General features: G+C 44.8%; 1 protein-coding gene across 1 annotated transcript; it reads left to right on the top strand.

Moving 5' to 3' along the window:
- Window positions 1–1675: 1675 nt before the first annotated feature.
- LOC115330529 (medium-chain acyl-CoA ligase ACSF2, mitochondrial) lies at window positions 1676–52409 on the top strand. Its single transcript, XM_040214661.3, has 7 exons — window positions 1676–1764; window positions 17205–17281; window positions 17379–17486; window positions 30715–30860; window positions 41830–41971; window positions 45215–45325; window positions 52274–52409. The coding sequence occupies exons 1-7, from the start codon at window positions 1680–1682 to the stop codon at window positions 52391–52393; spliced, it is 789 nt and encodes a 262-aa protein (XP_040070595.3). The 5' UTR covers window positions 1676–1679; the 3' UTR covers window positions 52394–52409.
- The last annotated feature ends 8306 nt before the right edge of the window (window positions 52410–60715 follow it).

Consider the following 60715-nt stretch of genomic DNA (forward strand, 5'->3'; position numbering starts at 1 on the left):
TATCATGCATCAACACACAAGGAGCATCATAGCATGCTTGCTCGTACTCAGAGTCATTAATAGGGGGAGAATTTTTGCCTTCGGGCGCGGCACGTTTCACTGCTCGTCAACTGCGTCACTGTCATGTCACGCGAATGCCATAATCATGCCTTAGGTAGCTATCTTCGGGACCAAACCACGCCGGAAACCTGCCTATACTGGATAACTTGGCACTCTGTTTTTTCAACGTTCGCTTCTGTTATTTTGTTTTTAATCAGTCGCAGACAATATTTATGCTGTATTGTGTTTAGTCAGAACCAACATTAAGTTCCCGGTTACCTTTTTTATTTTCTCAACCTCACGCGCGACTTTGCGTGGCTAAGTCCTCAGGGGCAGCGAATCGCTTGACCTCAGGTACGGCGTGGCGATTCGGCAAAGACGGCATTCCTCGTGAAAAGGGCCGTATCGCTCAGTTTCGCTTATGACGCAATAACTGTTCAACTGTTATTAGGTGGATTGAAAGCTATTTGTTCCAGCGGCGTCAATGTGTGGTTTTGAACGGCAAGCAGTCTGATTACGTTGATGTTACATCTGGAGTCCCCCAGGGCTCCGTCTTGGGACCCCTTTTGTTTTTAATTTATATTAACGACATTTCTAGCCAAATAACATCCCGTATTCGACTGTTTGCTGACGATTGTGTTTTATATAGAAGCATTACGAGTGAGCATGACGCAGAACAATTACAGAGTGACCTGGTACGTGTTGAAAACTGGTGTTGTAAATGGAAGATGAATTTGAATCCAAAAAAGTGTGTCCATTTAAGTTTTACTAGGAGTAGGAAAAAAATCGATACTCAGTACAATATAAATAATGACTTCATCAAAACAGAATGTACGTACAAATATCTGGGTGTTATATTATCGAATGACTGTTCATGGAACGCCCAAGTCGATGATGTAGTCTTAAGGGCCGGCAGGGCATTAAACTTCATTCAGCGAAATTTAAAATGTTCCGAAACAAACTTGAAGAAAACGGCATATCTGACATGTGTTAGACCAATTCTAGAATATGCATGTGTTGTTTGGGACCCTGCGCAGAAGTATCTAATTGAAAAACTAGAAAAAATTCAAAATAGGGCAGCGAGGTTTGTTCTGGGACGATATGGGCAAAAGGATAGTTGTACTGACATGAAAAGAGAATTAAATTGGGAATTACTCTCAGCCCGACGGAACAAATTAAAACTGAAATTTTTGTTTTCAATATTTAATGGTCGACTGGGCATTAACAAAGACGATTACCTAAAGCAACCGCACTATATTTCAAGCCGGACCGATCACTGTTTTAAAATACGAGAATACCGTGCCAGAACAAACATGTACGCTAATTCTTTTTTTTGTCAAGACCATCCAACAATGGAACAAGCTGTCGGAGGAACAAGTGTGCTCTGCAACCGAAGAATTGTTTTTTTCACGTTTGTAACACCCCTGCAGTAACGCCTTCGGGCAATGCGGGGTAACTTATGAATAAAGAATAAAGAATGCGACGTACCAGTTATAGCTTGAGAAGATTGGATACCAAAACATGAATTTAACTGAAGCCGTACGCATGATCGGCTATGATTCGCTCATTATCCCACCTTAATATTTTTTATCATTCGCTAGTCTATCATAAATAAAAACATGCAATATTCCAGATGCACTATGGCCTACGCTTCACCGTCTATCTTCTTCGAGATGATGCGTGAACTTGACGAAGGGTCATACGACGTTACATCTCTTAGAAAAGGTATGAACATTTTATTGAATAAATTAATTGCGTCGCATGCTCTGACAACGCCTAGGTTTTGGCTGACTTTAACACCGCCCATAATGAAGACTATGAGTGCTACATTATTGCTTTCTATAACGCCTCGCCCGCAGTCACTTTCGTTCAGCATTACAACGGGAAAAAGAGTAAGAGTAACGCGGCCGCGCTTGTAACCTTTGCGGTGATAATTGCGGACGTGGAAGCTCAGGCAAATCTGCCAAAAAACCCTTCAAACCCCATCAGCCCTTCGAATCCTATCAACCTTTCGACCATTTCGACACCCAAATTAATTAGTGTGAGCCACAGACCAACAATGCGATTTAAAACAATATTGAAGTAAAAAAAAACGATATGAACGAACGTGTGCTAAAACCCCGTGCAAACTGCTGTAGACAAAATAAATCAGACCAAATAGGAACAACCGAGTTCTTTGTCGCAAAAAGATGTATATTTTGATTTACTTGTAAACGGAATACAAAACAAGTGCAAAACAACAGCACACCGCATCAGTTTTGATCACGCTTCGCCCGAATGATCGTGACGGGCCTATAAAACGTAACGGAGAACTTACTATACAAACAGCGCTCTTCAAATTCAGGCGTCACACAGCAGAATCACGAGTCAAATAACTGGAACGACCCAACAGGAATGGACAGCGCATGAAAGGAAGAGCGGTAGGGAATAGAAATTACACTGCCGCTAATCTTGAGCCAAGAAGTGGACGCCCGCCCGAATCTTCCGCACATGAAAGGTACGACGCCCGGAAATGAAGGCACTCTGTGAAGTTCGCCGGCGGGATGGAACGGAGCTGGCGGTGACCGAGATCGATATCCGTCAGGTTGCGGTGACACCTTTGGAATCGATGGCCATTCCTTCTAGAATCAGACTCCCGAACGCTCCATCGCCACCTCCGAAGCATACGTGGTGACACCATCTCCCACCATTGCGAAAACGGCGACCATACGGAGGGTACGTTCACTCCTCGACTACGACTTTGACAAGCTCGCGTCCTTGGCGCTTCTCAAACGGGCTCTTTGCAGCTAGGCCTAAAGAGGCCCACCTCACCGTCGCCGGGTGAGACCTTATCTTCTCGACCAATTCAAGCTCGCCGAATTCCTCCAACACACGCAACTTCTATCCAAGCTGTAATCATTTAAACAAGGACTCAAGAATACTCCCGGCGCGTCTATCCACCAACTGGGCATGAACAAGAAAAATAAGTGCAGGCACCCTCTTGCAGAGTGGCTCAGCTGTGCGAACGGGACGATGCAGGGTACGTAAGCACTGTATTCCACATACTGGGCGGTGCCTTTGGCCACCTCCCAGTGTAAGCGTGAGGCGGCGCTGCGTGTTTTGCTAACGTCCTACGTGCCGTCTGCTGGGTGGTTCTCTTCAATCTGAGGCGAAGTTTAGCTTATAATACGGCATACTCGCATAACAGTCGCAATGCCAAATACAAAGGTAGCCGACATATGCCGCTGACGGAAATTTACAGAACAAGAGTTGTCAGTTATCGCTGAGTAACTGTTCATTCTAGTTGTGCATTTATGCTTTTACAGTGATCATATTTCGAGTGCGCTTTTAAGTTTAACATCATGACGACGATTTGTTCAGACGCCAAACGCAGAGAGACGCGTGGTTTGTACAGAGCCAAATAAAGCCACCATGAAATATATCAACATTCCTCTGCGCCTACCTTTGTTATAATGAAATCAAACGTGTGACGTCCCTCCAGCGTTAATTTCGAATATAACAAAAGCCAAGAACCTTCACAAAATGCTGGCAACCAAAATAATGAACAAGAACAGTACGCTACACCCCGAAAAATATATGCAAATCTCTCCCACAAACCCGTTAAAACGATTTTGATCGGTCCCGTGCTTTCACGAAAAAGATTGGTGCAGGCCACACAGGCCTCTATAGATTGATGACGAATCTCTTACACCCTTGGAAATTCTGAAGGGTACGTACGGCCCTTTAAAAAAACTTCGACAGATATCTCAGACCCCTCAAAATCTTTAAAGAATGCGTCAAAACATTTCAAAAATCCTGATAGACACAACAGACGAATTTGAAAAATGGCACACTCACAGCTGATTATAAGGTCATCACAATCCCAGGTTATCACCGTCATCACACTCACAGCTCCATCACGATCAAAACACTCACGCGCATGAGTTTTCAAAACTCCCGCTCACACTCACACTCACACTCACACCCACGAGTTCTGAAAAGTCACACTCACAGTCACGCTCACACGTACTCTCACAACTTTTTGTGGCGCTTTGTCTCACTCACGCTCAACTCACATTTGGCAATAAGATTGAGTGAGCTTGAGGGATCTCATTCATGAGTGAGAAAGGTTCATTTATGCTAGCGACAAGCGACTTCTAACTTTCACACTACAAGCTTGCGGGCGATCGGGGAGGCACGATCGGCGAGTCACCTCTCAGCAGCAATCGGGAGCCGCCAGGTAGATGCAGTCTTCCACCCCACACCTCGAGTTCACTGTTTTCCTATATTTGTTGTCCAACAGCTACTTATGTGTCGTTGTTTCCATCTCAATAAGGACTCGTCATGTTGACCTGGGTCCTCCGGAACCCTAGTACATTGACGTACAGCCTCTACATCGGCGTGCACTCCCTCGAGCTACCGTGGCACAGCGCTTCACTGTCACGTCAAATTTGCAAAAATTTCTTCCGACCAATTTTTTTTTTTTTTAGGGGGTGGGGGGGGGGGGCTTTTGCTGTAATTGCGGTGCCACTTAAAGGAATGGGTATTCTTTAAACGTGCTGGGGGGGGGGGGGGATCAGAGCCCACTAGCCAAAGCGCTGGAAGGACATCACAGTGACATGTTGTTTTTTCCCCTTAACAGTTCGTGCCGGATAGAAACAAACGTGAGTTTCGAGGCTCCGCTGATTAGTTCAGCAGCCATACGACCAGGCGACTGGTCGAAAGAATCGGTTTGTGAGCAGCTGCCGTTAAGTACTTTCTCTTGCCTTTTGCGACCGCAGCTTTATGTTCGGGATCGTATGCCCTTTCCTCTTCTAGTACTGATGCGGCCCTCCGTGACTCTGCTCAGCGCTCCGCGTTTGCTGCTCCCGATCCTCGGACTGGAGGCTAATCGCTCGTGTTGTGCCCAGAGAGAGTGAAAACTGACGAAGCGCCGTATAAAAGCGAGAACCTTTCAAAAATTCGAAGCGGCGCCTGTGGAGGGAGGGGGGGGGGGGGGGAGTGAAACAAAGAGGGAGCAGTGGTGTCTTGTAATTGATTACGTGGATTTGCGGAGTGTAATGGCGATGAAGAGAGGGCTAAATCGCGGAGGCTTTATCATTCTCTCGCGCCGCCAAGTCGGGGTTTGCGTGCGAACGCAGCCGGTTATGGCGGAATGGTGCCCTAACATCTGTAATTGTAAACCATAGTGTAGTCCCATCAGGCGCCAGTCAATATCACAGTGAAATGAACGCGCATCATTTTGCGAATGCCCGGTGTTCTGTGGGATCGGATCTTTCCAACGCGTCGTGTGATCCGTAAGCCGTTTTGTCAAACACGTGCCTGACCTTGCATTTTAAGCGACCTGCAAACCGAAGCGTCTTACGAGTCGCAAGCAGCATCTCTTAGCTATGTTTCTTTGTTGTATTGAGAACACGTGGGGCCATGCGGAATCTTATAAAACAGTTATGAAGCGGCTCGCGTGCAATATAAAAAGAGAGTTGCGTCGTTCACGCAACCATCAGCTGTAACGTTTAAGTTACTCTACACGGCTACTCTGCTGCCTCAGAGACATCTACCAAGAAATACAAAAAATTGCGGAATTAAAATACATTTTTAACGGCCATACTTTCGTCTGAAACAAAGAGGAAGGCGAATCTGCCGATCTGTTACGGCGGTGAAGGGGCGAGTGTCCCCCGTTCCTAGCAGGCCGCCGCCTTATCTTCTCTCTCCCATGTCTGGAGACTTCTGTGGCAAAACAGCTTGTAGAAGGCTAAGCCCTCCGTCACTTTGTGGTGCACTGAGCAACCTGGGACAGCTTCCGTTTATATACGGGAGTAAACGAATGAACCTTGTCTTTCTGTTTCCAGAACGCAGATTCAGCTTCTCAACTATCGAAATGGTGTCAGTGGTCCGATCGGCACGTTGTCAATTCCGTTTACATGTCTGAGGCCACACCGCGAGTTAGGTCTTCCATGCACCGACAGACAAGAGATACACCCCTCCCCCTCCCCGTCATGGTACTCAACCCCGCCCCCCGCACACCTCGCCTGCTTACGACGCCGCTCGGTGAGCACGCGTTTTCCCGCTAGCCGATAATCAGCACATCGTCTATCTCGCCGTCATGGCAGAAAAAGATCAGTCTCCGTTATAGGCAGGCCTTTCTGCGCAAGCCAGACCGCTTCGACTGGAAAACTCCAGCTCCTAGCCAGCATGGCTAAGCCTGTTAGAAGGCTACGCTTTTGCCTCTGGCCTCTGTCATTATGCTATAGGAAGCCCCGGATCGCAAGTTACTTTAATCCATGGGCCCAGGAGCTCGTCCGCTTCTTTTGACATTTGTCTTCGGCGACAGTTCGAGCCACTAGGCCGCCGTGGTTGCCAAGTAAATGGCCCACTTCATTCACCCGCTAAACGAGGACTAAAACTCGGCAGAATCCTTCAGAAGGGTGCATCAGCCGACTGGGACTGTTAATATCTTTTCTGCCGAACCCTGCAATCTGTTCAAACTCTGCAACTACCCATCGTCGGAAATTAAAGAACGACTTCTGTAGGGATTCTTCATAGTTGGCCTTCGCTATGGTCGATTGGTTGAACAGCTAGGCCGGACTCCTAAGTTGAGATTCAAAGAAGCGTACATTGATCGAAAACAAGCAGGCCGAAGACGCGAAAAAAAAGAAGAAAAAAAACGCCACAGGATACAAAACGGAGCCAGGCTGAACACTTCTCGACGCAGCATATCGCGCAAGCCACAGCCGAGCGAGAAAGGGGCATTCTATTTTTTTTTGTTTTTTACAAGAGGAATTGCAATGCGTCACGATTCTGCAGATTGATGCAATTTTGCAAAAAAACCTTTTTATTATCAATCACTCATGCAACAGAATGACTTCCGATGTTAAGTACCTTCACGACGTTAGGCGTCAGGTAGGTTCATGTTTCAAGCAGTAATTTTATAACTTCGAACAAGCGTTATTAAAAAAAGGAATCAACGACAGGTCGTATTTTAATACTTGTGCTGAACTCAGGCTGAACTGCAAGATAAGGCACATAGTATAGCTTCTCTCCAGCGTGTTCACGCAATGCTCTCTCTGCTGTATCTGCTTTGGTCTACGTCCGACTGTCGCATCGTACGTCTTCAGCAGTTCAGAGTTGCGGATAATCGTCTACGTTAAGAGTATAAGAGGTTTCTCAGCAATCTGTCGTCTGTCACGTAAATTTGAGCTGCCCTTCCACAGTAGTAAACCTTTCTATCAGTGACCAATTATCTGACAATTTCCTAGAACATATTTCTTGTTAAATAAACTTCCATTTGAAAATTTAATTGCGCCCATCGTTTCCGGGTCCCAAACCTCCTGGTGCGCTTTTGATGCATTCCCCTCAGCTATCGATGTGCTGAGGACAAGCGCCTGGAGGACTGGGTACCCGTCTACTAAACTTCTATTGAGCCTTGTAGCGTCCAGTTAAGGGTATTCTCGACAACTCAAAGTTTTCCTTGCAGTTTGGGGAGGTTCCCGCTAAAAAAGTCACTTCCCATCAGGATGTTGACGCCAGCTGAACAGTCTAATGTAGATGTCGGGTATTGCACCTCTCATTATTTTAAGCTTTTGAGGAACTTCCTTGGATGAATAAGTTTGTCGGAGTCCACAAATCTTGTCAACTTCGAAGGCTTCTATATTAAAGATTTGTCCGTTTTTTTAAGTCCCCGAAACTCGATTGAAGAGTCCTTCGTGTTTTTTTTTTGCCACCAAATGTGCCTACTATCAGCCTCTCACGACCCAGATGCAGGCATCTGAGATGTTTAAAAATCAATTCAAAACTATTGTTGATTTCACTCATCAAAAATAAATTTTGTCAATGCACGCTGTTTGGTACCTGAGATCCACACCCTAGTTGTTTGCAGGAGCACTGTCATGTCAGGGATGGCTGCCTGGAGTGTCACGGGTATAGTCGCAGTTACACACAGTAGTAGTAAATATGTACGGATTTGGCCACCTGTCACTCAAAGCCCAGGACGGCCGACCAATCACAGCGCAGCTGGGAGGGGCCAACCCCAATCGGACCATTCACAGAGCAGTGGGGCGGGGCCCCTTCCCTCTCTCCCATCCCAGTGACCAATGACATCGATGGCCCTGCCCACAGGGAATTAGCTAGTGACCAATCGGAGCTCATCGAGGTCCCTCTGTGGTAGTAAATGTGCACCAACTCACACACCTGTCACTCAACACCCACGAGGGCGGAGCCAAACCCGATTCGACCAATCACATCGCAGCAGGACGGGGCCAAACCCAATCATAGAGCAGTGGGGCGGGGCCACTGCCCCCTCTCCCATCCCAGTGACCAATGACAGGTCGTGGGCATGGATGGCCCCGCCCACAGGGCGATAGCCAGTGACCAATGGGAGCTCATTGAGGTCCCGCCCTCGAGTCACGTACGTGGTAAGGTGTGAGGTCACGTAGCCAATTTATCACCTTGTTAAGCATGTGTTAACAACTTGTCAACAAGGTGTTAACAGCCGATGTTATCAGTCACGTACGCGGCGCGTGTCAGTCACGTACGCGGCGCGTGGGAAAGACACGTACAGAGATGTCGTCACCACCGGGTTCGAGTTCCGTCCGACAGAGGGCCCTCACGTGATCTCACACAGGGTTCGAGTTGCGTCCGACAGAGGGCGCTCACGTGATTTCACACAGGGTTCCAGTTGCGCCCGACAGAGGGCGCTCACGTGATGTCACAGGACGGTCACGTGATATTATTTGAATCGCTGCGCGGTAACCGAATTTTATTCGCTAAAAAAGGCTCTGCGGCGGCTGGGAATCGACCTCGCTACCTTGTGCACAGGAGCCCGACACTCTACCTCCTGAGCTAGAAGGGCATTGCTTTCCAGAGGGCTTAACTCGTGTTAGGTGTCCGTGTGTGCGAATCAGATCACGTGTTTTCCCGCTACCTGGCTTTTGTAATGCGGTTGAAAAACAGGATACGACATTGTCGCAGGTCATGTGGCGGTGGTGACGTCATCTCTGTACGTGTCTTTCCCACGCTTCTGACACGCGCCGCGTACGTGACTGATAACATCGGCTGTTAACACCTTGTTAACAAGTTGTTAACACATGCTTAACGAGGTGTTAAATTGGCTACGTGACCTCACACCTATACCACGTACGTGACTCGAGGGCGGGACCTCGATGAGCTCCCATTGGTAACTGGCTATCGCCCTGTGGGCGGGGCCATCCATGCCCACGACCTGTCATTGGTCACTCGGATGGGAGAGGGGGCAGGGGCCCCGCCCTACTGCTCTGTGATTGGACGGATTGGGTTTGGCCCCGCCCTGCTGCGATGTGATTGGTCGAATCGGGTTTGGCTCCGCCCTCGTGAGCGTTGAGTGACAGGTGTGTGAGCTGGTGCACATTTACTACTACTACACACTTACTCTTCGGATGCATAGTTTGATTGTTTCCCTCTGTGCGCTTCGGATCGCAAATGATCATGGCATGTAGGCCGTCGCATATTGAACGTAATTCACTGCTTGTGCATTGACCGACCGGGTGACTTTTATTTAGTGCACTTAAAACCTCATCCCTCATTCGGAAGTGTATGCCTTTATCGTTAAGGGATATACTTTCAGTGCAGGTCTCGGTGTTATAGTCTCGGTACTTTCAGAAATCAGATTCTTGATAATTCGTTTGTTGCTGGAGTGTTGTCGCCATTCCTCTGGTCGATCACGATTTTCCAGCTTGTTTTAAAACAACAGGCATAGACTGTTTTTTTCCTCCTGGCAGGATCCTCTTTTTTGGCACATTATGTATTTTTCTAGTTTCAACTTTCACGCGCAGGAAACTTAGGAATCTCGTCTCTTTGTTCTCTTGACCAGGGACTTGGCCACCGCAGACGTTAATCATATCAGCGGACTGGGTGTCCAGTCGCTTATAATCCTCACCAAGCACAGCAGTTACGAAGTAGGAGAGACAAGAAAACAGCCGAAATGTTTCTACGGCTGCAGGAGGATTCAGAAGGAGTCCTCGCTTAACCCAAGTAGCCTGAGCCCAAGTGCGTGTCCTTGATCATAGTTGTGTAATTATCAAATCCGCGATACATCCTGTGACGACCGAACACACGGCCTGTTCATACGTTTCCTTATTTGGTCGTGAATGTGATATTTGACGTTGCCAAAAATTAATTTCGAGGACATCTCGAGCGTCCTGATAGCATGTAACCATGGCTCGTAGTCCAGAGATCTCAGCCGCGGTTTCTCCAGCGCGTGCAGTTCTTAAGAAATTGAACTTGTAGATGGACGATAGCACCTGGTTTTCGTTGATCAACTGTTGAAACTGGTCCCAGGAAGGCTGCCTTCGTTGACGATTTGAATTGAATTTCAGGAGCTCCAGCATACAAAGCATGATCTTGACCGTTGCACATGGCAATTCACTGCTTCTTTGGCGTTTTTAGTTGGATAGCTTGGTTACTTATTCTCGTGTGATATTTAGCTTGAAGGTTAGTGGCGCAGAATATGAGGCCATCCGGTTGTCGTACTGAAACGTACGCTTAAACTCCTGCTCCACAGCTCCGGCAGTTAGCAAAGTCTCGACGGCAGCATCGGTTCCTTTCAGTTTGCCATGTGTGCTATTCAACCACGCCAAAAGGAATTTCTGCTCTTCTGCCACCAGTACTTCGCGTTAACAAAGAGTCAATCTCAAAATGTAGTCTAGTTCCCTGCGTCCGTTAGGTTCTGCGTTCCTGCTTGAGTCTCTTCAGGTCAGCGTCTTTAGGTCACATTGTGTTGATCGGAAAACTCGGTAAAGTTAACGTTTCAACCTATTACCGTCCGGCTTTGCCAGGTCCCCCGGGTATTTAAAAATAAAAACAAATGGGTTGACTTACCAAAATTAGTACAGTGAAAGACATCGTTCGGAAGGCGAAGCCCTATCATCCTAGTTCTCTTCTTTCTTCCCTCGTGCCACCTTTTCCTCGAGTGTGCGTGTTTAATAGTTTACACATATATAAATGTATATATTGTTGCTTGGACGCAGCCTTAATGGCCACGACCGCCCTCTCAAAAAAGTCCTGAGCCGGCTTTATCAAATGGACATTACGTTAAGCAAAGGAAAATGCCGTTTCCACCAAGTCTATAGCTCCTTCTTAAGAGACAGAGGATCTGCTAAAAAATCGACCCATACTCCTACAACCTTCAAGTCATAACAGGCATGAGCCCACAAACTGATATTTCTGGAACCAGGCGCCTCGTGGGCATGGTCAATCATCTTGGACGCTTCCTTCTACGCGTTTCATCGTTGCATGACAGAATGCCATCCTGCGTATCCAATCATCGTTTCAGCCTATGCAAGCTCGTTGGGCGTTCGGGCTGTAATGCTAAAAACCCAGCATTTTATTAAAACTGCCAGAGACATTCACCTCTGCAATATAGCCACGGAACAGCGATGTAGCCAAAAAAAAAAACAAAAAAAAAAAACGGAATCTTTGGACGCAAAATGGTTTAGCATGACATTCGACGACTTCGAGCGTGGTTTACCATCCGACCCAGAGACGGATCACTTGCCACATGTCTCGCTGTTCGGCAAGATGAGCTTAGACACAATGTGCACTCCGTATTTAAGAGCTCCTGCTAAAACTATTACAGTAGCGCTTCAGAATGCAGTATGTTCTAGGCAGGCTTTGTGCCACAACCAATGCATTTTCTCTGGTCCCTATATAAGCTGCTGACAGAACAGAGCACTTGAAGAAAATTGAACTTTTCGCTTCTGAAGCCCTGCAGAGGTCATCAGTAAGAGCATCATTACTTGCGGTGAGTGTCAAATGCAGGGGACTGAAGAAAAATAAAGTTAATTAAATTATTTATGCCGGAATGGTTGGTCTTACGAGGCAAGCTTTTGTTGCAATTGACCATGTAATCCGGCGCTCTTAACGAGCTCCCAGTCTTATATGGTTTTTGCTGAAAGGTTGCTGTATCATCGTACCTGCGTCCTAGCGCTCGGCAGCTCTGTCATTGATCCAAAAAGGTCATCAAGGTGTCAACAGTTGCAAAATCCGGACTCGCGTTGCGATGTGGTGGTAAATTTAAACACCGAAATCGGATCCGTCATCTCGACATCAAAGCGGTGCACGTCTTTCAGGATGAATCGTGCAGAGCCGCTTTCTAGCACACCGCTCACAAGTTGCCCCAGGGTATCCTCGGCACCAACATGTTTCACATGGAAGGCCAGGCATTTCTTGTGGAAGTTTATTATTACTTGCACTACCCGAAGTAATTACCCTCAGAAGCACCATATCTCACACAGCTATAGAAGTGATAAAGGGTCTGTTTGAGAGGCACGACCTCTCAATTAAAGGCTCTTCAATCGGTAGGCGGCTTAACCTTCCAGTCCCGATAATTTGCGACTTATATTACAACGCAGGTTGTCTCGCTAGTGAGCAGCAGCCCTAAATGTCTGCAATCAAAGATATCAGTGAAGCGTATTGTAATTGCAGTCGATAGCCTGGTGCGCAAGCTGAAGGACCCATACCTCGCTCCCTTCAACTACTTCGACTCATCGATACCCGCAGGTTTTAGCCCAACGCAGCTGCTGATGAGGGGGGGGGGGCTTACGATCCGGCACCCCAGAAAGATCTACTGATGCAATCATCCAGCTTGGTGCACTGGGATGCAGCCAGAAGAAAGGACTGCTTCAAAAGACGGCAAGCGTCCAACTTTTACCGCCGATACAGCGTCCTAAACTTTCCTCTTGTTCAATATGGTACCCTCGTATGAATTCAATCAGAATGAGCGCAAGCAACAGTTCTCAGTCCTGCTCAGCGGCCTAGGCCTTTTATTGAGGAGACGGACCACGGTGCAGTGTATCTCCGAAACGGGCATAGTTTGGTGATCTGCGAGCCCCAGTTGCGGTTGCTGCGAAGACTAGAGATGCTCTGCCACCCAATACACTCAAGTATTCTTGATCGTCATGCCCACTAACACATGACCTCTTCTAAGCAAGGCTCACCTAGCGGGGTACCACGCTCTGGTGCAGGTGATTGCGCCCTTTCAATACAAAAGGAGATGCCGACAACAACCGCTGACTGCCTTTCAAGGCCTGTGGCACGGACTTGCGATTGCAGGTCGGCGGTTTGGCCCAATATCTTTGACTTGTAAGGGTACTTATTGGCTTTGGTATGTCCGAAGCCAACACAACGGAATAATTTTAAAAGCAAAGATGTGGCAGGCATGACACTCTGTGATTCCTTGATGCACAGGACATCCTGGGCCGGCTTGTGTTTAAACATGGCACTAGCCGAAAAAGACTCGGCCTTCTATTTCCGGCTGGCGGATGTCACGTCTCGACTCACAACGCAGCTCAAAAAAACCATTGGAATCTGACTTAGCCGGTGTCGGTGTCAGTCGCCGTGCTTCTTTTTGCAATGTAATTGTTGACTCTACGTATTCCTAACAATGTCTAACTACTTGTGTGTCTCAAGCGAAATTAACGAGGCTCGTTATAACGCAAAACTTTGTGCAAATATTGCGACCTGCATCGATTCATTCAGCGTGAACTCCGCAGAGTGGACGCTAATGCCTGATCTGCACTATTAGATTCGGCTCGGTATTTTCGATCACTATGTCCCTCGGGTTTTAAAAGCGTGAACAGTAGATGCACTGCTCGGCGTCGATATTGGCAATGGAAGCAGGACGAGACCAATTTAATAAGGCATAACAAGTCGGTGATGGCAACTGGTATCAATCATAACCATCGACTTATATTTAGTGCTTAACCATGCCTACTTGCCCCACCAGCCTTCCAAGCTAAAAGATGATTTAGGCCTGCACTTCCTTCGCAACGTACTTTCAGGGTTCAAATATGGTCTACGAGCCGCTGTCGTTTCGGCATGCAGGCAAAATCAAAGGACCATGCGACAATTTGAACGGTAAGTCGTCCGTTTAAAATGAAGACAGAGTAAACGAGGTTTGCGGGTGGTCTGGAAAACTTGTTTTCCCGCGTTCATGGAAAAACAAAAAAGTCTGACGGCCATAATTAGGTGTGATTTGAACCCAAAGTGCTTCCGACAAAACAATCCTTGTTTCGACAGTGGTGTTTTTGCTTTTTGACGGAGCTATGCGCGTTATCATACGAATCGAGCAGGCAGAAAATATATCAAATCTATTATTCATACCTTCCCGTCTGTTCTGGTACAGCCCCAGTCAAGGCATTTTGACGTGAAAGCAGGTTTTACTTTAGTTTCGTCCAAACCAACCAAGGAATGCCCGTCATGCACAGAGACTTCCGCCCACACTCCCAAACCGACAGTTTGCCCAAAGCGCCTGCACCGTGGCATGAAGTAACAGTGTATGTGGTGTTGTAGGAGCAGTCCGACTCCCTAGAAACGTGCAATGGGGAGACTACCAATTCACCTATAGCCTAATCGTTTATCCCGTTGGCCAAACTTTGTCACTACAACGGGCTGCAAGATAAGCGTTTTGGTCGATTGGTTGGTGTCGTCGCCTTGCAGTACGTGCATCGCGCGGCACTGTTAATGCAAACAAGCGATCGCCGTTTTCAGACTATTGTTCTTTTAGAACAAAAAGGTTGTTGTCTCAAGTACTACGGGCGAGAGAATTGCTCATTTTAAACATTATCAGAATTGCAAAAATATGGTGCCCGCCAATGTTCTTTGAAAATAAAATACAAAACAAAACCGCGATGTAACTCTCGCGCTATAAGTGTCGAGCTGTCACTGGGAAACGCTGTAAGAGAGAATACGATATTGACCATAATGCTTTAGCGCTTCCCACTATCAATTCCCACCTAGCAAGTTGGTTTATTAAGAACATATTGATTTGAAGAAAAATGATGTACCAAGGCCAAGGACAGAGTGAAAACGGTAGGGCGTGTTTTTGGAACGCCCTGCATTCAGCATAGGCTCCATGCCGTCCACCGTGATTTGGCTGTGCATGTGTGCTGAAATTAAACTAGACACCGTGTCTTTATCAAAGCAAGAGCTGGTAGGATTTTCGCACTAGAAGTGGAACAATTAAAGCTCCACCATTTCTTTTGCAGCTGGTTTGGGACTAGGACTGTTCGCCATTAAATACGTCGCGCTTTGTATATAGCGTTCGCATTATATTGCAATGCGTAATAGTCGCGTTGCGGAGAGGCCGGCCTGCCATTTGCGCGAATCTCATCAATTTACACTGCAACGAAAAAAAATTTAACATGTGCAAAGATCTTTGCTCCTTCATGGGTCCGCCTGCACAGGCTTTGCCATGACGCTCTAAAAAAAAGACAAAAGCCCATAAAATCAAGACATATATCGTCAGACTGGAGACATGACGTCAATATTCGTGCACTAGAGGAATAGTCGATTAGTGTAGAGAGCAAGCCACATTAACCCAAAATTTACGGCCATAAATGTAATCTTTGGATTACGTTATCCAAGTTATGTTTCAAAACAAATGCCGACGTTACCAGCTTTTCAAATTGAATCAACCTACCTGAGCTTCTTTTCCTTAATCTTTTTAACAAAAAAAAGCAAACAAAAACAAGGGAAAAAAACGCTTCATTGCAACTTTTTTTTTTTTAATTCAGGCTACTCTGTTAGGAGATAGAATGTGCCGAAACGTGTGCTCCGGGCTTTGCTGGTCTCTGAGAGAGTCAGAAGTCGGAACGTGACTTTGGGCTCTAGGGGCTAAATATATAGTCACGCAATATACACCCAGCGTACTATTCGACTGAGCGCGAGGTAGGGCCCGTAATTCTTTAGTTAGGGTACAAGAAGATGCGGAATCGTCAACTTTGCTTGACCATGGGATATTTTTTGTGGTATATCGCTTGGTTGATCAGAATGTAAGCCATAGAGATGGAAACGGCATAGAGAAGGGAGGGTGGGGGGAGCAGGTGCAAGTTTGAGAGTGCTTCCTCTGAACAAGCTTAAGTTCGCGAAAGTAATACCGTGAATACCCTTATGCTAGGGAAGTGAGTCAGCCGTTCCTTTCAAGGCTTGATATCATTTGTTCATGTGTTTCTGTGCTATTAATGCAGCTGCATGATTCAGTAACAACTGATGGTGTTCTTTCATCTTTGACCTGAGAAGGAATGGGTTGATGTTGCTAATTTTTTTCTACTTCAATGTGAGCCAGGTTTGTCAGAGCATCACGATGCTAGAGAAATGTGTGATATTCTGTAGTGTCTTGGACTTCATCAAGTGATCTGCAAGAAACTTCGAGCCGCCAAAAGTATTATTAAAAGAAATATTGTGGAATATCAGTGTGTTTGCGTGTGCGTGCGTGCGTGCGTGTGCCTGTGCGTGTGCGTGCGTTTGCGTGTCTGTGTGTGTCTGTGTGCGCGTGCGTGCGAGTGTGTGTGCGTGTGTGCCTGCGCGCGCGCACGTGCGTGTGTATGTGCGTGTGCGTGCGTGTGCATGTTTGTGTGTGTGTGTGTGTACACGTATCGTTTTCGAAGACAATGCCCATGCAAATGCTTGTAGATAAAATGAATAACTCTTTTGGTATGTGATTATCAATTGTATCACAAAGATATATGCAATGGGAAAGCAATTGCGTTTATTTCCTGTCTTTATCTTTCTGCAAAGGCGCAAAACGCTGCACAACAATTGTTTTAGTAAATGTGCAATGAAATGTGTCCCTGAAATAAAATAAAATATTGAAGCGGTTCAGATATATCTGGATTAATTTTTCAGTCGTTTTCCGTTGGTCCTTGGAAAGTGTCCTTGTAAATTTTACACATTGTTCAATAAATGTCCTTGATTCCATTTTTTCACTATTTCTTACCTCTGCTCCAATAAAGTACGTAGAATTCTAACTCTGTAAAAAATGTATTTCAGAGTGTTAGAAAATGACTGTATAGTTTTAGGTTGTTGCAAAGTTACGCCTTATATTTAGGGTGCGAAATCATAACACCCTTGTTTAGGTTTTTTAACTGCATTTATTTTTAATGTTGTTTAATATTACACTACTTTTTAAAGGTGTCTGCCGACACGAATAAGGACACTACTTCGCACAAACCAAAAACACAAATAACGGTGTTAAACTGTCGAGTGTGTACTTCAATACTTTTTGCATTCATGGCGGATTCGCCGCAGTTACCACGTCAATTTGTTAACTTTTGTCTGAGCCTTGTTTTCGCTCTACTCTACCGGCGTTTCGCCTGCAAGGAGCTCTATACTTTTGGCTCCTAAATGCTCTTCGGCTTTGTCCAATTGTTTCGTAGGGTTGCTGTCCGGGTCCTTGTGTAATGCTGAGCTTGCTGAAAAGGCACGAACAAAGCTGAACGTCCAAAGTTTATACGTACGTAAATTCTCCTGAAGCAACCTTTTTACTACGACATCGTTTCGAGTTTTATTAAGTTCCTAAGCTTCAACTGTCATTTTTTGTGATATTTCAGATAATGTACGGTTCCACCGAAACCAGTCCAATCTTCAGCAGCACAAATCCCGATGAACCAACGCATCGCTGGATTCGGACGGTTGGGACTCCGCTGGATCACGTCGAGGTCCGTACTCTGGTCGCTGATCACTTTCAGCAAACCAGGAACAGACGCTGCCATTCTTTTTTATTCAAATTTTTTATATGAAATACGTATCTCCACAAATTGTTGTGTTGTAGTTTGCCTAATTGAGGGGACACCATAACGACATAGTGTCCGACATGTCGAACAACGTCTGCTGAATTCTGCGAGGAGGAGCGTAAGGCCGGTGTCATGTGAATTTTTTTCCGCATACGTCTCGCGCTTAAATATCATTTGAACGAGCTTGTACTGACTGTAAATATACCAAAATTCCACTTGTGTGTTATGTTAACGCAATGAAGAGATCTTAAAGAGGAGTGAAGCTCATAAAACGGCCAGCTTAAGTTGATAAAAAATACTTTACCGGGAAAAGCAAGCTCTTTTGTAATTTATAAATGAACAGTTTCTAATATCGCGTTGATTTATTTTATAATTTTACTATATTACTTAATCTTTATCAAAACACGCTTCAGTTTATTTACAAACGGCACATTGAGAAACTGTGCGCCGAACGCGTGAAAAACAGTTATAAAAAGAACCATATTCGGTTGAGACGGACGAAAAACGACAAAGCAAATACGCGCGAAGCGCGGACTAGCAGCCGATCTTCTACGACGTGCTGAAACGCAGTTGCCATCATCAAGACGCTTCTAGATTGAGACCGCACTCAGCCGGCCTCCTGAGATCCACCGCAGAGGGGGACGAGTCGACTCACGAACACAGCACAAGTGCTTCTTCTGTTCGTTTAGATGGTTAAGCGCGTTGGTGTCTAAATTGCAATAACAAATGAAGGGACATGGATTACAAACAGATGACACAGGTTTTCCATATTCATATTTGTTATCGTGATAAGCTGTGCATGTTCTTCGTTTTTACCGAATCTCAGTGTTTTTTTCTTAAATGAATAGAGCACTTGCACCTTTAAAACTATTAAAAAAATATGGAAGGATACAAGTAAGACACGAGAGTGTCCCCGAAACATCTTCTAAACCCCCTTCCCTTGGCCCTGATGCACCATTTAAATATATTATTGAGTTCATTTCATGTTTGATGGTGGAGCAATAAGTAAAACCCTCAGTTAAGGCTTGACAAAATCTTTACACCATACATTGGCTTTGTAGCAAAAAGGATATAGTTTCATGGCAGCGATAGCCAATATGTGCACTGTTATTTCTAACAAGATATAAAAAAAAAACACGAAAAAAATAGAGCTTATCTAACACACGAAACTAAGACACAGAAGAGGCTGTATTAAGGTGGAGATTATTAATATAGACTAGGAACATAAGGGGCCCAAGAACGGGTCCTAGAAAGAAACCTGACGTTACGGTAGAGGTGAAAGATTTTACGTTGTTAAATGGGGAATAGTGCTTACGGTTAATTAAGAATTCAGAAATCCACGAAAAACAGAGGTGTGGAGCTATCGTTAAGCTTTGTTAAAAGACGTTGGTGTGAAACTTTGTTGAATGCTTTGGAGAAATCAATGAAAATGGCGACGGTCTATATATTCGAATCGAAGCTTGAGTAAATATCAGTTAGGAAGGCGGTTAGCTGGGTTTTACACGGGTAAGATTTACAAAATTCTCGTCGATGTTCAAAAAGAAGGTTATGAGAGTCAAGAAAGTTTATTATACTTAAGTGAAGTATATGCTGCATGAGCTTAGACAAAACACCGGTGAGACAGGTGGGACGGTAATTACATATTAGTTGGCGATCACCAGTTCTGTGAACAGGTATTACGTTAGCTATTTTCCAGTAACGTGGAACTATGAAAAGAGCGAGCGATTGTGAAAATATCACACATAGGAAAATGGAGGAAATGGGTTCGGTGTTTATTGAAACCTTCGGAATTAATTTGGTCGTCTCCAGAACTCGAGGAGACCTCTAGGTTTTCTATTGCTTTCAATACGCCCGCGTGGTAAATTATGATAGGATTCATCTGAGGCTGAGATAATGGGCATGAGTCAGGAACGTTTATCAAGTCTTCTTTAGTGAAGATTGATCTGAAAAAATTATTAAGGTAAAGAGCGCTATCTTCATCTGAAAATGGGATGCCGTTGTCATTTATGAACTGCAAAGGAAGAGACACCTTGTAACACCAAATTAAAGCGCAGCTCTTGATTAGGAGTGAGGGGTACTGACGGGAAGGTATACCCCTCTTCCCTCCTCCTCACCTCCTCACCTCCTCATTCTCTCTGCTGCTCTCTCCTCCTTCATCACCTTCCTCCTCCTCCTCTTCCTCCTCCTCCCCTCTTCTTCCACTTAAACGTCCTCCCCTCATTCTTCAATCTCCTCACCTTCTCTGATCCCCCACCCTCCTCACCCTCCCTCCTCTCCTCCTCCCCTATTTCCTTCACCTTTTCCCTTGTTGGAGCTGGGACGAAAGGAACCAGCCCGCATAGCGTTTGGATTCGAACTGATATTATAATTTCGCGCGCTGCAGAGGCATCTTCACCTCGTCGTCATCGTCTGTCCGACGAGCAGGCCGTGAAAGCCGCTACGCCCCCTTCTCCTCCCCCTCCTCCCCTCCCATCCCCCTCCTCCTCCCTCCTTCCTCTTTTCCTCTCCCTCCCCTCCTCCCCCCATTTTTCCTCCCCTTTTCCTCCTCCTCCCTGCGCGGTGCATTATGGGATATTTATGTTATCCCCCTCCCTACTCCCCGCGCGTTCCATCATGGAAAATGTACCATAATGCACCACGCTAGACCCTCGTGACGTCGCACGCGGTGCATTATGGGACATTTCCCATAATTATGGGACACCTCCCATAATGCACCGCGCGGTTACACCGACGGCGACGGCGACGTTGGCGCCGCTCAATCTGGAAACGGGCGCCTAAGGGCTCCGCTCTAAAAACAATCCTCTCTAATGACGAAAAAGCTTCCCCAGATTGCGAGGAAGCATAACGTCATTGTCAAGGAATGTTAGAGATGCATCAATATATTTTTTAGAGCGCAGCTCTTAGGCGAACGTTTCCGGCTTGAGCGGCGTCGCCGTCGCCGTCGGCGTAACCACAGGTTGCATGCAACCCGCGCATTGCACACAACGCGCACGCAACGCTCATGCCAAGCTTGCATGCAACGCGCTGCATGCAAGCGGCGTAACCACATGTTGCATGATGGGTAGTTTCCCATAATTACGTCACAAGGGTTACCCTCGTGAGGGTTATGAGGGTTACTCTACCAAGGGTTACGAGGGCTACCCTCACGAGGTGACTCCCTGAGGTCACGTGGACAGGTGACTCTCTGAGGTCACGTGACCTCGGGGGGAGGGGTTACGTGAGGGTAACTTTAATAACCCTCGTGACTCTCGGGAGGGTGACCCTCATGACCCTCGTGAAAGTAACCCTCGTAACCCTCGTGAGGGTTACGAGGGTTACGACGGTTACTCTCCCAAGGGTTACGAGGGTTATCCTCACAAGCATCACGAGGGTTACCCTCACGAGGGTACCGAGGGTTAGTTACCCTGAAAAGGGTTACATTCACGGGGGTCACGAGGGTTACTCTCACGAGGGTCATGAGGGTTACCTCCTGAGGGTCACGAAGGTTATGAGAGTTACCCTCACGTAACCCCCCTGAGGTCACCTGACCTCAGGGAGTCACCTGTCCCTCAGTACCCTTGGACCCTCCACCTCAAGAGCTGCGCTCTACACCGGCATTACAGGGAGTTGTAGATGGCTTTAATTTTGATGTGACATCTTACACATTTTGTATACTTCATTCGCAGATTTAATCATAACCGCGCAGAGAAGTGCCACCATTTGCTTTTGCATAAATTCAAGCAGGTAAACCTTCTACTCTCGATGAAGTTTTTAGAGCGCAGCTCTTAGGGGCCCGTTTCCAGCCTGAGCGGCGTCGGCGTCGCCGTTGGCGTCGCCGTTGGCGTCGCCGTTGGCGTCGCCGTCGGCGTCGCCGTCGGCGTAATTGCGCCTCTCCCTCTCCTCCTCCTCCCCTCCTCCTCCTCCTCCTCCTCCCCCTCCTCCTCCTCCTCCCCTCATTGTGTAGTATGGTCCGGGCGGGTCACGTGACCTCGGGGGGAGGGGGTCACATGACCCGTTTCCAGCCTGTGCGGCGTCGGCGTCGGCGTTGGCGTCGGCGTCGGCGCCGCCCCTCCCCCTCCTCCTCCCCCCTCCTCCCCCGCCGGTAAAGGTGGTAAAGGAGAGGGAGGGGGAGCAGGAGGGGAGGAGGACTAGCAGGCATGATCACGAGGGAGGAGGAGGAATATACCCTCCACTCCTCCTCCTCAAGAGCTGCGCTCCAATTCGGCGTTACAGGAAGTTGTAAACGGCTTTCACTTTTTTTTTTTTCTTTTCTCTTTTAGCACCAGGTTTCAAGTGACTTGCTTGGAGAACCTTAAAATGATCCGAGCCACTTTGTCTGATTCGGCCCGTAATCTCTGTATGGTCGCCACCTCATTTGTCGACAGTGGCTTTGCGTCTAGCGTTAAGACCACGCCATGTATCTCGGCGAGCAGGTCTCGTGTTTCTTTATACGGGATGCGTGATATTCAAAATTTAGTTTCCAGCTACGGCATTCTATTTAATTCACTTCATTCTTAAGTGTATTCATTTCTATTCTTGACGCATTGAGGCCGAGATGGTCATGATAAGACCAGAATCCACCAGTTTAGAAATAACTGACACCACCTGGCAAAAAAATATGGGTTCGAGGATTTTAAGGCATAAATAATGCACACATTCGGAGAGAGATGAAAGAAACGCTGTTGAGCGAGGTTGGAGGCCAAGGTTCAGGCGCAATAGGCACACAAAAAGCTTTGACGAAGCCCAATCTAGGTTAATGCAGGTCAAGAAAAACAGCAGGATCTAGCTTCTATGGCCAAGCGTGTGCATCAGCCTGCATGAAAACGTAATTTCCCATTTTAATAGCAGATCACCCAGAAGAGGCGAATTCTGAAAATGGTTCATTGTGATCGTGCCGTACGTTAGCTTCATAATTTTCCGCGGGGGGACCACCCTAGCTTCAGACAAATGGTAATGTCGGAGTGTAAAGATGACGACACCAGAAATTCGCTTCTCCCAAGCATGACGTGTCACTCATACACCTTGAAAAAAGACAGTTAATAAAATAGACAACATGACACATAGAGGGGGGCGACTTGGGGCTTCTTCATTTCGTGTTTAGCTGGCATTTGAATTTTGAATATTTGGTAATAATAATAATACTTTATTTCTTTATTGTCCAAGAACAACAGAGAGGTTTTGATGTGGTGGCGCATACACGCGCAAAAAGAAAAGACTGAATGAGGCATTGTCTTAGGCATGGCACAGCAGTATGTCAAGATCACGCTTGAAGGAAACAAAGTCACGAAAAATATCGAAACAATGTGACGCGAAGTCGTTCACTGAAATTTGCTAGCGTATTAACGGTGACAGTGTGTCATTTGAGGACGAGTGGAATACAAAATGCTTATTACAGACGCAAGCAGGCGCGTGAAAATGTACCGAGCTTAGCATGTCAGTATCACATTGACCGTAGATCACTTGGTGTAAAAATACTATATCACGCGGGAGTCTACATTTCAATAAATTTTGCAAGCTTAAAATGGTAAGAATTTGTTCGTAATCATAACAATACCTTCCATTCAAATACCTGTCCTACACAATGCGAACAAACTGTTTCTGCACGGATTGAACTCGTGACGCATCAGAGGCCGTCAGCGAGTTCCATATTCAAACTCAAGTTTAGTACGTACTAGGCAAGAAAATAAGCGATTAATGCATAAAGGATTCTTGAAGTCACGAAATAAGCGAGATAACAAATGCAGCATTCACATGGAAGAGGAGACTATTTGTGCGAAATGATAAGAAAAAGAATGCGTGGCATCAAAAAAGACTCAAAAGTCACGAACCACAGTTACTCGTGCGATTGTGACAGACTGGAGTACGTAAGTGTAAGATAATATATCGCGTTTTCGAGACATTGACAGAACTTTTGTCTTGCCTGGATTAAGATGCAAAAAAATTTACTCGAGCTCAGAGACGTCGTTTTGCCGCAGAATCGCCAGTTGCCAACACTATAAAGGCCTGCGGTACCGCCTCTAAGTATGATGCAATGGTATTTCACAGTGCCGGCTATGTTTAAATGCAGCTTGTGGACGAGGGTACCGGGATGCTCATGACGGGATGGTAAAGAGGGTGAAAAGCACTAGGCGGAGCTGCAGTCTTCGCGATGGGGGCCTTCACGGGGCAGCCGTGGGCTGCTGACTTCTCACTCGCCGGTCTTGAGCACGTGGCGAGTGTTCCCAGTCTGTCCAGCTTGCAGATGAGCCGGCCGAAGTTCCGGCTACGCAGAAAGGCCATAACTTGCGTGGTAGGGCTCCAGGGGTTGGCGTCGGTGCTGGCCGGGCAGCGGTTTTTGGCGAAAGCGCGATTCAAGTCACCCAGCTTGCTGTGGGACTTGGAAGCGAGTAGCGTGAGCACCCTGTCGATCGAACACATGGTGTATGCCACCACCCCGGCTGGCTTATAAAACGGCTGCGTTTTGATCGATCCTTGCTTGTTGTTTAGTGTCTGGTCGCTTGGCTCCAAGTTCGTAGTCGGCTAGGCTTTGCCTTGCAAGCTGACGATCTCTTGTTCCGGATATTCTTTCCGGGACAAATTATTTCCAATGTTGCAAAATGTATTTGAGATACAGAGTAGGACATTGTGAGAAATGTCATTTAAAGGGAGAACAAATACTTTAGTGTATATAAAAGATGCCAAAATACTACGAAAAGTAGCTGAAATGCAGTACCTTGAGTAGAGTATATAAGAATGGCACAAGACTGTATCAAACATAGCAAGGCCGGATGTTCATAAGCGCTAATCTCGCAGGCACGCGCTCGGATGGCATAGTTTTTCTCGCGACCAGCATAACGCGAGCGTGTCGCTCGAAACCGCACGCTGCTGTGGCTTTGTTGTACCTTTCCGACACCGCACCTCATGACCAAGACTGTACTCAGCAGGCCTCCTAAGTTCCACCACAAGAGGCAACGCGTCGGGTTTCTTATAACCGCGGATATTCGGCACCTACTATTGTGCCCTCATCCGGCCGAACCGAAGGACGGCTGCGACCACTGGACCTTGAGGACCGTGTTTTCCGCGTTTCCCGTGGAGAGGAAAAGTCCACCCCCATGGGACTCGCCCTTTCCACGACGCATGTATCCTGGTAGGCCGCACTTGAAACGGTGGAGCCAGGTTTGGTTCCCAACGTCTCCTCTGGTCTTATAAGAAGGAAAATGTGATATGTACTCAGTTGGCTACAACTGGCACGCGTACTTGATGCCGGCAGTGATATCGCCTCTCGTTCGGCTATTCTATTTCTGTAGGCTCGTGCCCAAAGCGTTATCGAGATTCGTATGCGTGACGATCGATCAAGGGCTCGGGGAGCCACATACTTGGCCAATACGAAAGATTCTCTGTGGCTTTAGTACTTCACTGGGTGTTCAGATCAAGTGAAAGTTGGTTCTATAGCTGTGATTTTTGGTGGGGGAACTCAGTATCGAAGTTCAGCCAGGACGCTGACCCGAATTGTTGATGCTGCCATGCCATTTTATCTCGTTTCTTGAATCTACGGCACTTGAGATGCGAGTGGCAGAGCAAGCGGCTCTGACCGAAGGTCGGTGCGACTTTTGCAGTATCTAGGGCCGCCATGTTAGTGAGGTCTTAAGGCCCGTTCACACTCTTGCAACCGAGTACGACTGAGAGCGACGAGACCGGTTTTGAAGCCTCTTGCGATCTCTTAGGACCAGCTCCACTGCAGCGGAGCTGGTCCTAAGAAGTCGCAAGAGGCTTAAAAAACCGGTCTGGTCTTTCTCGATCTTACTCGGTCGCAAGCGTGTGAACGGCGCTTTACACCCCCTTAGAATGCCCTTAGAAACTGTATGAGGGACTTCCGCGTGTGTTTTCTACGGGCGTAGAGCTCGTACTGTATCGGAAATTTATTGTCTGTTTGCAGAAAGTCATCTCTATATGTTTCATCAAAACCCACCGCACTTGAGTTTTAGTGCGCAGCTCTTAGGCGCCCGTTCCCGGCTAGAGCGGCGTCGCCGTCGGCGTCACCGTCAGCGTAACCGCGAGTAACCCTCGTAACCCTCGTGAGGGTTACGAGAGTTACTCTCACGAGGGTTACCCTCTCGAGGATCACTAGGGTTAGTTACCCTCAAAAGGGTTACCCTCACGAGGATCACGAGGGTTATTGGTTACCCTCACGAGGGTTTTGAGAGTTACACTCACGAGGGTTTTGAGAGTTACCCTCACGAGGGTCACGAAAGTTACCCTCACGAGGGTCACGAGAGTTACCCTCACGAGGGTCACGTGAGTTACCCTCACAAGGGTTACTAGGGTTACCCTCACGAGGGTCACGATGGTTACCCCGGTCACGTGAACCCCCCGGCGTCACGTGACCTCCCCAAGTTCACGTGACCCCCTGAGGTCACGTGACCCCCTCCCGAGGTCACGTGACCCCGTTGACGTCATCAGCACTGATGACGGCATCAGTGACGTCAGTGATGACGTCACCGGCATCCGCATCGTCATCATCACACTGACGTCATCAGTGACGTCACTGATGACGTCACCGGTATCTGCATCAGCATCGTCATTATCACTGATGACGTCACCGGCATCCGCATCGTCATCGTCATCATCACTGATGACGTCATCAGTCACGTCATCAGTTACGTCGCGTATGACGTCATCGGCATCGGTATCGTCACGTGAACCCCAGGTCACGTGACACCCCAAGGTCACTTGACCCCCCCCCCCCCCCCCGCCACCCGAGGTCACTTGACCCCCCCCCCCAGTGCCATTTCCTCCTCCTCCTCAAGAGCTGCGCTCTAATTCGGTGTTACAGGCTTTCATTTTTATGTCAGTTTTAGAGCGCAGCTCTTAGGGGCCCGTTCCCGGCTTTAGCGGCGTCGGCGTTGCCGTCGGCGTCACCAAGGTCACCCCAAGGTCACGTGACCCCCAATGTCACGTGACCTTGGGGGTCACGTGACCCCTCCCAAGGTCATCTCAAGGTCACGGGACCCCATGTGACCTTGGGGGTCATGTGGGGTCATCTTGGGGTCACGCGACCCCCAAGGTCACGTGACCCCTCCCAAGGTCATCTCAAGGTCACGTGACCCCAAGGTCACGTGACCCATGAGGTCACGTGGTCTCCTCCCCAAGGTCACGTGACCCCCTGAGGTCACGTGACCTTGGGGTCTCCTCCCCAAGGTGACCCCCACGTGACCACCGAGGTCACGTGACCCCTCTGAGGCCACGTGACACCTCTGAGGTCACGTGACCCCCGAGGTCACGGGGTCTCTTCCCCAAGGTCATGTGACCCCCGACGTCACGTGACCCCTCCAGGTCACGTGACCCCCAAGGTCACGTGGGGGTCACCTAGGGGGTCACGTGACCTTGAGGTGACCCACACGTGACACCCAAGGTCACGTGAACCCCAGGTCACGCCTCCCCGAGGTCACGTGACCCCCCTCCCCGAAGTCACGTGACACCCCCCCCCCCGAGGTCACGTGAACCCCCCCCCCCGGAGCATATTAAAGAATGAGAGGAGGAGGAGGAGAAGGAGGAGGGGTCTACCCTCCCCTCAGTACCCTTCACTCCTCCTCCTCAAGAGCTGCGCTCCAATTCGGCGTTACAGGGATTTGTAAATGGCTTTCACTTTTTTAGTGGCATTTTTTATTTCTTTCTTCAGTGCGCTGCTCTATCAGTCATTGAGACGAGCAAAATAAAAGTGACTAATGTTTCTTTGTCAACTCAAGGCGCAGCTTGTTAGTGTCGGAGGTCCGAGGTGAACGTTGTCGACTAGGCCCTTGGGGGACGGAGTAGTTGCATCAGGAGCTGGGCTTGAACTCGCTATTCTCCTTCATTGTACTTGGAGAAGCGTGATAATGGCAACTTTCAGTTGTGATTAACCTTCTCTTACGATAGTATACAGTCACTACGAACAATGGCTTAGTGTCGGAATCTTTGTTTCTGGCGGTAAGCTTCTCGGAGATTGTGTCCACTGACGAAACGTCGTCGTTTATCGCCTTTTTCCACAGACGACATCACGTACTTGTGGGGGGCACCGAGGGTCAGACGCCTAGGCTAGGTTATGAAGCTTCGTCTGCGCCCGTCGCTTCAAAGTGCGTGTGTCGATGATGAAGACCGCAGGATTCGTCACCGCTGCTTGTCCGTAAAAACATGAAAATGACAAAGCCAAAAGCTGAAACGAAGTTGGTGTGCAGGCTTCCTCTTAGACGTGTAGCATAACATGAATTGGCGACAGTGTAGTATATCTCTTTGTCTTACCGGCGTCGGAGATGACATAACACTGGTTCAACGAAATGTAGTAATTTATTGACTGTTATCACTGCGCTCTGTAACCCAAAAATCTCTAGGCGCGTACCCTGCACGGTAATTTATGAGCGACGAAACGACACTCACTTGGCCAATTCTGCTTGCCCACCTCACGACGAAAATGACCACATGCGATTTAGCATGTGAAGTACCTGGTTTATAACGTTTCTATTAACAGGCCGCCCACAAGATAAATTTATGTTCACTAACATTAAATTGTAAGTGAAAGTTTCTAAATTTGCACAAAACGCTTTAACTTAAATATAATAGCTATTTAAAATATATTTTCGAAGTAAGCAACGTTACTAGACTACTTCAATTATAAAACTGCCTATAGACGCAACTTCCATGAGCAGAAAACCCCCTTTTGTCAGCAGCCTTCCTCCCATCGTTCGAAGCGCCACCATTTTGAGGTCGGCTGTAATGGTATCAGAAATGTGTTCTATGCGATACAAATGTTTATAAGCACCGCGTAATGATGGCGTTTCACCGTGGCGATGGAGGAAACGCTTGGGTGATGTGTGTTTGTGTGTGTTGCTTGAATGACCTAATTGAAAAAGTTATTGTGGAAGCAATGTCGTGTGTGCAATAAACACATATGAATCATACAACATATAATAAGAACATATCAGAACCATGTCAGACCTATATAAGAACTCTACAATATATATAAGAACATAGAGGAACCATATATGTTCTTATATATGTAGTATGATTGATATGTTTTGATTAAACGCAGAAATTGCTCGTACAAATGAGATTTTTCAATAGCTCCAAGTAGTCCTAAGCTTTTTTGGTTTCGGTTTCAGTTTGGGTTCTTGTGTGACAGACACACATTTGATACAATTCATCTCTCTGTATGAGAAGAGCAGTTGAGAGCGCTGAACCGCGATCGCCGCGCATGCGGGCATATACGCGCCTCTTTTACCAGGTTTTACCAGTTTTTACACTCTGGCCAACGTTTTGACTAAAGTACTCGGACCGACTTGACAGCTGAATTACCACCGTGGTCAATCTCATTGAATGCTTTTTATCTTGCGACCGACGCAGATAAGCGGAAGTTCATCGGCACTGCATTTTTGAGGTCGTTAAAACCTAAACTCTTCTGTTGCTGAAAAATCCTAGCGCTGACGCGTTATACAGAAATAGGAGGACGCTCACACTACGGCATGAAGTCAAATCTGATTCGGATCGCTTTCACTTACCTCTGGCCCTAGTGGAGTCGGTGGCGCACCTTAGCTCGGAACGCGTTTGGCGAAAGCACGCAACGCTAGGTCCAGGAATCTTGAACTCTAGCTCGCTTACGCCACTGAGTTGGTGAAAACCAATGGGTGCATAAAAACAATGGAGAGTATTGGTTCCCAGTATCTGACTTGTGTGTGCATGTTGCATACCAACTGCTTAATTCGCTTTGACAACATTTGGTTGCCAATGGTCACGAGAATCCTACGTAGAAAAAGAAAGGGCGAGCTCGCGGAAGGTGTTCTCTATGCACCATACACGAGAAAAATGCCATGTTTGTTTTGGCGAATGACTAGAAACAGTGCGACAACTATATATCGAGAAATCCCTAAGAACCTAACAAAAACGTTACAAGTTTAGCATATTCTGACCCATAATATAATAATATTGTAGCGACGTGCTAAGGCGCGTGCCGGGAACCACCGAAGAAGACGACGAAGCGCGAGCAGGCGGCGCGTGACACACTTCTAATCTGTTCTAATTTGGCTATAGACGTCCTCTTGTAAATTAAAAACATAACATTTGGTGTCAGAAGTGGGATTCCCGGCATTTTTCCTGACGGCCCAAGAAATCATTTTACAAGGCACAAGGACATTCTCTGCGCGAGTGTCAGCACCTCGTTGAGTGGCGCGGCCCTGCCTGGATTACCACCGACCAGACCAGCTTCCTTCGCCATGTTCCATCACTGAAGCAACGCTAGCCGACTGTCACGGTCTCCCGGGAGCCCACGCCACAAAAGCGCATAAGTGCGCGCTAGGCTTCAATGGTTTTCGGACAGGTTGTGGCAGTTTTGCGCTTGAAAGCATTCACGAAATATCATGGTGTCTCCTGTATTAGGCAATGCCGATGCATATCGTTGTCGGTGTTAACTTTTCAAAAGGCGCAAATGCGCTGTGAACTTAGGCACCGACATATTCTGTGCCGGCATAAGATTTGTTCTCTCTCTGACATGTCGCCAGGGGTGACAATAAGTGAACCACTTGACCCCCTGGTATCAGGACTCTTCGCATCAATCTTCCAAAAGTGCTAACGTGCTGGACTTTGGTGCTGCAGGCAGACTGTGAGGACGGCCTGAACTTTATAGAATGTGTGCAAATGAGCACGAAGTTTCATGCCAAGAATCTGCATACTGAAAGGACTTCACTCAAGATAAACTTTTCGAAACAAACAAGTTCAAGCAAACTGTCTAACACCACAGCAATGGGGCGAGGTTGTGTAGCAGGAAAACCGATCCAAAGATCATCTCTCCAAGAAAACAAGTCCTTAGGGGGGATAGTGTAGCGACGTGCTAAGGCGCGTGCCGGGAACCACCGAAGAAGACGACGAAGCGCGAGCAGGCGGCGCGTCACACACTTCTAATCTGTTCTAATTTGGCAATGGACGTCCTCTTGTAAATTAAAAACGTAACAATATTGTAAAATTGAAGCTAGAAAGAACAACTTTATAATTTCTGCTTGGTTAGGCTAGAACTAAAAATTTGTTTGGTTGAACTACAATGAAGTGCGCTGAAAAACCGCGTATTTCGGCGCTATAGCTTACGCGTCATTGCCGCAGAAATTTGTCCCAGAACATAGTAACGTTGGCAGTAATAAAGCCATAAAATATATTACGTCTTCAATCGCTGCAGGTGAAAGTGGTGGACGCCGAAGGCAAGATTGTTCCAGTGAACACGAGGGGAGAGCTGTGCACGCGAGGCCCCCACGTCTTCAAGGGCTACCTCAACGATGATGCCAAGACGACGGAAGCCATACGAGACGGCTGGTACCACACAGGGTAAGGAAGGCAGCCATGTCGGCCAGTGGGTAAAGCAATACAAAACCTTTCAACTGTGCTACAAAAAATATGAATATTTCTCATGCTTTGGCCAACAGTCATGCTAAGAAAAATGACACAAATCGAGAAAGCCAGGCAGATGAACTTGACGGAGAACATTACCTCCTTCTTGAACAAAAATGCATCTTTGCTGTGATGCGTGGGAACTCTTCAACGTTTAGCATTTTCAACAGTTCCTATGTTTAGTTTAATACGGTACCAAAAAAAGAAAACCCTAATAAGCTTCCTCGACAACTAACGAGCTTTACGTAGAAGATTTTCTGCACGTGATGACACTAAACTTTGAATATTTAATGTAAAAGCACAATATGATACTCTGATCGTTCAGGCTAAAAAAGTAGGTTGCGAATAATATTAAAATCTACGATAATGACTTCGAACCTTTATTGTTCATAGTACAAAAATATACCCCACACGTTGGTTCCGAAAATTTGGGTAACGAATATTTGTACTTGTACTCTACCAGAATGGAACACCTAAAATGCCACCCAGATTCCACGTGAGTCGGTGAAGCTGAGTGTCTGGAAAAATTATTTCTGTGGAAAATGGCTTTCAATATTTTGTTATATTCGCAGCGAAGTGAGAACAGCAGATATTATAGTTGGAGCACCGTGCCCCCAGATTGCGCTCTTTGCTTTCTGCCGTGATTTACCGGCGCGAGGTGCAGAAGACGTTCAAGGGTTGTGGAGGGTAGGTAGCTTCCGCAGGAGGCGGTACTCTTGAAGCCACACCTAGATCTAATCGTTTTGTCAGTGGCCATGTACAGTCGGCACGAGATGAAGCGCGAACATGAAGCGCATGGTTTTTGACCCACGCTGAGTCACCTAGAGATGCAACACCAAAGGTTTGGACGCACTGAGCAAGAGTCTAACACATCGAAGGAGGAGCCATCTTCTTGCAGCTCCAATCTGGTTCAGGTGGTGCAGCATCTAGCGAAAACCATGCACCCACTGTTCGCGTTTCATTCCGTGCCGACTGTACGTTGCGCATTATTATATCATAAATCTAAAAATAGTAAACGCTGCCTTTGCAGCGATATGTTGGCTAAGAAAAACGTAAAACCTGCAGTAAATAACACTATTTTGCTCTGTAAGCGTACATTAGAGGAAACTTTATCATCAAGGCATCACATATCTTCCGTTTGGTTCATGCATCCTACATCCGAGAAACAAAACATAGAAACATGAAGTGTCTGTATGTCTCTGTGGTGTCTTTTTACTACTTTTTGCTACCAGCGTCTCCTATATAACTTGCACTCGGCTTGTCGGCTCGTCTCCAAAAGAAGTCGAGGCCCGATGCTTCACCTCCCAACGTCTACAGTGGTCCAAGTTTTTGATAATATCAAGCGAGCGTCGACCGCCGGGACGGCCAGTGCCGCGCCGCAGAGGGGTGTGGCGATACGGGAAAGATTAAGTGCGTGCACACAAAGCCTTTCTGGCGGGAGCGTCATCTGCTAGGCTATTCCTTTCATTCCGCAGAGCCCCTGCTCCATAGCAAAGGAGGGCAGGGCACTTGCAATGTCCAAATGCATCGCCGATACGCCCCTCCTCTAGGGAATGCGTTCGCAATCCTATATACGGTAGCCTTTATAAGCCCGACTGCTGTTGCTATTTCCTTTTGCGTCATGCTGACCATCGATATTCTGATAACACGTTCCCGTGTTATAGTAGGCACTCGAGGAGACAAAAAGGATGTGCGCATGCCCTCTGGTCAAAGGAAAGTGTGACTACTCGGCTACATAGGCTAGATGACGACAGCAACAACGCAGTCGATAATTGAAAACACCAAGGGGAAGCCCTGTGTATACTGCGTTTCACTTTGTGTTGTACCGCAGCCGACGCTACGAGCCACCTTGGCCGGTCCATTGATAAACGTGTGTCACGTGGCCTTCCCGTTCAGTACAACTGCACGGGGAAGCACGATGTCACGTGGGAGCATGAAAGCAGTGGGTTGGTTTTGATGGCTTGTAGCACTGTCTCCGGTATATACCGTATTTACTCGCGTATAGGTCGACCTGTTTTTCAAAAATCGCCTCATCAAAACTGGGGGGTCGACCAATACGCGAATCCCGGTATTATATTTTTCAACTTTTTTTTTTTTTCGGGGGTCCCGAAGTTAGGGGGTCGACCTATACGACGTATCGACCAATATGCGAGTAAATACGGTAGTTTAATGCCCCAATTCATTCAGTTTGTCGCCTCATTGTATTTTTTCATTTTCGTAAGTGTTCACAAAAGTAAACGCAAACATGAAATGAAAAGAAAAAGTAAATTAAACTCGAGATGACGCGCGGTTTGTGCCACGCCTGAGCAGTATACAAAAATGGCAAGCCCTTTCCAGATTTTTTTTTTTTTTTTTTAGGCGGTGCGCTATGCTAGCAGATAATGAACAGGGGCCGAGTGCGGGCTACGGAACAGCCTAGCAGACAACGCTGGCAACCGAAAGAGCGTTGTGCGGACGCGCCTATAATCTCCCCCGGCTCGCTGCATATCTCCGCGGCCCAGCGCTGGCCTTGCCGGAGGTCGACGCTCACTTGATATTATTAAAAAATTGGGCCAATATACAGACGTCTAGATAGAAAAGCCAAGGGGTCGTTTTCAATCATTGTTTTTCAGCTTGTAGTATTTTCATTATCCTTGAAGATATATCACATAGACCTTCCTATTTTAGTGTCTCCAACGCTTTTTCTTTTGGCGTGACGAGCTTGATTCAAATGAGTTTCGTTGACATAAAATACCGGAACTCCAAAACAAGTACGGCCAGTGGTGCATCTGCAGCCCGTACGCAGAAAACGCTGGCCGTTTCGCCGTCGGCTTCAGTGGCACTTTGGAACTTTGGCGGTTAAGGCCGGTCCAAACCAGCCAGATAAATTCCTCCTCGAAAACAGCAACAACAAAAATGGTTAAGAGGAGCGACGTCGGCTATGACGTCAACGGTAACGTGTCAGGGTTCCTCAATTCTGGCTGAATGTTCAATATATTCATCGCAGCCGGACGAAGCCGAAGAACGTCGGATTTTCGCAGTAGCTTCTCCGGAACACGACCACAGTAAAGGGAGTCTTAAGAAACAGGTTGCTTTTGCTATATTCTCATTCACAAATACAAAAAAAAAACTCATCACAAATTATTTTTTTTTCTCTTTCTTTTCGCCCGTGGAGACCAATGTGAGTTTTTCCTTTTTCCTCCTAAACCGCCTCCCCTACCGCCCGTCGCCTGTACGCTGGATGGCAGAAGAGTCCGTACACATTCAGTCTATCCAGCCTGCGGAAGTTATATAAAGAAGAAGTTTTGTTCTACGCATTATTCTGGGTGACGTTTTGCGTTTTGGTGTTGACCACCCTTTACTGTGAATCGTGCGCACAGAATTCGTTCGCGCCGACTCGTTTTCGAATGGATGATACGAAAAATAATGAACCAATATTCCTCTCGGTGGAAACCGGGAGTTGGCTTTTTGGTTTAAACGGTCGGTCAAGGACGTCTAAATAACTTGCATTTGGTGCTAATGGGGCAGCATCATTGAGCCCTCTACGGAAACCATGTGTGGCTACACGACAGGCGTGTGCTGAACGCCGAGGTGACTCCAACGCACGACAGCCACACATATTTGCTTCCTCCATTCCGCTTCCCACTTGCTCGGAGCAGACGGGCACTGTGTTACTACATGGTGTTACCTATATATTGGTCCGTTTTGGTCTAGTGAGTGTCCAAGAACTATTGTGTTCTACATTACTAGTATCCACAGCTAGTTCACGGGTTTCCCTATTTAAATTTGATTTGTCACAAATATAATTTAAAAAATAATAATTTTTTTTGTAAGTAATTTCTTATTTTTAAATAAGCGCACCCCAACTACGCCTCCCTGTTATTTATTATATGTTTATATTTTACATTTTTTCCTCAAAGTGACATACATTAGTTTTCATAGACCCGCTTTTTTGTGACACACCGTTTCAATCAAATTCCTGCTGTGTCCGATGTTCTACGCTGTAATGGGTGCTTACCCTCCCTTTATTTTGGGAAATATTTTTTTTTTAAGAGAGCCATGTTTGTGTGCAAGGGACGGTAATATGTTCTTCCAAAAATTACGCCGCGGCAGCTAAACCTGGGTACCACCCATAATATGGTACTAATATAAAAGGACGCATAGTATTAATACAACTTTACCAGTTAAATTCAAATCATGTTAGAGGCACACAGGACATGCATCCAAACTGTCCTCCCTTTATACATACCTTTCCTGAATTGATTCAGGCTTTACCGCATGCAGTCATATTTCATGTTCAAAGAATGTCATCGAAGCTACATATGTAACATCGTTTTATGAGATAATCTGACCCCGAAATATAAAAAAAAAAAAACGTGGAAACAATAAAATGCACAACAAACATATAAGCAAGAACGTATTATACGTTGTAATATTGTCCTTCATTAAATGTCTGAGGCCGGTACAATATAAATTCAAACCAAGTATTGTCTCTTCGGTCAAGACGCAAACATTGCAAACAGAGCCACGCCTTTTTTGTCATGGTCTAGCGTACTGCAAAATATAAAAAAAAAACTTGACCAGTGCCTCGAGAACTTTTTAACATGCTGAGTCACCTTTAACGCACACTGATTTGAAAATTATATAAGCATAAGTTGTTTTGCAGAATTTGTTTTGAAGTTCCGGCCGCGGCAAAGGGGTCTAAATATGCGCATACAGTTTGACTCACATGCTCGCATATTTTCGATCTACAACCCCCGCCGGTCAAGAAAGCCGAACGGCCTAAGTTGTGCCTTGACAAGGGAGCGGACCACATTGGAGTAGTAGAACACATCTTTGCGCCTCTTCGGTAGGCCTCTTCTGTAGGCCGCCAGCCTGCAAGAGATCCGGACATATAAGACATGACTGCAAGGCAGCTCGCTGCAGCGTGTGCTGTGGCTACGGTCACGAGCGAAGACGAAACAAGAGAACACGTTCTGGACGGGGATGAGGCAGAGCGTGCTGCGGCGCCCAGAACACGTGTCCGGTTAATGACAGCATCGCCCCCTGTGGAGATTTTACCGGTGGCTGCAGAGCTCAATCGTAAACGAAAAAGGCAAGAGGGGACCAAAAAGAACCTCCTTTGGGAGGTATGATTATTAAGGGGTCGTCAGCAGCAGATTCCGTGAAGCGAAGACGCCAAGGACTGCGGGGGATTGCGAACCTGCACTGAAGGACGACGCATGAGTCGCAGCATCGGGGCTAGCGACGGAGCGAAATGCCCGGATCATGGCCGACGCTAAGAGGTCAAACTTTACTTTCAAGGAATACATGGACACCTACGCGGCCAATGTGGAGCATCGAATGGAAGACATTGAAGCAGTCCCCGGTAAATTGTCACTTCGTGGTCTGGAGCGTCAGTGGACTCTCGTCGGCAAAAATGGTGAACTCAGCGCAGAGCCGATCACCGTCCGGAATCCGTGAGGGATGAATTGGCTGTATCAGTAACATCAGGATTTCCTTGACTTTCAAAAATAGTCACTACTAAACCACCTGTGTATGTTTGCAAGCTCGCTACTTTTAAAAATAAGACATTGAATGCGCCTGGACCGAGCATAGATACCCCGAATGCAAGAAGGCTTTGCATGGCTGTAATATCTAAGTTATTTTCTATCGAAATGCGCTCGAGTTGGCAGTGCCTCCAGTGCCAACTCAGGCGCATTTTGCTTGAAAACAACTTAGATATTATAGCCATGAAATATACTAAATTTATAATGAAAAACTGACCGACTCTCAGTTACGTTACAATATTGGTGTCAGCCATGCGGTTGGAGGTTCGGGGGGCGTCTGTTTATTCGTAAAAAAACAAATCGTTATTAATGCAGAAAGGGTTAACTCTCAACTTGATGTGAACCTGTTTATTGTTATTTCCCTTTGATAGATTTCAGCTACCAAGTGAATTGTCTATATGCCCCGGACTCGGGAGCACAACGGAGTATCTTCTTTGAAATTATAGCGTGTCGCATGAAGTGTAATATACTTTTTATAGTGTCGGGTGATTTTAATTGTACTTGTGATCCCGAAGATAGGGCGTCTCAAAGCCCTTAAATGGATAGTAGTGGTTCTGTTTGTAGTGAGATAGTAAACAACCACAACCTGTTTGATTTAGCGCACACCTCGACAGGTGCAAAGAGTGTGAAGTTGACTCATTTCCAAGGACTCAGTCACGCGCATCTAGACAGTTCGTACGCCTCAGCAGAGCTGGTCTTCCTTATTGATGCCTACCAGGTTCATTATGTCAGTTTTGACATAATGAAACTGGTGACTTTTGAGTGAGGTGCTAAAAAGAAAGAGCGTCCCCGATTTAACGGAGATACCTGAAAAATATACATTAAGCTTCTTGAGGTCGAAATGTGCATTGGCACTGTTGGAAAGCGTAGCAGAATATTAAAATAAAAAAAAAAAAAACACGAAAACGTTTGCATGTCTGACGAATTGGAAGTGTTTAAGTTAAAAATAAAAATTAACGCAATCGAAAAGTCGTTTGCCCTAAAGCACAAAGGACGCCAACTAGAAAAATGCTTACGAGATGCTCTAAAAGTGTTGGGCCAAAAAGAGTGAAAATACACGGAATTATTCATTCATGACATAAATAATATCAAGCCTAAACAACAGAGCATAGACACTGAACGCCATAATGTTGCTGTAATACGAGCGCGTGTTCAAAGATTTCTCGCCGGCGAGATGCCAACTAAACGTGCATTAGCGACATAGAAAGTATGGGCGCGCCGATGAAATTGTTGAAATAGACCATCACAACATTACGAGAAGAGACCTTAAGATGAATGAGCACTCTTTTGTTGAATTTTAAGAAGATTGCAAGTAATTGGGTCCCAAATGATGAAAAGTTCGCGTCGAACTTCTTACCTCACCTGAGACAGGTAAGCGGCAATGTTAGAGACTGATTAGAAGTACCGATATGTATTTAGAGATAGTAAAATTCACGAATGAATTGCAAGTCGGGAAATCACCAGGCGCCGACGGAATAAGCTTTGGGGGTGTTAAAAAGCTTAAAAGTAAAGTAGCCGGGTTTTCTAACCTACTGTATAAAAAATGTTATTAATGTAAGTTTCTTGCTTTCTCTTTTCTCTTCCCTTGTTCCTTCGTTATTCAAGAATGCGAAGATACCTATGAACTACGAAATACGGTAAACAACTAACCGATTACATTAGCGAGTGCGGACTACAAGATAAAAATAAAACTTGTTATGAAAATACTTTAAAGACAAAATACAGGTGTGATTGTGGAGCACAAAACGTGTGGTATTATAGGTAGCACTATATTAAGCAACGTGTGTTTGCTCATAGTGCGCTGGAACATTGTGGCAGCGATAACTGCAGGGTAGCGCTTCTTTAAATGGACCCTAAGGAGGCTTTCAATCGTGTGTCACATAGAATCCTTTTTTGTATCTCACATCACGTTTGTGTCAGAAAAAAAGTATTTATGAGGAGGTAGAAATGGCGTATGATAATTGTATGACCAGGCTTAACATCATCAAAGAAGTCACTAGACGCTTGACAGTTTTATCATCAGCCCGTCGTGGACATCCACTCGTTTTTGTAACCGCTCATTGGTCTACAGTGCCCGGTGAATATTTGGCAGAGAAATTAAGGCACCATAAAGAGTGCAATGAGTTGTTACTTGACTAAACGGCGAAAATGAGTGTTAAAGCGACATGGGTTCACAAAATTGATTCTGTGTTTGCGCTAGCTACTGTATGCAATTTATTTTTTGTAGCCAAAATTTGGTACCTGCCACAAGTGTTACACTTTCGCCGGGAGCTCTTCAAGCGCATTCAAATAGTGTTTACTGAGTTGATATGGAATTTAAAGTGGGCAAGTTGTAGGCTAGACCCACTTTTTCTTTGGAAAAGTTCAGGAGAACTCAGTTCTTTGCTTATACGGCAGCTCGTCTCACTTTTTTTTTCTTGCGGGGTTAGGTTTATCTTTTCCTGAGAACAGTTACTCAATTACAGTTACCGAGCGCGTTACCAGAGTTCATTGTTTCAACGTACGTCTGCTACTGCGGTGCCGTTTACAGCTTCCTGAAAGGGGAACTAGGAGCTTACCAATTCCTGAAAGTGCGATTTTTAATGGAGTATTTCTGTACCGTGTCAAGAAACCGTTTTCCACGGAAACTTGTCAAGCTTATTTCCTTTGCCTCTGTATCGAGCTTTGTACTCTGAAGACAGGGACCATGATGTGCTCACCCATGGTAAGAAGATAGTAATCCGTGCGTCAGTTGAAAGCATCTTCAAGTGGCATAACGACTTTTTTCCGGTTAAAACATAGCTGGCAAGAAGGGGTATGAATGTACAGTGGGGCAAAGATTGCAGCCTTTGCAGGAAACCGGAGAAAGTGGAATACGTGTTACATGACTGTTGCCATGCAATCCTTTTTTGGGACGTGATCCAGCGCACCCCACAAAAAAGACCTGCCAGGAAGGTCCGTGGCATAAGACGTTTGTCAGCACTGGATTATTCCTTGCCTTATGACTTTGTACTCTTATGGTACTTGACTCCATTTGGAGAAGTAGAATGGCCGTTCCCCATACTGGTTTGGACGTGCGTCCTGTACGACTCTACCTCACCTAGCGTGTATCAAGGGCAGCCCCGGTATACGAAAACATTCATATACTGGGGCGTCGAGGCCGTCGATAACAACGTTTAGGGTGTTGGACACAGTTGCAGGTGCGTCCGTGCGCTGGGGGGCGTTGGGACAGTGGGAGTGCTCCGGCGTTCTTGGAGGCTCTTTGCTTTCGTCGTATTCGGCAACGTCACCTCCAGGCGTTGCCGCACTTAGTTTTCCCAACGACGCGGGGGAGACAGGCTCTCTCACCGGGGTCGTGACGCTGGAGACGCTGAACGTTGTGGCGATGGGGAGCGGGCTTTACGGCGGAGAGACGACACTGGGGAGGGCGAGCGTAGAAGGTACTCCTCGATGTCGCGAGGGTGTTCGCTGTACCTCGGACGTCGGTCGCTTGGGTGGAACCCACGCGGGCTTATTTGCCGGTAGGGACAACGGCAGTAGATATGGTCGGTCTGCCCGCAGTGGTAGCAGATGTGTCGTCGATCCGCTGTCCTCCACACGTCGGTTATCCTTGGCGCCGGCTGTTCTCGGCGGTCGTACTGACGTGCTTCGTCGTTGCGTCGTGGGTACGCCTGCGTTGGTGGGTCTCGTCGTGGGGCCACCGGGTAATGTTGAGCAGTTGGCGGCGGTCGTCGGGCCACAGCGGCGTAGGTCAGCGTCGGCTCGTCGGCTGCGGTCACGGTGACAGGGGTATCCGGCAGGAGTGCTCGCTGAACCTCGTCCCGAACAACCTCGGTAGTGGAGATTGAGGCCGGTCGCTCAGCGGTTGGCAGAAGCTTCTTAAGCTCCTCCCGGACGATGTCGCGAATAAGTTCACGAATGCCCGAGGTGTCGTGGGCAAGGTCGCAAGGGGACTGCGAAATCGCGCTGACGCCCTGTAGTCTCTGGTAGTGGCTGGCCCGGGCTTGCAGAGCACGCTCGATATTCGTGGCTGCCGTGACGAATCCTTGAACGAACCCCGGTGGGTTGCTTACGAGTCCACCGAAGATGTCGTCCTTCACGCCGCGCATCAGAATACGCAGCTTCTTTTCGTAGCGGCCTGACGGTTGGCGCGGGAGCTCAGGCGCAGGGCGTCTTCCACGAAACTCGTGACGCTCTCATTGGGGCGCTGGGTCCTGAATTGCAGCAGATCTTTGGCGCTCTCTTTCCGATGGTGATTGGCAAACTTACTCGTCAGCTCGTTCTTGCAAAGCTCCCATGAAGTCAAGGAAGCTTCGTGGTTTTCGAACCAGCGTCCCTTCAAGTGAGAAATAGAGGTTCTGCTGGCGCTGTTCATCATTCCACCCCATGTGGCAAGTCACGCTTTCGTACTGGTTGATCCAGTCTTCGACGTCCTCGTAGGTCTCGCCGAGGAACGGAGAAGGCATTCGCGGAGCGACCGACGACACGACGACGGGCGGGGTGGTCATTGTCGGGATCTTGTCATTCGGCTTGTGCAACAGGGGTCCGGATTCCGGGAGTTGGACGTCTGTACGGCGGCTTGCTCGGGCGTTGGTGTCTACTGCGATGGGTAGCTTTCCGGGCTACCCATCAAGTAAAAAAAAGACATCCCTCATCTTACGCCTACGGCAATACAACGACAATCTTAAAGTAGCTATATCCTGTTGTTTTTATACGCGTGGTACTATCAGCAATGTCTTGAACAAGAACACACCTTGACAGCTGAGAGTGGGATTGCAATTTGTAGAAGCGTCCAGGGTATAAAATAAAGAACCTGGTCAACACCAGTTCGAATTACGTTCCTCCCTGAAGCAGACACAAACGTTCCCAACTTTGCAACGCACACAGCAACTTAATAAAAAAAAAAAAAACTGCCTACCTCTTCTCACCCCCCTCCTCTTCCAAAGAAAATCACTTTTATCGGTTTTGTGGTTGGAGATTTTTTTTTTTTTATCTAATAATTTCACCCAACCACACAAACTTCTGTCGAAGATGTTTACCTTCAAATCACTTTTATTGCGAGGTCTATGTTCTGAGACTCATTTGAGAGATTTGAATGATGCGTCTATTACACGGGAGGCATCTTAAGATAGAAGCATATTTAGAAGGGCGCCTAACACAAAGTGTGGCTGTCTATGGAAAGGAGTGGTTAAAAATTAGTAACCTATGAAGGTTTTCGTTTTGACATGAGTGTGCTTACTATACACTCAGAGCGAAGCACTTTCGGAAATTCAGTGCTGCTTCATAGGAGAGCAAAACTAGAATAACATATTCTTCATTTATGCTACATCAATGAATTGTTGTCATTTAACCGAATCCTTAGTGTAATATTATTGACATATGAGATATTTTAATTGCAGAGACGAGGGGACAATAAGCGAGGACGGCCGGATCACATTTGTGGGCCGCATCAAGGAGATGATCAGCTACAAGGATTTGAATGTGCCGCCATTGGAGGTCGAGAACGTCCTCAACACTCACCCTGACGTGGAGGAGGCGCAGGTAAGTTTCTGCCAAGTACAACAGATTACGCGAGACTCGTATCCGTAGATATATTACCTGCAAGCAACGGGTTGCTTTTCAATAGTGGGCCTCAATTAGTTTTCTTTATAACAGAAGAAAGCCTGTAACATCTTCGCGTTAAATTAAGAAGTCGTGAGACGTAACTGTGTTTAATCGATTGTTAGATTTTCTGGAAACTTGCGCGTAACTTAATGGATGCATTAACATGCTCAAATAACTTCGTCGGTGTTCCGTTCACATATTATACGCTGTGATGGTGGTGCCGAGAAGCGTGCGAAAGGCGGACTGCCTGACGGACACGTTGCGGAACTTTGTTCTGTATTGAAAACTTTTTTTTTAATATTTCGATTATATGTGAATTTGTTTACAGATAGTTTCAGTAAGCGGGTAAGACCAGTAGACAAATCGTGGCACCATTCTCCATTTAATCTAACCTTCCAGCTCAACCCACTATGTATCCCGGAACGTTCGCCTTGCTTCTTTAACACATACAAATACGTATAGGTTACCTACCGTATCCACCACAACCGATCACCAAATTTCTTGCTTAATAAGATCGATATCAATCGGTTCGAAGGCATAAAGAGCGATTCTGTCGGTCAGAATTGTTCTCTTTTGGCAGCGAAAATAAGAAAGAGAGGGCGAGACCGCAGACAGGGAGGACCGAGGTTGCCTGACAACGTCAGCAAAATCAGCTGCTACGCAATTTAGGACTCTCAGGGTCTCTGTCCTCACAAGGGCAAAGCCCCAGGCAGTTTTAACTCTCGACCAGGCCGAAATCGCCAGAGTAAAGAATCCTTTCTAGCACCGAAAGCACCGAAGCGCTATAGCAGATTCAATTATGAAGTACATGCGGGGAGCCAAGTACCATAAATTTTATTTAAAGCCATTACATTTAACCCCTTCTGACCCTACATTACCCTCATCTTACCTCCTTAGCACCGCAGCGCGTCTTAAGTATCTTTTTGCACCGAAATGTTTAATAAAGACTGGGATTTCTATAAGAACAAAAATAATACAAATGGGAACTGTGCCATAATTTCGAAAAGTGTAGCTATATCCCTCGGACTGCCCATGTCGTTGGGCCTTATAAACTCCGATTCCAAACTTCAAATTCTCACGTGCCGTATTTTCGTGCGAAAAGGTAATTAAAAAATCTGACATATACCCAAATTTTCTCCAGTGTGGAGGTGAGAAGCTAGACGTATGTACGCTTTGTTTCTGCACTTGAATCAGGTGTTCATTCATGGGTATTCACGGATAGACACCAAAGGGAAGAAACCCGTACGAAGAGCATAGTACACATGCATATTTCGTACAGATTATATAATGTGATTAGGTGGATATTTCTTGTAGAAATACTAAACTCGATGACGCTACACAAGTAAATATGACACAATGAGCGCCTGCACCAACTGGCACTGATTTCGCCTATAACTCTTTACTGGCAGTAAGGCCGTCTTCAATATGTTCACGATATTACGTAAAAAAAATATGCGCTAACTTAGTGGAAATTTTCTGTTTTCCTGTAAAAATGTAGAAATGAAGCAATGCTATGTTTGTGAGTCAGAACATTGTAAAAAACGTGACTCGTGCGTCGTAGTTCGCCAGCTTCAAGCATCAACTCATCACAATCCTTCTGACGAGCGTGCATCCTGCAAATATCACGTCCTTTGTGTCTCGCTTAATCAGGTGGTGTTCTGGAAGCACGCAAAGAACAGAATACTCCTGCGAATCCCAGATATAACACCTGTGCTGCATATTTTAAGGAAGATCTTATGGTAGCTTAAGAAATATTAGAGTCCTGGTGTGTTGTAGATGGCAAACCAGTCGACTCTCTGATGCTGGCGCCGGTGTCGACGTCGATCGAATCGGCGGTCGACTTTCAGATGCTGACGCGTCATGGTATATAAATCAATAGATAAACCGTTGACACATGAGGGATGATAAAGGACGCCGCGCGGCCATTTCCATAGCACTTGCGCGGACTTTGTATCGACGCAGCATGACATAGGCTCACGTCACAGCATTCGCGCATGTCCCTAAAAAACTGCAGAGAGGTACCCGTTTTCCTTTATGTTGCCCCTGCTATAAGCACGTCGGACGTTAGAAAACGCTTCCGCACCGATTACGGTGTCGCGAGTGTCTTTGGGGTTTTGATGAAAAAAACGTCACGGGTGCCACTGTAGCGCTCTTGTCAAGAATTCATGTGCTACTGTTATTGGCTAACCTTCCTGTTCCCTGTCTCGTACCGGATTGACCAGTGATGTTGTGCGTGCGGATGGCGAACAGTACTAAAGTATTGCCGCATCAATTTTCGACTGTGGTCCGGGGGCGTCTCTGAGCTCAACGCGTCACATTTGCAAGAAATGTAGCATTACCAATATTTGTTCTGACAATTCAAGGTAACCAGGATGGTTTCCCCTAAAATCTCCTCTCGAAGACAACAGGGTCGACAACCATGTTCCGTAAATTATTCGAATATTTCTTGCAAGTTTTACCTTGCTGGTCACATGCATTTAAGCAAGAACTCGTAATTTGTAGTTTCCGGAATAAAATAAAAATATCCAGGGTCTTGTTTGCACTGAACAATAGAGTGGCATGCTGTCTGAGCACAAACCTTGAGTGCTTGTATTTCAGTGTTACAGATTGGTTTGGTCTCAGCATTTGCGTAGTGTCGTATACCATCAGCTAAGCTTGTCTATTTGTAGCTTGATGGTGCGCGGCGCTTGTAGCGTGTCTAATGTCATTGTTTCTGATAAGCTGCCATATTTTCTGTGCAATTAAGGTAGTCTGGTTATAGGTTACAACCTTCGATGTAGCTGCCATTTCAATTGGCCTTTTTGTGTATAAAACTGATAAGATTCGGTTGATTTGGACCTAGAAAGAAGCATCAGGGTGATAAATATTCCTCTCGACGATTCACGGCTCCGAGGGTCTGACCTGTGTGATTTAGATTGTTAACCTTTTTTTTATCATCCGAGACCCAAATTTCAACCGTTATAGATAAAACAAGTGCCTTTCTCAAAGATTCATGGAAAATAATTTTGGGGTATGGGTTTTGCCTGCTAAATATTGAAAGCAGTAACTAGCAGTAGTACACCTTAAATCGCCGCTCTTAAACAGTTTTTACTGCATACAAAGAAAAGCTTGTTTCGTGCTTTCAAAAGTGGCTAGAGTTGAATTAAACGTGGTTTTGTATTTCCTTTATCTTCTCGGCAGGTTATTGGAGTGCCAGACGAAGCGGTGGTGGAAAAGGTTTGCGCCTGGATCAAACTGCGACCACATAAAACCTTAACCCAAGAAGAGATTACCGCCTTCTGTAAAGACAAGGTGTGTGAGTAGTTGAGGATGTATCGCGTCTACAATTTAACATAAACAAATTGAGACAAACAAAAATTGGTCGATATAAAGCTCAAGGCCTCAGAGAGGCTACCTTTGATAAACTTGGAATGAGGGCTTAGATATTACGATATATTAGAAACATAATATACGAAAAAATATCCGGCATGGTTATAATGGGTTTTCAGGTATAGCATAACAAGAAGATTCAGTCAATAAATACATAATAATGGGGACTTCGAAACAAAATTGGCCTTCAACGTTAGTAACTTCATGGATGCGAGAGAACTGTTACAGGAGGCCGACATTTTCACATAACCATGAAACTGCTATATTCAGGGTGACACTTCTCAATTCAGGCAAATTATTTTAAGAAATAGGTGAGTTCTATGCAAATGCTTTCCCTGTTGTTTGTTTAGTAGTCTCGACAGACTTTGCACATTGTCTCTCATGTTATCCTTAGCATTGGCAAAAGCCTGGGTACAACCGTAAGGATTTCTGAAAAACGTTCTATGCGTGAGTTCACATACTCAAAGAACATTATGTAGAACTAGCATCTCGAATGCTTGCTTTTACCGGAACTTAAAAAAAAACTTTTGTGATAGAGTATACACGAGAGTCTACGATCAACAATGATCAATAAATAGTATTCAATACATTACTGAAAGGTGTATGTAATATTTTATACGCCTTTTTCAAGATATAGTTCTAAGAGCCGCCAATTTAATTGGCTAAACTAATTTCTAGAACATGCAAAACATTCTTTAAGGCTTAGATATATTAATCAAATTATTCCCGCGTGTTTATTGCCCAAGGGTTTAACTGAAATTATGAAGATCGCCAGAAGTTCGGCACAGTATAATATGTCCTAGACCGGGCTGTAAGGTGATCCCTCGCCTATCCCGCTGATTGGAAAGGATCCTACACTTTTCGGCTTATGTACCATTGTACCATTTGTAACCCGGCAGCGTTGCAGCAAAGCAAATCCATTGCAAAACGTGTTCTAATAAAACTAGCCAGGCATAAATAATAACAAACATGTATCTACGGGGTAGTGCTCTTATTTATGACTGCATAATATAATAAATTTGTCAATCGACCTATGTTAGCTACAAAATTTTCTCGTATCCCTTTAGTAAGCGGGGCTGCTGCAGCAGGCTTAGCAAGTATGCTGCGTTTCTTAGGATTGAAAAAAAACTTGGCATCCCTCGCCAGTGCTATCGTCGCAAGTACCTTCAATGAACGCCGTAATAATACCGATACATGACGGCATGTACCTCACGAGGACATCCCTGTTTTTTATCCAGTCGTCTGTCGGCTTTGAAGACCTAATAGAAGGGTTTCATGTCAGCACTCTTGAAGCCTATGGGGGCAACGATTGCCACTTCTAAGCACCCCGTGCTATTCCGCTTGCATTGGCTGAAGAATCCAACTGGATGCTGGGCGTACTCGTGCAGAGCCGGTAGAATTTGCATGCAGAAAAATCAACTGCCCGTGGGTCTTGCGGCGAAAACCTACCGTATGCACTGTAGCGTTGCTTTTTCATTCCTGCTTATCAGTGTTTGCTCCGCTCATATATAGCTAGTTGACCTTCGCTAAAAGTACCCCGAATGAGGAGCTTTAGAAAATATGTGTACAAAGCTGTACTGAATAGGAAATCAAAACAAAATTTACGGCCATAACTTCGAGGACTGTAAGTGCATTGTCCTTGTTTGTAATTGAAAATACGTAAAAAAATTGAAACGATAGAGACATAATTTGCCAATACCCAAGGAACAAAGTTTGTGGTGCTTCAGGCTCACTTTCTGCGGGGAGGCAATTCCAATATGCGACGCTTAAGTTTAGGCTAGTTGAGCTAAAAATTAATCACTGTACCAGTCGGCAAGCCTAAATCAATCAATCAATCAATGAATCAATTTTATTTCCATCGTCATGAGATATTGATGTGGGCTGCAGAGGCAAAAAGTAAAAACCGTTTTGACTTGACGAGACCTCTGCAGCCTTAAAATTGGCATACGGTAGCGAACTACAGCAACCAGGGAAGAACGAGCAACAGTGACATAGGATGAAACAAAAAATAAGAAAACACTTATATACTGTATTTGCTGCTAGAGGAAGGATTTGGCCTTATACACAAAGAACGACAGCATTTAGTGACTAGATGTATACAGGGAACAAAATATATAAAACGGATGTATTTACAGCTCACAAAGACAATACACTTTTCATTTGTGAAAACAAAGTTCTAGAATTTCATTTAGATGTAGGTTTTGAATGTTTTAAAAGTTTTCTTTTCAACTTCATTGAAGACAGACGGAAGATTATAGCTTAACATTTCCTTTCCCTAACGTCATGAGGTTCGGAAATGGGAGTTAAATTTGAAATACAAGTAAAATGGTTCATTACATCAAAGGGTGGATCTATATCATGTGAGGAGAGTATACTCATATGAATCAAGAACATATTCTAGATACATATCTTTTAATAGAGGAGGAGTGTGTGCGTCAAGATACACATTTCGTATTACGCGAATAGCTTTTTTTTTTGAAGAATATATAATTTATTTAGGTTCGATAGGGTTGTAGCGCTTCACACCAAGGTACAGTAATTTAAAAGAGGTTCGAAAAGAGCTTGATATATAAGCAATCTTAAACGACAAGGCTGTATATTTTTAAGCTGGTAGAATTTTCCCAGCACTTTTGAAAGTTTTTCAGCTACATTAATAATATGATCAGTCCAAGACATGTGGTTGATAAATAAAATCCAAGCGTTTTTACATTTTGAACGAGTTCGATTTTAGACAGGCCAAGAACATTATTAAAATTGGAACTAAAATTTCTATTTTTATGTCTCAAAAGGACCGTCTTACTATTGCATATATTAATTTCTAACGAGTTTACTACACTCCATTCTTGTAGCTTGTGTGATGTGGTGTTCGTTTCATACACCACTTCCTGTATCTCAGTGCCTAAAAAAACTAAGCTAGTATGATCAGCATAAACGATGGAAGAGGAGGTCCTACTGATGTTAATGATGTCATTTTTATGCAAGTTAAATAAAAAAGGACATAAGATGCTACCGTGCGATATTCCAGGTATGGAAGGTTGAACGGTAGAAATTTAACTATTTATTACAATACAGTGCGGCCAAAAATTAAGATATGATTTTATAATATCGAGTGTTACGCCACGGACTCCATAATATTCGAGTTTTTTTTATGGGAGTAATATGATTCATACGATCAACGGCTTTAGAATAATCTATGAAAACATCCCATTTTTTTCTTCGAAAGACTTCAAAATGAGCTCCTCCTGTTGTAACAATGCCAATTCCGTTCATCGGCCTTTGCGAAAACAGAACTGAGAGCCTGTAATTATTGCAAATTTTTACAGGAACTTGCTAACCTATCATGAATTATCTTTTCAAGGCATTTAGGAAACACAGGTTAAATTGATATAGGTATAACATTTGAAAATTCGTTTTTGTTTCCACCTTTAAACAAAACAAAAACTTTTGCAATCTGCATTTTTGTAGAAATTACACCACTATACAATGAGGCATTCATAATATGTGTTAAAACTGCTGAGAAAACATCTAATACATACTTCATTGGTTTGATCTGTAAATAATCTATATTACTGTTTTTAAATAGTAACATCGTGGAAAATACGTCTCGTTTGTCTGTTGGAAAGAAAAAAAGCATTGTGTGGATTTCTAGGTTTCATAAAGGCCATTGGCAAAGGACTATGTGTGCCACTTACGAGATTTAATAGATACATCTTAAACGTTTCTGTGAGAGCTTTCCCTTGTAATGTTACATTTTCTTTAGTTAATTACTGTACAGCTGACTCAAAGGGGTCATGTTTTAACACTTGGTTTATCTGTTTCCATACCAGATATGACCTCTTCCTATATGTCTTATTAAATACATTATGAAAATATGATTCTTTAGCCTGGCGAAAAAACAACATTCACTGTATTTCTGCATTTTTGGAAAAAAGCATGATCTTCTAGGGGGGGGGGGGGGAGCTCTTGTGATAAGAAAGGTACTATAAGGTTTATATATTCTTTATTTTTTAATCTTAAGCATTTTCTAGTTACCAATGGCTTGCGGTTTTTTAGCTAGTTTGAATTGCCTCTATTGAAGAGAATATTCGCATATCTTCTTAAAAATATCCAAAATATTATTATATGCTTCATCAGCAGATGTAGCGGAAATAACTGATTACCAATTTTTATTTGAAATTGTTTCACGAAACTTTTCCAACGTGACAGAATTTATGTTTCGGAATGTAAAAGTCCTTCTGTTTTCGTTTTCAAACTCAATTTTCTGATTTGTTATATTGTTTATCACCATGAATATGGGTAGATGATCACTTAAACTATATTCTAGAACACCAGCACTAATACAACTTACTTCTTGATTTGTTACAAACACATCAAGCATTGTGGACGATAAGGATGTGACACGTGTTTGAGAGTTTAAAATTACAAACGTTCTTTCAAGTAAGTAGAATAAGAAAGTCGTCTCTGACACGCGATTCTTCGAGTAAGTTTATACTTAGGTCTCCACCACGAAAACGTTTACATTTGTCCTCATTTCAAAAACAAAAAGTTATTCTAAAAAGTTAAAAAAGATTGACTAAAAATAGAAAAAAAGACTGTTGGACGATAGAAAACCGAGTAAATGAAGTTTTTTCTTCTGACGCAGAGTATCTCATAGTTTCGAGTCACGATGGTGCAATACGGAACAATCTCAATGTCAGAAAAATTACGTTGCAACTAGACATCTCCACCTCGTCCGTAATCTAGATTTAAATAAAAATGACTATATCCAGGTAGTACAAAAAATCGCAGTCATCAATATACCATGTTTTAGTTAGCATAATGATATAAAATTAAGTTTGAAAATAATTAAAAAAGCAATATTAGCATGTCTCCTTTATTTCTAGCAGATTGCACGTTTTGATGAAGAAAACGTATCTTAGTACTGCGACCCTCATTCAAAAAAAAATTCAACTGATCAAGCGTTACAGCACCAAGGTCTTCTGCCATCACAAGACATACACATACACAAATTAGAAGACAGCAATGTTTAACATATCAGCCTCAAGTCAACTTCATGTAGTACTAAAATAACAGGAGTGACAACCAATTTTTTCGCCAGTATCTTGCCGTATCGGACCCACACAAACCGCCAACGATGTTCACGCCTTTTAGACACTGTCATTCTTAGCAGTGTTTTTCAAATACGGGCACAAATGCTCGTTCACAAATACTGGAGCATCCGATGACAGATTTAGGTCGCAACACGAAATTCGCTTTTTCTTGGCTTTATCAAGGACACTGTCTCGCATATCTCGGAACGTGAAACGTACAATAATGTTGCTTTTGACACTATCTTTAGTGCAGCCGCCAGTGACATGCTTCGACGTCTGTTTCGGTTATCGGTTCACCGATCACATCTCTGAGTTTCGTTATCAACTATTCTGCATTTATGGTTTCGTCTTTTAGAACACCTTTAACCTCGATGTTGTTGTTTTGCGAGTACTGCTCGCACTTACTAGCCTATTTTAAGCTTCTTTTAATTCCTTGATCAGCGCAACCATTTCCGCTCTCATTTCGGTGTTTTCCTCTTTCAGGGCAGAGTTTTCGGCCACCATTGCAGCCATTTTTACTTTGAAAGTCTCAAATTCGTCATTTATAGAGTTCATGCTGTCCTTTATTTCAGTTATTTCTTTTAAATCGTTACGTATTTTCCGTAACTGTGTCCTGAGATCCCTCTTAGATGTGTCCCTGAAACACTTAAGCTCCTGTCTAATGCCTTCTTTAGAGTCACTTAACAACTTGGCTATATCTTTCCTCATTTCGAACAGCAGTAGTCAGAGAAAACAAAAAAAAAAAGGAAATAAAGACACGAGATACTTGGCAGCAGCGACGGCAAAGCAACATCAACACAACTTCAATCCGCAAGGGAGTTCAAAACGAACCTCCAAATTTACGAGGATACAGTACGTTGTTTCGTTGCCGCCGCCGCCGCCATGTGAGATTCCGATGAAGTGTGTTGTCTTTTAAAGACGAGTTTGCGCATGGTCCTGGCAGCAGGTGACGAATCAACAGCAGGCAAAAACTGACGCGTTGACAGGACGTATTCTACTGAAGAAATGGCAGCTCCCGCCGTCAGGACCAATCCTTGTACTTAGATAAAACGACGACGTTTTTTGTTGTTTTTTTTTTTTTTGCTGTATCACCCCGCAGCTTCTAAAACCGAGTTTTCGAGTATAAAAAGGGGAAATGGCAAAGCGTGCGTAAACAAGATATCCGCAAAATGTAGCGGTCAAAATTTGTGCTCTTGAATATTAAAGACTGTTCTCAACTACATTGGCATACAGTGTAGTCCACGGCCGTCCTCTTAGGCAGCAAAGCGACTGGAATACACGAGACAGCAATTCTGATTCACGCTCCTGCAGCAAGAACCATTCAGTATTTTATTGCGTTCTGAACTCTTAAAAATTGGCTCCATGACGATCCTTGAGTATGGTCATAAACAAACGCACTGTCCTCATCATGAACGGTTGAGTATTGACGCAAATAGCAGGTATTTCGTGTTTGACTTTACGTTTGAAGAAATATTCATACAGGTGGTGGCACTATCCTTCCGACATTCATTGCAGCACCCCCACTGATAACTTTCAGTTTCGCGGAGCTTACATTATGCGAATTCTCTGAACATCAGATTCAAGACGTTAAAAGCGAGCGCAAGTTTTCCACCACTACAAGCACAAACATAACTAAACTTGGTAACCGCTTGAAGACCGTGCAAATCGGCTCACAACTTCCTTGTGACAGAAAAAGGAATACCAATACAGTGAACGAAATCATTTCAAGTCTTTTGTTTCTGTATTGTGTGCACGTAACCAAGTACATTTCTTATTACAGCTGCCATGGTTCATGGTACCGGAATGCGTGCTGTTCGTGAAGTCCTTCCCAAGGACTCAGACCGGAAAAGTTCAGAAGCACAAGATGCGGGAGGAAAGCGTGCGGCTTCTCACCCAATAAACTGGACAAATACAGCACCTAAAATAATAAAAAATAATTTGTAAACATCAATCCGACTCCTGCGGATCTTTCACTTAGGTGAAAACGAAACCTATTGGAAAGAAATATGTAAGCGATCGCGATCACTATTTGATGAAACATCTGGAAACTGTGGCAAGTTACCGGAAAATCCTCGGTATGATTGACAATATCAATCAACAACAAAGAGACTATTGAGACTTTCGGTGCATCTTTTTGGTTTACGTAGTTCCCTCATGATGGTCATTGCAACCCTTACCGTACCCAGGCATTTTATAGGACCTGCAGAGTAAAATATTAAAGCATAGATTAGCAACTCTACAATATATTTATGTATTTTTTAACAGTCCAATGCTGTGGCAACTGCTTTAAGTGCTAGGGCTGTTGTAGGAGCGGGAGAAAGACGTGTACAAAACATGAGACCGAAATGGAACAAAACATTATAAAAATAAAGTAATTAATGCAAAGCATACTCTATATGTATTGATTCCAAACAAACTTTCACAGAATCATCATGAATGGATGCCACGGGGCAACGAATTGAAGATTTTTATCGTACTGCCTCAAGACACGTCACAAGAGGTCGGGTTAGGTGTAGACCTGGAAGCACGGAATTTCGCAAGCTCTTTTACAATGCTCATTCAACGCATTCTTGGGGAACTAATAAAAATAACAAGGAGTGAAATTTTCAGTATGTAGCTGAAGCAGGCTGCAACCAACAACCTCACTTTTACAGAATTGACTAATGTTGTTCTAATGGTGAACGGCTGTTTTGCTGAACACATCTTGCCTGACGCGGGCCACTTGCTTGTGAAGATCTTTGTTGCTGGCGATTACAATTTTCATCTCTTCTGTTCCAGCAGTGTTTTGTTTAACTTGATACAATGTGCACTACTTTTTTACACTCTCGTTGCAGTTAAAAAGAAGCTACAGAGGTTTTTGGAAAAAAAAAAGACTTAGAAGTGAATTCTAATGTATTTTTACCCCGTGAACCCGTATACCCAAGCCATTTGCAACGCAAGTGTTGTCAAACACGAGAAAATGCGAAAGAGAGTCGCCGTATGTGAGGTTATGGAGGGATATTTTGGCTGCCCAAGGCTAAGGAGGCGGAGATTTAGCCCTATATTGAAATTTTTTTTCTGGCTTCCCGGTGCGTCACATTGAAACGTTATTCTGATATCTGTTATTCTAAGGGCCAAATAAACGCAATTCAGCTGTTTTTTTTTCTCAAATGCAGAGCTGTTGCATCTTCCCTTTCAGTGTCTAAATTGTCTAACTTTACAGACCCAACGTTTCGGGTAAGTTTTGTGTAAAGTCTCAATTGCAAAAGGTGTTGAAAGCTGGAGACTTCCTGAACCTCAGTTGATGCAACCCAATGTCTGGCATTGCATATTGAGGTATACATTGGGCTTTTCTGCTGACCCTGCACAGACTGGGCACGCTGAATGCAGATGGTGTCCCGGTGTTAAAGTCATCATCAGCAGCCATATGGCCTACACAACTGTCGGTAAATAAGATCCCACCCAAAGATCGAATGAAGAAAATAGTACTTGCAGCACTTTGCTTTCGGAAGTGCAAGCCAAAAAAAAAAGTATATTTTATAGAAGGCATTCGATGAAAAAATGCAGGACCTTCCTCACACAGTGTTTGCTCACGGCTTCGTGTATCCTCTGTCAGAAAAAAAATATTGCATTTTGCACTTGCTCAGCAGTAGATTGGTTGCACGTGCCCCCATGCAAAGGACTTTACAGTATAATGGCTACTGTAATTGCCATTGATGATTGCACATTGTCAACTATCAAGGGGGTTCAGTTAAGTATGAAGTGCTGGAAGATGATCCGGATGAGCAATCAGACAATCAGAAGCATAGGAACATGCACTTTGCATTTCGAATCTGGAACTCTGACTTGAGTTTTGTAAGAAAGCCTGTTACATGGGGCGGAACAATGCAGTGCTTAACGTCAAGCTTTCGAGCATCAAGCCACCACAAGGGGGGAGGATGGCACCGATGTCTCTAAAGAAACTAAAAATGTTTAAAACGCGAAAACATGCAAGAACTGGACGCCTTAGTCAGTGATCCTGTACTCAGTGAATTGCTACCAAGTAGGCACCTCTCCCAATCGGTTGTTCTGACTGAGGCTTAAAAACTTATGCCTAGCAAAATATGTTTTGTTAATGTTGATCTTCGTGATTCGCTTGCTCGAGTTCGTCATAAAAAACTCAACTTCTTTAAAGAGAACAATGTATGACATTTTACGTACGCCAGATGGAACAGATCGTGAAGTGTGCCCACCTTTGGAGCTATTTGTCTCTTTATTTTATTCACATTTTAGGGGGCTAACGGTAATATATAATCTTACATTAAGAGAGCTAAAAGGATCACCCATAATATTTGTCAACCGCTAACATTATAGGATGTAATGCCTGAACTTGAAGAGCTAGTTACAAACATGCGATATCAAGCTACTTGCAGGTAGCAAAGCGAGGTGGATAGACTACAGCTTATATAAATGTTGTTTCTCATTGAAAACAACGTGAATGCCTGTCCCTGGTCTATTTCAGTGTTTTTATTCCTTCTGAGTGAACCGTAACTCCAGCTACTGTTCATCTCATGTCTCTCACACGACAAATAAATATGTATGTCTCTAGACGGCCGGAGTCCGCCTGCTGCGCAAGGTGTTTTTGTACCAAGGGTCCGGGGGGGCTCTACTGAACCTCCTGGAAGTGCCACCTCAATCTTCCAAGTGCCAGGGTACGCTGAAGGGGGTACGGTTTATACGACTGCTTCGTACTTTGGGTAAAACAAAAGATGTAGCTGTGTACTCAGACTTGGTAACGACCTGATTGACGTCATTCTGAAGATGGATCTGGGTGACAGAGAAAGGGGAGCCTTCAAGCTCAGGGGAGGCTTCTAAAACATTGTGGTTTACAGCAAAGTTTAGTGGATTTCGCTTCTATCTCTTTACATGATAAAGCCATCATGCTCCGGCCCATCAGGCGTTTCACGCAAAGAAGCACGTGCAGGCATAGACACAGAAGCACCGTGGCTAGCACTTTCCTTCTTAGAAGTCGGTTTCAGACCGGATATTGCACTTGCTGCTGGTGGTTCGGGAACTACCAATGGAAGTGTCAAGGATTCCAGTGCCGCTGAGTATGAGCACAGAGGAGCTGACGCAAAAGGAAGGTGATACAGCATCCTCCTGTTCAGCAACGTCAAATCGGAACAAAATTGTCAATTTTCCATCCTTAGGCCTCTGCGGTCAGTGCGTCCAACTTGACAGTCATAGTGTTTAAGAACCGAAGAACATCAGGGGAAAACACCTGCCGCCAAGTTGGTCGGCTGGCAGTGGTGACGGAGCTGGACCCCGCCGAGTGGTGTGGTTGGTGTCAATGTCACAGCCTGTCGAAATTCGTCGTTGCCGGCTGCAGTGTTTGCGTTGAAAGGCACTAGGACCACTTTCCATCCATATGTTGTATTCTTCCGGGCTGATGTTCAGTTATCTGCAGTGGAAGCGCCGGTTTAACACAGCCGAGCAGATTAAATGTTGCTGTTTCCCAGTGAAGCGAGCATCACACGTGCCATATATGCCCTTCTTGGGAGCGCTGCCAGACACGTATTTTACTGGCAGAGTTATTCTGCGGAATGACGCCACCAGTGAGAGACGGGGGCGCTTTATCGACGTTCTTGTTCCCGTAGCCCGGTGTTTACTAACACAGCCTTACAAAGAAATTGATCCTCGTCATGGACGGTGTAGACATGAGGGCTTCGATCTTACTGCACTTTCATCACACGAGGAGCGACTTTTGAATCGTCATCTTCGATATCTCTGATCAAAAACAAGCGAGAAAATTCGGTTTGTTTTCCCCACAGGTAAAACGTGCCGCTAGAGGCGTGACTATTTGATCTCCTCCCCAATACCGATTCACTCAAAGTCCGACCACAGTATACGCTACGATAGGATTAAACCAATGAAGGAGCATCCAAAAGTGCGTCATCGAAACGTTTACGTTTGCCCTACGTCCTGCGAAACCAATCACACACAGTGAATGCAACGTGATCCTGCGCTGTCTACTTTTTTATTGGTTTGATCGGCGACAGCAACGCGAAAAAAACGATGAGTGCTATAGGGCAATGCGCTTTTGGAACTGCTTGATAGGCTTCATCGGACAGTAGCGTTGGTTTTGACCGAACTCAACGTTAAACGGAGTATCTGCAATACTGCGAGCTTATGTAGTACGCGGCCTAGTTACCTTTAAAAAAAGATAAGTGAAGCGCCTCATTGTAAAGTCATTTCATACAATCATGAGTGCCAAATTCGGTCGACGCTTAAAGGACGCAAGCTAATTAAAATAATATATTCCTTCAGAGCCTTGATAAAAAAAGATGTTAAAAATAATTTAGAATTAAGAAAAAAAATTAGGGCTATACTTTGGCGCAAAACTGGCCGGAGAGGTTCCTATTTCTGTGGAAGCTAGTAGAGGGCGCCACCGCCGCCATGCACTGAAGTTCTCCGGCCCCTCCGGCTCCGCCCAGTTCACTCTTGCAAAGCTCTGTGCGATGACCGCCATTTAAATTGTATTTAGATGTTTGAAGAGTGTCAAAAGCTGCCTGTAATTTCCGTGTTATACCATTGCATGTTATACCCTAATTGTTCATGTAACGCGGTAGAACCTTCCGAGGTTACGAGCGCACTCAAGCAGTCGATCCAAAAAAGTGCGTTTAGGCCTGTCAGCTACTTTGGTGCTTTGGTGAGCGAGTGGCTCTCAACACAGAAATTGTAGTACTTACAAAGCGTTTTGCAAACAACATTTTTTTTAGCGCAGGGCCGAACGTTTGGGATTAACTATAGAATGTTGTTGCCATGCATTGTCAGCCTACAAAATAAGTAAATTAAACATCTGTTGTTGTTTTTTTTTCCTTTTTTTTCATATTACTGCACGAGTGGCAAATTTGGGACATCATGCCCTACAAAAATCATTTTTGACTTTTTATTGAAAACGTGTTGATTTATAGTTGACTCGGATTAGTTTCTTTTGACTTTGACTTTCTGTTGACCATGTGAACAGAAAGTTTGCTGACTTTGTACTGAAACTTTTCTGGTGATTTTCTTCAGCCCGAGTCAAAAGAAAAGCTGTTGACTTTCTATTAACTTTATGTTGACTTTTTTTCTGCTGACTTTCTGTTGACATGGTCAACAGAAAGTTTGTTGAATTTCTGCTGAAACATTTCTGATGACCTTCTTCAGCCTGATTCAAATGAAAAGCTCTTGACTTTCTATTAACTTTATGTTGATTTTTTTTCCGCTGACTTTCTGTTGACAGTGTCATCAGAATGACTGCAGACGTTCTGTTTACTTTGTTTTGAAAATTTTCAGTTGACTCTCAATAGCCACTGCGAATATAAAAGCTACATTCTTTCTGTTGACGTTTTGTTGAACATAGTACGCCCCGACTAGATGCCAAAAGTTGCTATGTTTCTCAGTAGTCTCTGACAAGGTGAGAACGGGAAACAACTTCAGTTGTTTCGCCTCCAACGCGAGCCTACTACCCTTGACAACGCTTCAGTGTTCCTGCACCTCGAGCGCGCCCGTGCAGTCAAAGCTTGACGGAAGGCATGGGATGCGTTCTGGAGGCCAGGCATTCAAAACGCATGCCCTGCCGTTAGGACGTTGTGACTATGGGGACTTTAATGACCCCATTAAATAGTGAACTTGTAGAAAAAATTAAAATAACTATTCGAAAGGGGAAAAACTGCCTTGAGTCGCTTCATCCTGAGTCCTGCTATGTGGGGAAGCGATAATATTTCTTCTAGGAGCCGTTTTGTGGATGTTGTTTTAGCGACTGCGCCGAATTACTATTAGTTGTAGCAATGCGTTTTAGGAATAGATATTCTCCACGAACTTCAAAACACTTTGATGGAACAGCGCGGATGAACATGAATTACCAACTTGCCCAAGCATCCACATTATCAAGCTTCGAAACACTGTTTTCCTTTTGACAGACTCCCGAGGAGAACATTAAAGACTTGGAAACTTAATAAGTGCTAATGTGGTCACCGGCCAAATGATTACCTTTAATATGTAGGCTATATAAGGCTCTGGAGCAGTCAATGGGAATGTGATTCAGGTGTTCACTGCTTCATGGTGTTTGTGTTTGTGTTCGTTTCTAATGTGTAGTTGTGGGATATAAGTAGTTGTGCCTTCAAATTCCAAACAAATTACTAACATGTACTGATTTAGTAACATACCAACAAAATAGAAAAAAAGATCGCGTTTTTTTTGTGTCTACCTTGTGACTTTCGAGGCGCCAGCCTCGAAAGTTGCAAGGTGGTCACAAGAAAAGCTGTAGGCTCTGGCGACACAGAGACTACAAATGGTCTCGTGCCAATAAACGCCTTGGAGTCACAAGGTTGTCTTACGCTAGAGGTTTAGCTTTTCAGTGGAGTGTCAACAAAAAGTTGACACCTAGGCGACAAGAAGCCTACTGCCTTTCTAATGAACTTTGTGCCAAACGGCTCCTGGAAGTCAAGTCGAAAGCTAAATACAATCTGCAGAAAGTATGGCGGAAAGGTGTTGACATTTAATACCTCTGTTGACTTTTTTCAGCAGAATTTCCACAAAAAAGAATTACACTTTTTTGGAAGGGATGATCGGGGATGATAGAGGAGAAAAATCGTTTTTATTAGAAACAAACAACACACACGAAAAATATATGTATACACAAAATATAAAAAGAAAGCCCCAAAAACTACTCGTAAAAACCGAAAAGCAATCTAATAAAAAAAGATTTAATCGCGCACAGTTCCGCCCCTTATCGGAGTCATGTTACGGGCCTCATCTTCATGTACTTCATTTTCAGGCGTTCCGCTGCTCTTGCCTGCTTTAGTACTTCAGTGAAAAAGTGCCAGCGGGTGTGGATGTAAAAGCTGAGAAAATCTGCGCACGGCTTGCTGCTTTGAGCAGGACATCCTAGTCCAGGGCATTGTCGGAACTTTGCTTTGATCATTGGTCACAGTGAGAACATCTAATATGCTTGTCTCGTGTACTATACACTTACTAAGACATATTCTGAAGATATTTCAAGCCGTTCGCCAAACGCGTAGAGTGGTGAGGCTGGGTATAGGAGGCCTCCATTGTCGCACGAGCGAGTGAATGAAGCCGGCAGACTCAGAGGACGTCCGAAGGAGCGTAGAGCAATCCTCGCACTTTGAGCTCGAAACTTTCGTTTTGGCAGCAAAGCCAGCATTCATAACTTCATAAAATTCAGAACAGAGTCCACGTACGCCACTGGTCATACTATCCTTATACAGACACATGCTTGTTCTACATTAAGATCATCTGGCATGCTTGTTGGTTTTGCATAATAAATTTTAAATCGCATCATTAAAGGAGTACTACATTTATATTTAAATTTAGTTTTTTTTCTAATCTAAGGAGTATTCTATTATAGTTATGAAACATTAAAGCGCATTAATAAACTAGAATAAAATTATATTTAAATTTAATTTGTTTATTTAAAGGAGCATTAAATTATAAAATTAAATATTAAATAAATACTCGATGTCAGTTGTCAGTTAGCACTCCTCTTTGTTGCCAGTTAGCGCTCCTTCCACGTCGTTTTCCGCTTTAATATTAAAACATGGTTTTTCCTCTTTCATTTACGAGATTCCCATTAAATCAATTCGCACATACGTCATATCAAACCGGGATCTGGGCTATATGTTTTGTTCAGTTGCGAAGCGAACACCGATGTGAGCATTGCAATATGTACCTGAGCTAATTCACCAGGATCATTCTTATGGAACTTGCCTAACAGTTCGCGTAAATTTGAAAGATCAAAATACACGAGCCCGGTTTCTTATCGTACCCTGACTTCACTTTGGCGTTGACGCTATAAGCTCGCTTGTCTACGGTTCACCTATATGTCTTAAAATAACAATGTTGGTCTGCTTATGAAATGGTTGACATATCTTTAGGTGTGGTCTCTGGAACTACACGCACGCGCTTTTCTAATACATTAACTTTCAGAAATGTGTCGACTGTGCAAAAGAAAGGAATTAGAGTTGCTCTAAATACGACAAAATATGCAGGCATTAGTAGTTCCGGCGCTGGTTTTCTCGTTCTTACGTAGTTTTCACAAGTCATACTCTTTTGCTTGTTTTACGATTGATACACTCATTACAAAAGTAACCGCCTGGCCATTGTTCAGACAGTGTTCGTAGACCGGGATATAATAGCTAGTTTTTGAAAATTCAAGAATATTAATATATCATTATGAAAAGCTGCTGAATTGTGAAAAAACTTG

This window comes from Ixodes scapularis, unplaced genomic scaffold (assembly GCF_016920785.2).
Source record: "Ixodes scapularis isolate PalLabHiFi unplaced genomic scaffold, ASM1692078v2 PGA_scaffold4__175_contigs__length_147842914, whole genome shotgun sequence".
NCBI classification, from domain to species: domain Eukaryota; kingdom Metazoa; phylum Arthropoda; class Arachnida; order Ixodida; family Ixodidae; genus Ixodes; species Ixodes scapularis.

Excerpts from the sequence above, each read along its gene's own strand:
- LOC115330529 (XM_040214661.3), top strand. The coding sequence starts at position 1,680 with ATGGCCTACGCTTCACCGTCTATCTTCTTCGAGATGATGCGTGAACTT. Across the intron at positions 17,487-30,714 it reads CTCCGCTGGATCACGTCGAG|GTGAAAGTGGTGGACGCCGA; the intron begins GTCCGTACTCTG and ends CAATCGCTGCAG. Across the intron at positions 30,861-41,829 it reads GACGGCTGGTACCACACAGG|AGACGAGGGGACAATAAGCG; the intron begins GTAAGGAAGGCA and ends TTTTAATTGCAG.